Source organism: Phocoena phocoena, chromosome 19 (genome assembly GCF_963924675.1).
Source record: "Phocoena phocoena chromosome 19, mPhoPho1.1, whole genome shotgun sequence".
Classification (NCBI taxonomy): Eukaryota; Metazoa; Chordata; class Mammalia; order Artiodactyla; family Phocoenidae; genus Phocoena; species Phocoena phocoena.
Genome location: NC_089237.1, coordinates 8,037,630 through 8,098,577, shown reverse-complemented (window position 1 = coordinate 8,098,577; position 60,948 = coordinate 8,037,630). Strand labels below are relative to the sequence as shown.

At 50.0% G+C, this 60,948-nt stretch overlaps 1 protein-coding gene across 1 annotated transcript; it reads left to right on the top strand.

Annotated features, from left to right (window-relative positions):
• The first annotated feature begins 286 nt into the window (after positions 1 to 286).
• On the top strand, positions 287 to 28,529 carry MXRA7 (matrix remodeling associated 7). Its single transcript, XM_065897079.1, has 4 exons — positions 287 to 613; positions 16,214 to 16,271; positions 20,750 to 20,846; positions 28,415 to 28,529. Exons 1-4 carry the CDS (start codon positions 287 to 289, stop codon positions 28,527 to 28,529), a joined length of 597 nt encoding a protein of 198 aa, XP_065753151.1.
• The last annotated feature ends 32,419 nt before the right edge of the window (positions 28,530 to 60,948 follow it).

The window sequence follows — 60,948 nt, the reverse complement described above, 5'->3', positions numbered from 1 at the left end:
AAGGGCCCCGGAGTACTGGGTATTTCAAACTGCTTTTCAAAAGGATCCTAAGCCCAAAGCGTCGGGCCTGCCCAGGCAGGGAGGGCTCGGCCCTTCTCGGGCCTCAGGAGCACTTCCCAAGGGGCCAGGGCTCTGGTCCCCAGCAGCTTGAGTCACCCCCACCCCCCACCCCGGGTCCTGGGAGGTCGGGGGCGGGGCGCGGCGGGGGCTCCGCCCCGAGGCGGGGCGCGGCGCGGCACGCTCCCTCGGGGTCCCAGCGGGCGGGCACTCGGGCGGCCGCGGCACGATGGAGGCGCCGGCGGAGCTGCTGGCCGCGCTGCCCGCGCTGGCCACCGCGCTGGCGCTGCTGCTTGCCTGGCTGCTGGTGAGGCGCGGGGCGGCCGCGAGCCCCGACCCCCCGGAACCCGCGCCCCCGGAGTCCGCGACCCCGGCCGAGGCCAGCGGGACGGCCGCGCCGCTCGGCCCCTGCGCGGCGGAGCCGGCAGCCGCGCCCGAGGGGCCGGAGGAGCCCAAGCCGCCGGACGAGCCCACGCCGCCGGACGAGTCCGCGCCGCCGGAAGAGTCCGCGGCGGCGCCGGCGGAGGCGGAGGAGCAGGCCGCCGAGGAGAGGCAGGTACGGACCCGCCCTCCCGGGCGCCCCTTCCCACTCTGGGGCCAGGTACCCTCCGCGGCTCGGCGCCCCCTGGCGCCCCCGGCAGAGCCGAGAACCTGGCCCTCAGTCTTGAGCCGGGCTGCCTCAGGGAGGGCAGGAGCCCGCGGACGGCAGGAAGGGAAGGTCCCGGCGTGCAGATTCAACGCCCTCCCCCACGAAGTGTCGCCGAGCCTGTCGGAGTTGTGTTTTGTCGCCTGGCTGGCTTTCCTCTTCTTGGCCTCTCCTCCCCCGGCACGGGTCATACCCCACCCCCCACCCCTCACCCTCCAGCCTACGGGTTCCCAAATCCACGTGCATGTGGCTTGTTTCAAGGGCTGCAATGACAGTTGTCTTGATAGTGGAAAATATAATACTTAAAGAAAAGAAAGAAAGGAAAGCTGCCTTTTCTTTTTAGGCTAATTTGAAATCCAGATTCCTGAGTCATTTATGTGTGAAACCCATTGGGTGGGACTGAAAGAAAGGCACCGGACAATTGCAGTCCTTTTTATTGCCGTTTCCAAACTGCACGGTGCGTTGCACGCTCTCCCAGGGGCTGCAGATCAGTCGGGCCAGTGTGCAGTGAGGAAGCAGGATAAGGCCCTCCTGCGGCACAGCTGAGCCCCCCAAAGCCGCCCTCCTGCTTCTGCAGTCCAGCAGCTCTGTCCTGACCCCGCGGCCGCCGTCTTGCTCTAGGATATCCAGATGGGCGTCTGATGGCTTGTGGGCACTCCTCTGCCCAGCCCGATACACTTTTTCTGATGTATCTCTTTAGATTGGAAGCCTAGTTGCCAGGCGCCTTCCCAGGACTTCAGCACCCTTTGCCCTTCCAGGCCACCAGCAAGGGTCCAGAGCCTGATCAGAAGGCCTTGTTCTGACTCCTGAGGTCCCTTTCTTGGGAGGGAGGATGGCCAGGACGGTCAAAACTGTGAGCAAGCTGCTTTGGTGCGTTGTGAGCACGTCTGCAGCGCCCACTCTGAATTTTGCCGGACACAATGGTTTATACTGGAGAGAATCCTTGCAGGGAGGAGGAAGCAGCGAGGCTGGGCGGAGGCATTTCTCTTTGCTGAGTAATTGTTCCAGACCCCCTGTGAGCCGGCGCTTTGCTTGACAAGAGGGTGACTAATTGTGTCATTAGAGTGTATTCTGACCGGGCTGAGGAGAGCTGCTGTGTTCATCCCAGGGAGCACCGAGGCCCTGTGGTTCTTGCTGACCTCACCTGTGGTGATGGCAGGTGGGGTTTGGACGCGTGCTGACGTGTTAGGTTTGCTCCCATATTTAGGATTCTCTTGGGAACAGGGGAGGTATAGGGGCTGTTCCCAGGCTGCCACTTGCTCTCAGTCAGCCCCGCTCCTAGAGACGACACAGTGGCCCCTTTTCACCCAGAGGCAGCTTCTGGACTGAAGTTTAAAATGTTCTGTAGGGGATTCCCTGGCGGTCCAGTGGTTAAGACTCCACGCTCCCACTGCAGGGGGCCCAGGTTCGATCCCTGGTCGGGGAACTAGAATCCCGCATGCCACATGTCGCGGCCAAAAATAAATAAATAAATAAAATGTCCCTTAGTGGTGCTCAGTCATCTCGATCCTCTGGGTTACAGCACTTCTGAAAGAACTTTCTACAAGGCCTCTAGGCTCTCGGCAGTATGATATCTATGTAAGGGTTCTTTAAAAAGCAGCCCTGGTTTGCCTCTGGCTGGGAGAAAGCAGGTCCTGTGAGGGCGAGTGGGGGCTTCGAAGGACAGGGCACCTTACGGAGGCTAGTGTGATGGACACAGCCTCGGAGCTGGTGGTGTGCTGCCAGAGCAGATGACTGTGACAGTTGAGGCTTGTGCGTCCCTCCTTCCTCCCCACGGCCTGTCCTGACGTGATCCACCCAACGGGAGAATTAAGTTTAAGTCCACTTCCTCCTTTGGAGGTCTCGCCCTTCCCTCTTGGGTTCAGGTCTCCAGCCCTCTCTGAGCTAGCAAGCCCGCGTCGACTCCAGCTGTGCACAAGGCCCTGGGCCAGGTGCTGGGGGACACAAATACCCACTGTTACCCACTCCCCCGCCTTCCCGGTGGTGGCGTTACCCCGAAAGGAGCTGCTAGGAACTGTCTGGAAATGGACTTGGGCATTTTCGAGAGCAGGTCCCACTGCTTTCTTCTGATGATCACACTGCCCAATCCTGGAGAGCAGACCGGAAGGCCCACTGGGGAAAAATAACTCAAGTCTGGGTTTGGGAAAGCAGCAGGGACGCCCTCAGCCAGCCTCCCCCTAAGTGAGCAGCAGCAGTGGGAGTGGAGGGGGGGCAGCCCCAGCTGCTGAGAGCGGGAAGGCACAGCCCCAGCCCCGGGAGAGTGGCGCTTAACTCCCCTCTCCCCTCCCCCCTGCATTTTCCATTCTAATCCAATCGCCTCCCTTCCTGGCGAGGCCTGGGAGGCCTGGGGCAGCTGCTGCCCACCCTCACAAAGCTGATTATTGAGAAGGACCCAGAGCCCAGGGAAGCAGCCTTCCACAGCGGCTGTGGGCCATGGGGAAAAGGCCCCTCGGCGCAGGAGAACCAAGTCGCATGAAGGGCCTCCGTGGGCTGGGAGGCTGAACTGGGACTGAAGAAATGCGGGCAGAGCAGCCAGGGCAGGGAGGCCGAGCAGAGGGCAGAGTTGTATTGTGAAACCTCTTGTCATTTGTCTCTGAGGGATTAGTGTGGGAGCGGGCAGGGGAGGGGGTGGGCATGCCCCACCCTCACAAAGAATTACGGAGAACAACGTCAAGAACAGGAGCTGGTCCCTTTTAAGCCCAGGAAACGGTGCTTTTTGGGTGCTGAGGTATAGGTTAGGATTTTAGGATGTGCAGGCCTCTTACCTAATGGAGATGTGGATTCCAGCAAGGCTGTATTATAGGATACCAAACAGTGGTCATGGGCAAAGTGTCAAGTGTCATTCAGTAGTACTAGAGTCAAATCGCTCTGTGTGTGCCAGGACTCAGACATCCTGGTGCTTGGGCCCTCAGTCTACTCAGAAACGGAGTAGGGACTTCCTGTGAGGCAGCTGGCCAATGTCACAGGCAGGGAGACTGTTCGAGATTGAAGGGGACTAAAGAGACAGGAAAGACAAATGAAATGCCTGATCACTGATTGGATTCTGGATTTGGGGTGGGGGGGTGGAGCGGGGGTGTGGGGAGCTATAAAGAATATTTGGGGGACTTCCCAGGTGGTCCAGTGGTTAAGACTTCGCCTTCCAATGCAGGGGGTGCAGGTTCCATCCCTGGTCGGGGAGCTAAGATCCCACATACCTGGAGGCCAAAAAACCAAAACATAAAACACGAGCAATATCGTAACAAACTTAATAAGACTTTAAACAAAAGGAATATTTTGGAGATAACTGGACCGTGTGTCAAATGAATGGTTTATTAGATCATTTTATTGTATCAGTGCTCATTTTATTGTATCAATGATGCCGGCGTTGTGATCATGTAGGAAAATGTCCTTGTTCTTAGGAAGGTGCGTGCTGAAACGTTCAGGGATACACACGTCATGATTCACATAGTCCCACACACAGATCATGGGTGTGTATGGAGAGAGAGTACAAAGATGGATGGGAAAATGTTAAGGATTGGTGACTCTAGGTGAAAGGGTACATGAGTGTTCATTGTATTATTCTGTCAGCTTCTCTGTAGGCTTGGAATTTTCCAACATACAGTGTCGGGAAAAAGGAACCCAGTGGGGAATCTCTCAGGAAACGGCTTGTTTTTTCGGGCACTCTAGGGGTGCTGGTCTGATTGAGCTGCAGAGCCTCCTCTGTCTGTCCTCGCCATGCAGCTGGGCCCTGGTTCACCTTTTCTGAAGTTACCTTGCTGTTAGGTCCATCTTGTCACCACAGACCTGCCCCCCGGGAGCTGCAGAGCCCCTAGCCCTCCCAGAATGATCAAGAAGCAGGTAAATCCCATCCCCCATCATCTGTCCTGAGCTTCATTTATTTTTTTTTCTTTATTGTATTTTATTTTCGTTTTTTTCTTTTTCGTGTCCTGACCTTCATGATGTCAGCATGACTCCACTTTTCTGTTCTCTTAACAGAAGCCAGTTTAGTGGAGGCTAACAGATACCTGGCAGGTGTTCATACCACTTTGAGTCCGCTCGGGCTACTATAACAAAGTACTGTAGATTGACTGGTTGAAACAACAGACATTTATTTCTCCCAGTTCTGGAGGCTGAGAGTCCAAGACCAAGGTACTTACTGACGGATTCGGTTCCTGGTGAGAACCCACTTCCCAGCCAGCTGACAGCTGCCTTTTTGCTATGTCCTCACACAGCACAGAGGACACTCTGGTGTCTTCCTTTTCTTATGAGGGCCCTAACCTCATCATGGGGGCCCCCACTGTCATGACCTCATTAAGCCTAATTGCCTCCCCTAGGTCCCACCTCCAAGTACCATCACATTGGGGGTTCAGCATATGGGTTCTGGGGGATACAAGCAGTCTATCAGATCTAGTGGTTTTCTAGGGGGGTGGGAAACAAATAATCCAAGTGTCCATTAATTAGGACGTTAGATTAGTAAGCAAATTGGTAGAAATAAGGAAAAAAGCCGGACACAAAACAGGAATTAGATCATCACAATGATGTACATCAACTAAACAAGATGACACAGAGGGCTGGAAGCAGAGTTCAGCGTTTAGAACTGCAAGAGGGTATGTTTTGTAAAGTTCTTTAAGCTCATAATTATTTTTTCATATGGGAAAGAAGTTGGGGCTTTCCTAATAGCTAAATTTCGTTCATCCTTTCAGAGATAGAGTCTTGTTTGCACATAGAAAATGTAGCTGTCAGAATTTTTCTACTTAGTGGGAAGACGTAAACTCCCAAAGAACGTGCTTAAGAAGAAAGCTGTCTGCCTTCAGAGAGTTAGAAATAAAACGTTGAGCGTGTTCACTTTTAGACAGTTTCTTTTTTGTAGTCTTTTCCTTCCCAGACCATCGGCCCAAACCACAGCATGGGAGGGGTGAGACCAACTTAGACCCTTGATGGACATTCTTTTTGAGAAATGCCAAGTCCCTGGTAGCCAGAGCATCTCCGGAGCAACCTGCGGCAGAGCGCACTGGGTTTGCCCCTGTTAAGGACAGATAAATGGAAGAGGGGCCCAGAAACCTCCTCCTGTCAGGCCCTGATGCGCAGACAGAGCTGCTGGCTGCCATTCTGATTGCCTGCTGCCTGGGATGCTAATAGCAATCATTCCGTCTCTCTTGCGGGGAGGTGGGCACATGGGTCACCTTCTCCTGGCCAAGGTGGCTAAAGAACAGCTAATGAGATTAACCAGCCTGAAGGAAGCCCAGTGCAAGAATTCATGGAACTTGCTTCTCTGGTATTTTTGCCTCTGAATAGCCTTAGGACTTGGGGAAGTCACTTAACCTTGTAGATTTCCCATCTACAAAATGAAGGGGTTGAACTAAAATGATGTCCGAACACCTGGAACAGTCTGGGATTGTCTGCTTTCCAGTCGTCAGCTCTTGTTTCACGGCCTGGGTAGAGGGTGGTTTTTTTGTTTTTTTCTTTGTGTGTTTGTCTTGTCTGTGTTGGGTCTTTGTTGCTGCGCGCGGGCTTTCTCTGGTTGTGGCGAGCGGGGGCTACTCTTCGTTTCGGTGCACGGGCTTATCATTGTGGTGGCTTCTCTTGTTGCGGAGCACGGGCTCTAGGCTTGTGGGCTTCAGTAGTTGTGGCACGCGGGCTCAGTAGTTGTGGCTCGTGGGCCCTAGAGCGCAGGCTCGGTAGTTGTGGCACACGGGCTTAGATGCTCCGCGGCATGTAGGATCTTCCCGGACCAGGGATAGAACCTGTGTCCCCTGAACTGGCAGGCGGATTCTTAACCACTGCGCCGCCAGGGAGGTCCGTGCTCGTGTTTAATATTTCCAAGTTAGAAATCCTGGCAGACATGGCTAACCCTCTGGGCAGTCTGGTTGAGACAACCCTGGGCTTGGTCTCAGCAAGGGCCTAATTCTGTGACCTTGGTATTAATACTCTTTCCCCCGGCCAGATTCTTCCTTGCTGAAGGCTCAGAGTCTGAGGTCAATCTCAAGACAAGAAAGTACCTCTGGCCCAGTGGCCTGCTATGAAGATCTGTAAACCTACTCCAGGGTCAGACCATTCTTTGTCTTTATTCCTCATGATCTAAAGCTGGTTTCCCTTCCTCGGGTGGAGGCCTCCTAAGGAGATCTTAAATGCTGGCCCCCTGCATTCTGTTATTGCCCTTGGAGTTAGTCGTGGTCAAAATTCTTCAGCCTGGCTTTCCCCAGCACAATGGTTTCGCTTCTTCTGACCCTCTCAGATCTGATCTGGTCAGTCCCTTAGTTTTCTTTCCTGTCCTTGACCTTCTGTATTAATCCCGAAATGTAGAGACTAGAATTCAACCTAATACTCACTGATTGAGGGTCTGGTAGATGCCTGATTGCTGCTTCAGGGTATTTTTTTTTTAATGAAGCTTTTGATGTCCTCTAAATCCGATTTATAGGAACAGTGCCAAAAACTTAATCTGATAGGATTGAATCTGGCAGGCTGATGTCTGAGCCAGACAGAGTGTGTTTGGGGTTTGTGAATGTGCCCTGATTGGGATCTGAGGTCAGAGTCCGGGATGGTCCCTTTGGTCTGGACGTTTGGACACACCGCCCTACAGGCTGGCTTCTCATGCCCTGGGGCAGTGTGCAGCTCCTAAATCTCTCTCTCTCTCCCTCTCCCCAGCCCTGCCCCTTGAGTCAGTGGCTTAGCAGGTCCTCCCTCTCCTTTGCTCTTTGCTGGGAAAGCTCCTGCCCATAATATCGAGTGGAGCACTTACATCAGGGCCTGGACCACCACCGCCATCTCCCAGAATACACTGGCCACGATCGGCCTCCTGGTCTGTGGTTGATGGTACCCAAACGTATATGCCCAGCCCAGCACCGTCCCAGCTGCCTCCCAGACACCTCCCCTCTGTTGTCTCATGAACGCCACAGACAGTCATGTCTCATAAGGGTGCCTCATTTCTGCCCCCTGGCATGCCCTGCACCTCCTCCCCAAGCCCAGTGACATTCATCCCACCGAGAGTCTAGCACCACTCCCACAGCTGCTCAGACCAAGAGCCCACGTGTCTTCCTGGTTTCTTCCTTTCCCTCTCCCGCCCCCCCGCAGTCACTCCATCAGCCAGTCCTGTCACCCGTGTCTCCAGAAGGCCTCCTGCCTGCTGCCACGTCTGCCCATCTTCCTGGCCACTGCTCCAGTCCAGGACTCATCCGGCTGTTCAGTAACCTCCCCAGTGGTCTCCCTGCCTCCAGTGTGTACCCCATCCAAGTCCCACCCCGCAACCAGCAACCAGCGTGCTGGTGCTGTCCGCTGTCCGTAACATAGAAACCTCATCTCCTGTTCTGCTTACAGCCCCCAGTGGCTTCCATCGCTCACAGAATAAACTCCGGGCTCTTACCAGGGCCCCTGAGGCCCAGCAGGACCCTGGCCCGCCGCCTCTTCTCCCAGCTGCCCCGCCCCCTCCGCTCAGTGCCCCCCCCCCACACACACACACACAGGCCAGGCCTGGCGCTGCCCCTCCCTTGCCTGGCAGACTCTCCCCAGCCTAGATCTTCACAGATTGCGCATACTCCCCTTTCAAGTCTCTGTGTCCTTGGCCACCTTGGCGGATATAAATTCCCCCCAGTACATCGTCCCATCCGGCTGGCTTCCTTCTCAGCACTCAGTACGGGCTGAGATCATCTTTTATTTTAGCCTGCATTGTCTGCCGCCGTGGAATGTCAGCCCGTGAGAACAGGGTCCTTGCGTGCCACGTTCGTGGCCACGTCCCCAGCTCCTACAACAGGCCCGGCGGACAGGCGGCGCCCAGAAAGAACTTGCTGAATGAATAAGCTGCAATGACAACAAAAAGGAAAGAAAACTCTGTGGGTTCCTGCCGAAAGGCAGGTGCTGCCTCCTCGTAGGACTGCCCTGGGCAGCAGGGGTCTTATTTCTCTTCACGCCCAGCCTCTAGCCCAGGGCCTCGCGTGTCGCCTGCCTGCAGTGCATCCCTAGAGCTGTGTATTGTGCCCCAGACAGGCAGACGGCTCTGTAAGGTAGTCATCCCCCCAACGTGAGACGTGTTCAAACAGACTGGATAACCGGCAGTTCATCAAAGGTTTTATCAACTGGAGTTTGGTACTGGGTAGAAGCCATGTTAGATCAGTGGCTTTCTAACCTTTTTTAATGCCCCGGATACCTTTTTCCCTCTTTAATCCTACACGGGAGGAAGCCCAGTGCACAGAGGAAAAGAGGAGCTGCTCTGGGTGAGGGTCTCCGCCCCTCTGCCCTTCCTCCTCCTCCTCGCAGTGGTCCCCGCAGCCCCTCCACTCGACTCCAGGGCTCTGCCGACCGGGGGTAGAATAATAACATGAGCTCAAGACCGTCCAGGTCAGATCCTGTGATCTCAGAGGACCCCATCCAGACAGAGGAAGGAGAGGGGCTCAGGGGTGAACAGCCAAGGACAGATCCTGTGCCCGAGGCTGTGGTCCCAAGGATGACCCTACGTTCCAGCCCGCCCCCGCACCCCATGGCACGTGTGGTGGGTGGGAGAGGACGGCACTTGCCAGTAAGACCTTAGAGACTGACCTCCCTGAGTCTGGAAGTGGGAGAGCTTCGAAAGCCGGGTGTTGTTTGGATTGAACGTGGCAACCGTCATTATGGGGCTTTGGCAGGAAGAGCGTCAGGAAGTCGGCATTTTAAGCTGTCCTCAGAGCAGATGACTGGAGGAGAGTGGAGTCGAGGACACCGTGCCTTTGAAGGCACTGAGTGACTGAGACAGGAGTGGGGAGGATGAGGGGGTGGATCCCAGACGGCTCTCAGAGGCGGGGAGAGTCTAGAAGCCAGAATAGAAAGGAAACAGCGGGAAATTCCCTGGCGGTCCAGTGGTTAGGGCTCCACACTTCACTGCAGGGGGCTCGGGCTCAATCCTTGGTCAGGGACCTAAGATCCCACATGCCGTGTGGCATGGACAAAAGAAAGAAAAAAAAATCAACATCCCCAAGCCGTGATAAAGTGTCAAGATGCCGTGACTGCAGGGGTAAAATGGACACGTTGAGGAGGCCAGTTTGGGACAAGAAGACTTCAGTTTCTCGTCAGGGGGCACGTGCCTTGTCCAGCTGCACGTGTGGATTTAGAGAGCTGGCCTGAGCGGCCTCAGCCTGGAGCGAGGGTGGCTGAGTTGTTTTGATGGAGCGGGCAGAGAGAGCAGCCTGGTCATGACCTCTGCTGGCCCATCCTCCCCACCCAGAGCCGGCGCCCCGGGGACTGGCGCCGGCTCTGCTCTCTCTGCTCGCCCCGCAGCCGACGTCCCCCTCTGAATGCGGAGGATGAACAGCCTGACTGCCTGATGGAATCCTTCTGGAAGGAGTGCCAACCATGTCCCGCCCGCTCCCGCTTGAGTGGGAGCCTGGAAGCAGCCCTTGCGCCAGGAAACCCTCTCTGGAGAAGGAGGGGTCAGTTGGCCCGACCCAGGCTGCAGGGCGGCGCATGGGGGATGCTGTGGCCCCCAGAGAGCTCTGTTATCTCTGTCGTTGCCTCCTACGCGGGGAGGGAGGGACAGGCCGGCCTCCCCCTCTGCCTGCTTGGTGGAGCCATGGTCCTCCCTGTCTAAAACCAGTCCGGACTGACTCGGGGGCAGGGGCGTTGGTGCAGCCACAGGTGGCTGGTCACAGGGTCCAACAGACCCTATTTGCAGGACTCCAGGGCAGACCCATCTCCTTAGGCAGACAGAGAGCTGTCTCTCTGTCTCTATCTCCCCCCATCTCTGCTCTGCTTCAGCCTGTGTATCGGGCCTGGATCAGCCAGGGCAGCCATAAACGGTGATGTGCTGCCTGTCACCTGTGCATGTGGCCCCTGGGGGCTCTGAGAAGCCTCCTTCCAAGCCCCTGTGGGACCTGCAGCCCCCTCCCATCCCCTCCGCCACCCATCCCGTCTTGGCCTCTGGGGGACTCCGGTCTTGGGCTCCTGGCCTTGGCGAGGCTGTCAGGAGGCCCTCCCTCCACCTGCCTCCGTTGGTGGAAAAGCTGAATTAGAAAAGTAGCCCAGAACGTGTGAAGTTAGAACTAGTCTCTCACCTGCTGAGACGCTGGTCACTGAGCTGACTGGGGAGGGGTCTCAGCCCCGCGCCTGCTCTGGGGACCAGCCAGGATGACACCAGCTGTCAGTCTCAGAGGGTGTCACCAATTCACAGTTTTCATTACATTGATTTACTTTCATTTGCACTTGGGGTATTCGTCTGCTAGGGCTGCCATAACAAAGTACCACAGACTGGATGGCTTAAACAACAGGAATGTATTTTCTCCAGAACCGTGAGGTCGAGGTGTCGGGGGCCTGGTCTCTCCTGAGGCCTCTCTCCTTCGTTGCACATGCTGCCTTCTTGCTGGGTCCTCACGTGGTTTTTCCTCTGTGTGCAGGCTTCCCTGCTGTCTCTCCGTGTGTCCACATTTCCTCTTATAAGGACACCAGTCAGATTGGATTAGGACCCACCCTAATAACCTGACTGAACTTACCTCTTTGTAGACCCTCTCTCCAGATGCAGTCATAGTCTGGAGTACTGAGGGTTCAGACCTCAACATATGAATTTGGGGAAGGACACAATGCATCCCTTAAGGCATGGGTACCATGCAACATTCTCAGGACCAAGGGCATGGACCAGAAATCGACAGTGGTGATGGCCTCTCGTGAGCTCTGCAGTCAGCGCTGTGAGCAGCTGCTGGGTGCATCCTGTCTCCAGGCCTGGTCCTGGCCGAGCTGTGGGGCACGGCTGCCCCACCAGCCACAGGAGAGCAAGCCCCAGAGTGGGACTCAGACCCTGAGAGCCCTGAGGAGTCGCCTTGGGCCTTCGAGACTCATTCAGCAAAGACAGAGCTGAGGGCCCAATTCCTTTAGCCTCTCAGTTCAGGACCTTACATCTCTCACCTGTGCTTTGAACCTTCCTGCCTCCTGTCTTGCCAGTGCATCCCCACGTACGGCTCCCAAACGCAGCTCTCATCCTGTTTCTCCGCACTTTGAAGCTTCCGGTGGCTCCTCAGGGCCTTGTCCTATATAAGCTCTCTAGTCCAGGCCCTGCATTCCTGGCCTCCCACCCCGCCCTGCAGTCACACCAAACTCCAAGGAGTCACTGGGAAAGCCGGGATGTTCCAGGCCTGGCCAGCTCTTCTCAGACCCAGCTCGTCCCTTCCAAGGCCTCCCCTGCGCCCCTCAGGCTCAGCTGAGCTCCCCTCCTTAGGGCCCCCCACCATCATGTTGCTTGAATGCATAAGGTATGTACCTGCCAAAGCAGAACTTAAAGATGGGATGTGTTAACGAGCAGGTACGCAGGTAAAATCCTTTATCTTTTGGCCGCACTCTGCAGCTTGCGGGATCTTAGTTCCCCGACCAGGGATGGAACCTGGGCCCCAGCAGTGAGAGCGCCAAGCCCTAACCACTGGAACGCCAGGGAATTTCCAGTAAAGTCCTTACTGACTGCTCTTCCAGACAAAGGCTTCGAAAGAGCAATTCCAGCATTTTGCACACGGTCGGTCTCCCTTTATTCTTCTCCTTTGCTGTCCTGCACACAGCTCACCATCTTGAAGCAAAGAGCACTGGACTGAGGCCAAAGAGTCCCAGCCTCCAGAAGGGCTTCCATCCTGGTCCCAGTCGCTCTTACGCACTTTTTATAAAATAAGGGCAAAATGCAATAAAGAGTGATTTTTAAACGTTTTCTTTTTTTAAATAATGGAAGGCTTCCCGTTATTATGATGTTGTCTAGAAGACCAGTAAGTAACCCAGACAAATGTGAGGCCTTGGGTACCACCCTGGAGCAGGCCCCTACCCACCCCCACTGCCGTGCAGCTGGTATTTGACAGAGGCAAGAGCCTCCTGGCAGAACATGAGATGTTCTGGGCTTGCGGAGTGGGATGTGAGTGGACAGTGGCCGTGGTCAGGACTCTGGCTGTCGGTGACAGAAACTGGGTTCAGGTGAGCTTTCGCAGAACCAGGATTTGAGTCGCTCACATACTGGGGAGGCAGGGGTGGAACAGCCAGGGACTCCCGACCCCGGCGACCCTGGGCAGCTCCCGAGCTTCCAGTTCTGGAACGAGAGGTCCCTTGTGCCCAAGCAGAAGTTGGGCCCTGGGTCACATCCGCCTGCCCTGCCTATCGTGGTGGGGGGGGGGGGGTCTGACTGCCCGACTGGCAGTTCCCACCAGGACCACAGGCTTCAAAGGGCATCTTCTGAAAGAAGGGGGTTTCTGTGCAGACAGAAAACAGTAAATGGCTGATTCAGCCATGTTTTCCAAACTTCATTAAGTCTCAAATAAGAAATCTATTTATTTGAATTGAATCCCTGTCTATAAAGTCACAGACGTTTTATAAAACGGTAGCTACATCAACCACACACACACCACTATTTATCTTTAATTTCATATTGGGATACAGGGTCGCCCCCGAAGTCTTAGTGTAGTTTTAAGTCTTAATAACTGAAGAAGTGTAAATGCTACAAACCTACAAAATACATCAGTTGAGTATTTACTTATTTAAATTCCTTTTATACTTAGTTTCCTGACATTTGAATGCTGTGTTTTTCATTTTAAGTCTTTGTGAGTGCTGGAATCTGGACGGACAAGCAGGTAGAGGAGTCCTCTCCTGTGGGCACCTCAGATACCTGGTCGACCTCCCTTGAGGTCATGTCCAGACTGTCACGTGTGCCTCCAATCCTCATAAGATCACAAGGCTGGACTCACAAAGGCAATCCCTTTAGTCACTGACCATCCGCCCATGAATGGTTTTCCAAAGTCTGAAAATCAGCTAGAGCCACTAGACGGGGGTATTATATGAATCTGGATAAGAAACGTCAACATATTTAAAATGTAGATAACTAACCTTTCAAATGACAGTTTTTGGTGTGTTGGGAGCATTTATGCTTCTGAAGTTATTAAATCTTAAAATCACACTAAGACGTTGGCTGCACAACTTTTAAATACTAGTAGCAACCTCTAAATTGCTTTCGTGACTCACCAATGGGTCATAACCAGTTTTAAAAGTACCACACTTCAAAAGTCAAGTGCAAAATCCAAATGTAGACCAGTCTCTCCCCAGGGGGGTGCTGGCAGGTCAACTGACGCCATGTCTCTTTGGGGTAAAGAGGTCTGCCTTGGTCCTTGAATTTACCAATCTGGGTGGCAGTTATCTGGGTATGTGTCTTTCCTGCCGGACTGTGAGCTCCTTCACGAAGGGGCTGTGCTTGCTTTTTTGTTGTTTTTCCTTTAGGCTTTGCGTCCCTCGACATAGTAGGAGAACTGGCCTACTCTCTAGTCTTGACATTGGGCTTATTTCTGGGCTCCAGCCCTGATTAATCTGTTTTTCTTTCTGTGTTTTTTCTCTTTCTTTTTTTAAAGAAATATATATATAGTAGCCCCAAGCTCACTGTTCAGAGATCCCTGTGTAGCATTTAAAAAATGCAATTCATGCCTATTATTAGAAAATCCAAATTATACTGAAATGTGTAAGATGGAGAGGAAAGGCCGCCCCCAGCCAGCTCCTCTCCCCAAAGGCGGTCGCTGTTATCGGTGTCTTGAGTGTCCTTCTGGAAAACGTTTTCTCCGCATTTATGAGCGTATATGTGCGCTTCTGTCTCGACGTGCACACCAGGAATGTTGCACTCCACCCTGTGCTGCTTCTTGCTTCTCCCTTTGGTAGTGTATCTCAATGCGCTTTTCACATCGGTACGTATGGTTGCCTCCTCTTTAAATTGTTTTTTTTTTTTTTTAATTTTTACAATTTTTATTTTTCTGGCTGTGCGGCGCGGCATGTGGGATCTTAGTTCCCTGACCGGGGATCGAACCCGTGCCCCCTGCAGTGGAAGCGTGGAGTCCTAACCACTGGACCGCCAGGGAAGTCCCCAGTCGCCTCCTTTTTAAGGCAGTGTTGCACAGTGTATGCATGCACCGTAATGTATTTAAGGTGTTACTATTTGGTGAACGCACGGACCAAACTGTTGAACTACAATATACTTAACTATACTAGATTTAACTCCGTGGATGAACATTCAGTTGTTCCCAGTTTTGTCTTGTTCTCCCCTGCACCCAGAGTCCTCGTATAAAAACCCAGATAGATGGTTTTCCAGCCCAGAGCAGATCCCTAGAACTGGGTTTGCTGAGTCAAAGGGTGTCTCCGTTGTCCCCCAAAGAGGCCTGCCTTCCCCTGCAGCCACAAAGACGCTCTGCTGGGCAAAATCCCGGAGGCATCTGGACACCCGAGCCCCAGGTGCTGGCCAGCGCTCAGGGCAGCGTGCCTCACATCAGATGGCGCCGAGCCTGATGCAAACTGCTAAGTGGAGAAGAGCCAGCTCCTGCCTCCGGCCCTGCTCCGCCCGGCCGCATCTTGTGGGGTCCAGCGAGAGAGGAAGTCACAACGAGAGGCCCTTTGGGTTTTTGCCACTTAGGACCGGCTCTTGGGCTTTGTGCAAACTTTGCCTCCCAGCTGAGCTCTCTCTGCTTTGTTGGGGCGCCTGCCTGCCCGGCTTGCTGAGGCTGCAAACCGCTGGACCCCCGGGCCGGGAGCCTGAAGGCCTGGGTTTGGATTAGTCCACCGTGCTGTCTCGGCCCCCGTGGGGCAGCTCATTCACGTCGGGCTCGCCTCTCCTAAACCTGCTGGCTCTGCCTTGTCTGCCGCTGGACTTCCTCGGGCCGCAGGTCCCCTGGCCCTTCAGTCCCTCAGAGCCCCAGCACCCGCACCTCCCTGTCATCCTCCGACATTCCTGCAAGTTGAAGTCACTCCTGCCTTACACAAGGCCATCCCGGGACATTCCTTCCAGCCTTCTGTTTATTTTGTCCGTGTGTGTGGGAGAGAACCAGGCTGAGGGAGGTGGAGCTCCCATTTTGGGAAAATGGAGCCTGAAATGATCAGGGATGGAAACAATGTTAAAGGAAGCAGAGCTGGAGCCTGTGACCACAAACGCAGCTTCTCTGTGACACCCAGCCCAGCCCAGACCCCAGAGCACCCGCCAGCTTTCCTCTCGTGCCTTTTGTTCTACTCACTATAGCCAGGAGTGGGAGTCGCCCAGTCCACTTATCGAAGTGGCACCCACCACTTGACCAGCACCCACCTGGAAAAGGCAAAGGGACCGAGGTGCAAAGGTCAAAAATTCAGGCACTGACGTCCCTGTTTCCTTTTTGGCTTGTGTGTTTTGTCCGCACCGCATGGCTTGCGGCATCTTAGTTCCCTGACCAGGGCTTGAATCTGAGCCCACGGCAGTGAAAGCGCCGACTCCTAACCACTGGACCACCAGGGAATTCCTGCTGATGTCCCTGTTTCCACCTGCTGTTGACCGTGGCCCCCACTCAGGACCTCCTGGCCACGCTCAAAGGACAGCGCGGGTGCTGTGAGTGGTCAGGCTGGCCCTGGGCAGTCCCTTCCTCTCTCCGCGACGTCCTGTCCACCAGTGCCCCCTCTCCCCGAGGCGGTCACCCGCTTCCGGTCCCCAAGCACATCTATCCTAAGAGCAGACCCAGGGGTCAGGTTGCTTTGACCGTGGGGTCAAACCCTGAATGACAGTATCAAACACGTAAATCAGGTGCTCAAGCACTGAGCCCTCCCCTTGTCTTGCAGGAAAAGGACCTGGATGGCGTGGATGGCCCACCCCTGGCAGGACCTGAGGAAGACGACGGTGAGTGGGACCCGCGCACCGCTGCCCGCTGAGGCCGCCCGGATCGTGTCTGGCTGTGGAGGCTAGGCTGTGCCACGGCCCTTTGGATTCCCCAGCTGAGGATTTGAGTGGCAGGGGGAGGGGAGAGGATGGAGGGGGAGAGGATAGAGGAGAGGGGCTGCGAAGCCGGGTCTGCCGCAACCCAGAGGACACGGGCTGGAGCCCACTCCTTTCTGACCCCCTGCCTTCCTGCACCCATCTCCCGGACCACCTACTTTGCTCTTTGTTTTTTTTTTGTTTTGGCTGCACTGTGTGGCAGGCAGGATCTTAGTTCCCTGACCAGGGGTCTGACCTGAATCAGCGCCCCCTGCAGTGGAAGCCTGGAGTCTTAACCACTGGACCACCAGGGAAGTCCCTGCTTTGCTCTTTCGGCCTTTACTTTTCCATTTATACAATGTGAGTTGTCTCCAAATACAGGTGGCCCGTCACTGACCTTCTGTTTCCTGCAGTGCCTCTTAACTCCTTTCTCATCCCCTATTTGTACATTTCACATTTCTCTCCAAATATCTCGGACCTATTTTATGGAGACTAAAGCCACTTACAGGGCCGCCTCCCAGGGTTCTGCAGGTTAAAGTCCCCCAGAGAGGAAACGCCTGATTCCGAAGCAGCTCCAGCTGACTAGTGTGGCCATCAGGTTCCAGACAGCTAGGGGAAGAGAAAGGGAGTGACTGGGAGCATAGAGCAATTTTGACTTGACCGGGTAGAAGACAGTGTGTTTGCTCTGGCCACCCACGGGGACCAGTGCCCCAGACAGACAGACAGGACCAGACACGGTGTGGGGCTTCTGCTGGTTCTGTCATGTTTTATTTCTTTAAAGAAAAAAAAAAAGAAGCTGAAGCAAAAATAGCAAAATGTCAACATTTGTCAAATCTGTATGGCAAGTACACGGAGGACTTATTACTTGCTGTACTTTTGTGTACGTTCGAAATATTTCATGTTTTTTTAAAAAGGGAGTCTGTTGCTGTGATTTTAAGCCAACAACTGGCAGGAGCCCTGGAAAGAGAAGGTTGCAGGAATGCAGTAACCAAGGCTGGTGTGGGCCAGGCAGGCAGGGCTGGGATGGGGGGTGGGGAAGCTTCCCCTGAGGCCCAGCAGGGATGGGCCTTCAGTTTCTATCAATAGAGCCTTAGAGGAAGAGGGAGGGGCAGGAGGCTACAGGGGGGACGGGGGGTGGGGGTGTGGGGGGGTGGACATCAGCCCCTTGCCAGGGGCTCTCCCTCCAGCTGTTGACTCCCCAGATCCTCTGCAGGAACCGTGGGCCTGGGGTCTGTCCCTGCCACGTTATTGGATCCCAGCAGTGATTTGGGGACACAGGAGGCAAGCGCCAAGGCTGCTGGAGGCCCCTGGGCCAGCACAAGGGGAGGCTCAGCAGACCCCGCTTCTGAAACACTGTCAGACCCCATAGATGTGCAGCCCCACTCCCAGCCGTGGGCAGTGTCTCCGGGCCCTCCGTCCTTATCTGACTGTTGCTCCTGGACCTTGCCCATCCACCAGCCGCCTCCTCCCAGCCCTGACAAGGCAGAGGCAGGAGAGATTTAGGGCCCCAGCTGTCAGCAGAAAACGTGAGAGGCCCCCAGCCCCTCTGCAGTGAGCCAGCTCAGTGTCTGCTAAGGTGCCTTCCCTAAGCGGCTGGGTGGATTCAGAAGACTGCAAGAGGAAGTACCCCCTCCCAGGGGGCTCTCACGTTGAACCCTCCTGGTCTAGCAAAATTGGAGGCTGCTGTGGATCCCTCGTCACACCACGTGATTAAGTGAAAGCCTTTTCGAGTGGTTTGTTCCCTCTGGCTCGAAGCAGCACAGTCAGAGCGGCCCCACAGATTGAAACCGTGAGTAGTACCCAGCTGGCTAAAACATAGCAACACAATGACCTTGAAGTCGAAGTTAATCCGTCGTCTTTGTCCGTTGCCTCTTTCTGAGGTCCAGAAGCCAGCATGGTTGTGAGCTCACTCTGAGACTAGCTCCGTGTGATTCTGCCCCGTGGCAGGTTCTTCCCTGACAACCAAACACCCAGGCCCCTCAAACGGCGGCCCCAGATTACTCAGCAGGGTTCCCAGGTGCCGGGACACCGCAGCCCAAGCCCTGAGCCTTTGGAAGTTCCTGCTGCTGCGGGCCCTTTGCTCGTCAGCCTGAGCTGAGCTCAGCCTGGAGGGAAGAGAAGCTGATGGGAGTGGGGTCTCCGGGGCTGGGGGGTCGGGGGGAGTCATCCTGTCTGCCCTGGCAGCCTGGCGTCTCACCCCGTGTCCTCTTGTCCCCTTGCTTCCTGCCCCCCCCCCCCACTGGCTTCCTTGCTTTGCTGGCTCTGTCTCCCCAGACCTGCAGCATCACCTGTAAAGCCCCTCTGACACCCCGCCCCCCGCTTAAACTTCCAAGCAGCCCCCTCCCTGCCTCTCTCTCCCCTCCTGCTATCCTTTTCTGAAGAGCTCTCAGGACCTGCTGCAAACTCTGTATTTTATTTTATTTTACTTATTTATTTTATAAGATTTTTTAACATGGACCTTTTTTAAGTCTTTTTTTTGGCCACGAGGCATGTGGGATCTCAGCTCCCCGACCAGGGATCACACCTGCACCCCCTGCAATGGAAAGCGAAGTCTTAACTACTGGACCGCCAGGGAAGTCCCAAACTCTGTATTTTAATGACTCATCTTTGCTTGCTGTATGTTTTCTTCTCTGCTAAGTCCCCAGCACCGAGCAGAGTGCTCGCCAAGTATTTGCTGAATGAACGAAGATCGAGTTAATCCTGGTACAAACAGGGTAACTGCGGCCTAAGGCAAGGGTTCAGCCCTGGCGGCCAGATTCTCCTGCAAAGTCAGGCTGTGGTGAGAGCACACACCACCCCGGCTACAATGCCTGGGTTCTGAATTGGCATCCAGAACCTTCTTTTAGCCCAGAGAGAGCTCGAATCTCAGAGGCTGCAGCCTTTTCCTCCCTGGAGCCCACATCAGCCTGTCTGATCACTCCGGACAGCTGCCAGCTGGAGGAGGTCCGGGTGGCCCAGGGCAGGATGTGGAGGTGTTTGAGATCCCTGACACTGGAGTGACATAGAACAGAAGTGAAAAAGAATACATCCGTGTGGGAGGGTGATTTGCTGGTCTTGCATTTCCCATACTCAATTCTTTATACATTAACTGAAATTAGATAAGACAGGCACTGAGCCTCTATCCCCGAGGCTGACCGGAGGCCGTCTACCCTCCACCTCCTGGGCTGAAGGACCACATAAGGGCATTGCTTCCTAAGGGAACTCTCTCCACCCGGACACTCAGCCAGGGGAATGCTCTAGAGCTCTTTCCTTTTCTGCCCTTGCAGGCTTCACCTGTACATGCTGCCTCCTCTGGCCTGGTTTCCCTACATCACACGTCCCTGTTTTCCTCTGTCCACACCCCCTGGTGTGCCTTCTTCAGACCTCTAGAGCTGCCCTTTCATTTGTTCCAAGGCAGCTACGGGGTCTGCTCTGGGACTGGCAGATCTGTTCAGCAATAAGTACTGGGGTTTTTTGGTTTGGTTTTTTGGTTTTTGACCACGCCACGTGGCTTGCAGGATCTTAGTTCCCCGAGCAGGGATTGAACCCCGCCCTCGGCAGTGAAAGCACTGAGTCCTAACCACTGGACCGCCAGGCACTTCCCTAAGTGCTGGCTTTAATGACCAATTTGAACACCGTGAGAACAGGCCACATCATTCCCAGGTCCCATTGTGGGCTGGATGCGTTGTTTCAGATTTTTAACAACTGGTTGCGGGGAGGGGCATAGAGAGAAGGGGCCTGCCGACATGATGCCCCTGGACGGCAGGGCGGGCACCCCCAAGCCCGGGAAACCCGAGGACCTTGGCAGGAGGGTCGGGGGTCCCTGCAGCCTTCCGGACCTGGGACCCGAGGAGAGGCAGGGAACCCAGCGCCTTAGCACAGGCTGCTTCCCAGAGATAACGGCCCTCCGACTGTGTAATTAGCACAGCAGTCATGGGGAAGGGGGTGGGGGTCAGGCTGAGGGGGAGAAAAGCCTTGCGGGCGGCTGCTGGGCCAGAGCCCTTGCTGGAGAGAGGCCCACAGGCAGCTCTGTGGACGGCTCAACCTGGTCTTGGAAGGGAACCGGCCTTTGGTGGATGGAACTGAATAGCATGGATGGGGGTGGGGCGACGATGCTCGCTTCACTCCAGCTGCCTCATCCCCGGTTCAAGTTCCCAAGAGAGTTCCTAAGCGGAAGTGGTGTGGGGGGAGGACCTGCCAGGCCCAGGGGAGGGTGAGCCGATGTTGTGGGCGTCCAGCGCTCTCTGAGGCTTAGGTGAGCTGGCCCGGGGTGGGCGTGGGGCCCATCTGCCCCTCTTCGAAGCGGGGGCACCCTCTCTGGCCCAGGTGGTTCTTTGGAAACCCTTCTTTGGAAGGGAAAGGGGCCTGAAGTTGCAGGCGGGCCCAGCACCCTAACTGGCTCTTACTGTGTGTCCTCTCTGCAGGGGGAGAGGCCTTCTCCTTCAAATACAGCCCCGGGAAGCTGAGAGGAAACCAGTACAGGAAGATGATGACCAAGGAGGAACTGGAGGAGGAACAGAGGTAGGCCGCCCACCCTCTTCGGGGTCGCTCAGCTTTCTCCAGTACCGGTACCGCCGTGAGCCCCCTTCGTCGCAGGCGGGAGAGGAGGAGGGCCTCCTGTAAGCTTCGCCAGCCCCGCACTCTTCCATTTCCATTTTAGGGGTTTCTCCCCCCTGTCCTGGCAATAGTCGGCCAGGCTCGATGTCCCCCGACAGTCCCCTTGGGGCCCTCGGGAGGAGCGTGTGACGGTGATGGGGGGGAGGGTGGCCGAGCCCCTTCTTGCACCCCACCCCTCCCCCGCCAAAAGGGAAAAAGCAGATGCCTGGGAAGAGCCTGGAGCAGATCCGCCTGTTCACTTACACGGAGGGTTCATGACAAAACCAGTCCATCACTGCAGGATACTGCATGATTCTTCCTGCTCATCCACTTGGCCACCAGCCCGCCTCGGCACCCCCCAAGCCCCCCAGCCCAGGGCCAGCAGTCACTTTTTATCTGTTCTGCTCCACAGAACTCTGAGGCAGTTGCAGCCACGCAGCTCCTCATTTTTAGAATTGGGCTCTTGCCCCGCCAGCCCCCAGCCGGGCACCCATGCACACCCCTGGGCTTCCCTCCTAAGGAGCAGTAGGGACAGGCCATGGGCGAGAACCAGTGGTCTGACACGGGCCAGCCTGTGGCCTGGGGTCCTCTGGTTTAAGCACAGAGCTAAATGGGGGCCTGTGTTTTCTGAGCCCAGCAACCCGGAGGGGCTGGGTGATCACCCCCTACTTGCTAGCTAGCGTAAGCTGGGTTCTAGGGTCAGGAATGGAGGCTTTATTATTCCAGGGTGCAGATCTCAACTACCCTTTCATTATCACCAAGCCCACCCTGTACCCCTCAAGTCAGAAGGCCCTGTGCCCACGAGAACCCCCTTTCCCTTTCTGGAGCCGCCGCCAGTCCTTCCAAACCTGGCCTGGAAGGCTCTTCACCGGGGGCGGAGGGGTGGCAGGGTGAGCCCAGCCTGGGGAAGCCCCCCACTCCTCGGTGCCCAGCCGCTGCCTCTGGGTGTGATCCGGTTTGCTGCCTTTATATTTCAGGATTGAGCTGACCTCTGACCTCACTTCCCTGTAGCAAGTTCCTTAGGTCCTGAGCCACAAATATCCTTGCAAATCCTTTTGGTAAGGAGACTGACTTCTTAGATTAGCGGTGCCTCCCTCATCCTGTCTGTTACTGTGTCCCCATCACGACTGAATGTGGTCCAAACCTCTCCTCCTCCGCTGCCTTCATAACCAGTTAATTCACTTCTGTGCACCCGGGCCCGCTCATTCTTCTCCAGCGCAGGGCTCCTGGGTGAACAGGCTCCCTTCCCAGGGCTGCAGGGTTCTTGGAGGCCCAGTTCACGCAAGTCCCTCCTGGGCCTAATGGGCCAGCGCCCCCTTGTGAGGCTGGGGGGGAACTGTCTTCCGCTGGACTGCGTGGTATCACGCCCGCAGCTTTCATCTTTCCCTGAGAAGGTAGAACGGTGCCCGGCAGAAACCCTGTGCCCCCAAGTTGTGGGTGAGGCAGGGTGTTATGATCAGAGCAAGGGCTGGTGGACTGCAGCCCTGTGTTTGTAAATCCAGTGTGACTGGAACAGGGCTGCGGTCACTGTTTTTCTGTGGTCTGTGGCAGCTTTTCCACCGCAGTGGCTGAGTTTAGTTGCAGAGGGACCACATGGCCCACAAAGCTGAAAAGAGTCAGTACGTGGCCCCTTCCAGAAAAGTTGTGCAGCCCCAGAGTTAAGGATGGAGGGGGCTTGACGCGCCTGTGGCCCCTCGAAGGGCCCTGTGGACAGAGGCTGTGACTGGGACCCTGGCCCTATTCTGTGTGCTCTGCGGAGATGAGGGGCCATTAGAGTAGGAGAGGCCGGTTAGCCGACTCAGTGGCAGGGCTCGGGCCGGGGTCAGACTGCCACCGTCCCTGGGTTCCGTGCTGGGACCTCGGGGAGGGAAAGTCCTCCCTCCATCGTGTTCAGACAGCAGGCTCTGCGTTGCCCAGGGGGGGGTCTTTCCCTACTGGATCTTTGGGGGTCTCTAGATGAGTGGTTCACGCTGAGCTATTCTGCGGGGTCGAGACTGCCCAAGCGCTGCTCTTGGGGTGAGGGTTTCTCACCTCCTCACCCGCAGGCTTGGTTATCACAATCGTGCTTGAGCTGAGGAGGGACTGGTGGACTTCATGGTGAACGCGGTCCTCCCAGGGTGGGGCTGGAGTTCACGTTCACTCTCATCACCGCCCCTCCCAGCATGCTCCTGTGGCTGTCCGGCACGTCTGCCTGTGAGGTCTGCTTGCTCTCTCCTGCCCCTGCACGTGGTCAGCCCGCTCCGCACTGCACGGGGCCGCCGACACCCACCCTTCTCGCATGTTCCCCGCATGCTGATGCTTGGGGTTGCAGAGGCTGGCAGGCGTGGCTTTGCGTTTTCATCTGCAGCACGACAGTTCCAGTGGGGACCGGGAGAGCGGACGGGTGTGAGACAGCTCTGGTCCCAGCTGCGTCTAGGAAACTGCCTTTGGGATTGTCAGTATGAAAAATATTGTCAAACCACTAAAAGCACAGGCCAGTGAAAAGTGTGTGCCCTTCTCTGCCTGTCAGATTCTTCTGGACCAAACTCTGCTTGCTTCTTATTCCCTTCCTGGCATTCAGCGTCCCCGTCAGTTGCAAGCTGGTTAAAAGCCCATGCTGCAAACCCCTGACTTTAAATTCTTTACCTCGGCCCGCACAGCGGGATCTAGACCCTAAATCTTTAGTAGTCACAAGACCCAGAGTTCCTCAGAAGCTGCAGTTCACAGGTTTTCGGGGCATGGCACTTGGTACGCAGGACCCAGAGAAAGAGACCCCAGATTCGTTCCTCCACGTGATTAATAACTGGGCGTTCCTGTCCTTGGAGCAGCTCACAGATGAGATTCCTTCTGCCCAAGGGGCAGAAAGTGTAAGGCTTGTAAATCCAGACATGCTGCTTAAGAAAGACCCTGCTTCCTCACTGCCCACCTCCTGCTGGGTCTCCCGTGGGGCTGGAGCTCACAGGCTCCCTCAGCACTGCCTCTGCCGGGATGGGGGTGCCCCTGCGTCCCCCCCGCAGCTTTTCTGGGAGGTGCCGTATCCAGCCTCAGCGTGGCTGGGACACTGGGCTTGCAGGTTATGACTGCTCCCCGCGGCAAGATGCCACCCCCTCACCCCCAGGGCCAGTGAAGCTGGCGAGCTTGGCTGACTTCTAGCTCGGCAGCAAAAAGAAGAGGCACTGTCGGCTACTTCTTTCCTTGTACACCGTCCCTTCTTCCCATCTTCTGGTCCAGGGGAAAAGTGGAACCCAGGAGGTAGACTAGGTTGGCTCTGATAGTGAGGACCCAGGACCCCAGCACCCATTCCATTCTGAAGGTCCCCAGGACTGGCCTGACGTTTTTGGAAGTGGACACCACTCTAGTGGGTGGTGTTTTGAAATGCATAACTGGCAAGGGTGAGTGGCTATTCTTCCTGCTTTCTGCCCTCTGATGGGTCCACAAACCATCCACCAGTGTGAATTTCTAGGAACACGTGCTGACCCTCTTCCACATGAGGGCGCCAGAGGGATAAAACTGAATCCCACCGGTTTCCCTCGGCGCTCACCTGGGTAAACCAGCGCTTCTGCATGTCCCTTGCAAAAGGTGGGCACACCATTTGTGTCATCTGGGGAGCACATGTCCTTGGAAGCCACTGTCCCCAGAAGGGACAAAACCTACCCGGCAAGGATAAGAAATAATCTATGGTGAGAGGACCGGCCCAGAGAGGACCAGCCCAGAGCGGCCACAAAGCTGAGGATCTGACCCCCGCAGTCTGACCTACCTACCTATCTGTGGCACCCTACCTGCCCACCGACCTACCTGTGGACCCCCGTGCCCAACAACACACCTGTGGTACCCTCCCTGCCCAACTACCTAATTGAGGACCCTCCGTGTTAAACTGTGCACAAGTGGGCCCCGAGCTGCCCAGCTACCTGAGGGTGCTCCCTGTCTAACTACCCATGTGTGGGACCCAAACTGCCCACATACCAACATGTGGGACCCTCCCTGCCCAGCTACCTACTGTGGGACCCTCCCTGCCTAGCCACCCACATGTGAGACTCGAACTGCCCAAATACCTGTAAGTGGGACCCTCCCTGCCAACCACCTACAAGTGGGCTTCAGCCTGCTCAGCTACCCCCATGGGCACCCGAACTGCCCAGATACCCAAATGAGAGACGTGCCCTGCCCAAGTATTTACTCTGGGACCCTGCCTGTTAAACTACGTACAGGTGGTCCCTGACCTGCCTCGCTCCTACAGGTGGGACCCAACCTGTACAACCACCTACATGAGGGCACCCTACCTGCTAAACCACCTACAGGTGGGCCCTGACCTGCCCCTGTAGGCCTTGCAGACTTGGAACGGGGTCTCGGGCTGCCTTCGGTTAGTGGGCTCTCCTGAAGCGGGTGATGAGAGGCAAACTCCCTTGGGTCTGGATCCCAGCGTCTGGGCTGGCTTCTGCAATTCCAGACGTTCCCCTTCCTCACCCCGTTTCCCCCTTTCCTGCAGTACTTGTAAGACGGCATGAGTGAAATAAATTATCTTTTCTCCTTATTTCTCTTTACAGAACCGAGGAATAATGAAGTAATCCTTAGCCTCCTCCTAAAGGCTTTTCCTTTTGGCATCTTAAAACTTGAGAGATAAAGTGGAATCCCCAGAGAGGAGCCAGCAGGCTCCTGGGGCGCATTTTCCCACATAAATCTGCCAGGACTAGGCCCCCATCCAGGACTTTGCTTGGCTGGGAGGATCCCGAATGCCCGTGGCGCTCCCCTGTAGAGGCGTTCCTCCCTGTTTGCCTGGATTGCTTTGTTAAGCTGAAGGGTTTTCCTGGACTTTTATTTTCCCTATCACTCAACCTTCCTGTCCACACACGCTTTGCACCTGAGATATCACCAATGTCAGCAATGCCATCATTTTAAAATCGGTGTAGTTTCATTCCAGCCCTGCTGCTTTTCATCACCAGAGCCAAACCAGGAAAGACTTTGAGGTGTGATGGACAAATGAGGGAGCGCTGCCTGTGCTCGCTGCCTGGTCAACTGCCCTCCTTCCCCTTGGGGCCCGCTCCCCTCTGTCTTCGGCTGGCTCGGCCGTGGGGGCGAGAGCCCGATGATTGATCAGTGGGCAGCAAAGAACCAGAACCAGCTGTTGACTTCCTCTTGCCCTTACCCTCCGTTGAGAGCAGGCTCGGATCCAGCCCGCTTGTTGCTAAGAGGCCTTTTCATTGATGTTCCTACCAGCTCGGCGGAATGTCCACCTTCGCTTTCACAGAAGCAATAATGATAGTGTTCGCTTAAAACAGCTGTCTCGATTCTGCCTTTTCCTAGGTTTCATAGATGAGCTAGAACTTCTCCAGATAATCAGATCAGTCCCAGATTCATTTCTTGGAATTTTATATTTGACAATATTTATACTATACCAAACTAATCTGTAGTTTTTAGATGTGTTGGTTAAAACATTTTTTGAAAGCAGTAAGTTGATAGAAAAAATTTTTTTTTCTCCTCTATTTAGTGGAAGGCCGGGAAATGTCCACTGTCAGCCTAGGGCATGGTACCTTCCCAGGGACCTTCTCCTCTGGGTCTAATACCTTAGGTTCACGGGTTTAGGACGGAACAGGCAACAAAGCAACAGCCACACAGAGCCATGTAGCCTGACCCACACAGCAGTAGCAACAGCAATGTCCTTGTCCGGCCGGGGTCTGACTGAAAAGTAGGTGACTCCTTCCAGGTTATTAAGTTTGTCTGGACACTTTCTGAACGTGGCTTGTAGGCACCAAGCCTCACATACTCCCAATGGCTGGGATCTGTGTATTTAGCCTTTGTTCAGTCCAATAAACTTTGAGTAGATGGTCTTGATTACTGTGTGTTTATTTCAGTTTTGCTTTGTTTTTAAAAAATCATCTTTTTGAACCCATTAAAATTTGAGCTCTCTCTCAGTTTGTGCCCGTTACTCTCCAGCAGAGTGCAAAGTCCTAGGCCCACCCTCTTAAAAATATGCAAGCGCCACGGCCATTAAGAGACGCACAAGAGGATTTGTGTACCTTTGGGGGGATGCCCACTCATACACCTGGATTGTGATTCCTTCCAAAGAGCTAAACACACAGCCTGTCAATTCACAGTACTCCTTTCTTCAGGTGGTAGGGTATCGCGTACTTCTCACAGGCTCCTTCTCCTCCGGACAGGAAAGCAGACTGTAGAAATAACTTTCCCGGCGTGACTAAGAGAGGCTTGGATTTGGGACTTCGGTATTTCAGCTTCTAGATGCTGCTGTAGTCAGAAAACCAACTGTTAGCTGTTTGGGAGATACGGGGTTATTGCAGAAGGAAGATGTTAGGACAAGCGTAAGACCAGACGTCGATCGGATCCCCCTGTAGACAGGGTTGGGGTGCTGGTTGGACAGTGCTGTGCCCTACAGGGCCAGCGGTCAGAGGCTGTGCTGAAGCTCTGCCTCCTGGTGGGTCTGCAGGGACCAGAGCAGACCCTGCCGTTTGGTTTACATCCTCTGAAGGTGGCCCGTGCCGAGCCAGTAGGGCGGTGTTGGGGGGGGGGGAACCACAGAAGCCTGAAACCGAACGGGGAGCTCACGCCAGCACACAGCGCCCAGCCTCACTGATGAGCACAGCACAACAGAACAAACAAGAAGCAAACCGTGTCTGCAGAGTCTCACCCCACCCTTTCATGTTTGCACTCATGGGAGGTGTCCCGTGCTGATCAGATGGCGTGGCCCGGCTGCAGAGAGAGAACAGAACATCACTCCCAGCATCCCCCCGGCCCCCCAGCCCGTGTGTGGTGAACATAAAGCCGATCTCCAGCCAGGCCTGTTCCCTGGTAAAAGGGCCAGGGCCCCTGCTGGCTATAAGGTGTCTTTGTGCAAACTGGAAAGAGGCGCCCCTTCCTCTGGGCAGCGAGACCCCACGCCCAGCCTTGCCCCTGTGCACACATCTGTGTGCTCCCGTTTCCCAGCCAACTGTGTTTCTTCTTCCTCCACTTTTGGCTCATCCCTCTAAACGAAGGCTGTTTCTGACATGTCTCTGCATAGGCCCTCTAGCCGCCTAATGGAGCACCTCTGCTTCCTCGTGGCCTCCCGGGGAGGTGTGTAGTCAACATTAAAGAGAGGCCTGGGAATTCCCCGGCGGTCCAGTGGTTAGGACTCCGAGCTCTCAACTGCCGAGGAGCCAGGTTCGATCTCTGGTCCGGGAACTAATATCCTGCAGGCCGTGTGGCACGACCGAGAAAAAAGGGAGGCCCACGGGGAAACTGTAGCACTGAGAACCTGAACGATAACTTGGGATCCCCAGATCTCCAGGGTAAACCCCAGACTTGGAACCCCAGGTTGTAGAAGTCTCAAGTTGAGTTTGTTTAGACCAAATCAGCTCCTGTGTTAAGAGTGGGTTTTGTTTCAGTTTCATTTTCTTCTTACTCTGGAAAGCAAAGCAGTAATACAGGAGTGAGGAGTGTCCGGACTCCACGGGATGTGCACGGCCTCTCTCTCTCTCCCCTGGTTTGGGAGCATCTTTTTCCTCTTTATCCTTTCTTCTTGACAGAGTTCAGAAAGAACAGCTGGCTGCCATCTTCAAGCTCATGAAGGACAACAAGGAGACGTTTGGCGAGATGTCGGACGGTGACGTGCAGGACCAGCTCCGGCTCTACGACATGTAGGCGCCTCCACCCGTCAAGACGCCGCCACGGCGGGGCCACGACTCTGCCCCAGCCCGGCCCAGGACCGGAGCCCGTGCCACTGTCAGACTTGTGTAGGCTTCAGTTTATCTCATATACATAGATGTAGAGGTAGATCATATACAGAGTTGCTCAGTTCTTGCAATTTAGGTATCATGTCACAGGAATCAGGACTGTTGTCTTCAGAGAAGAAAAATCCCTGACTTGCTTGGCTTCTGCCTGCTGGTGAGCTTCCAGCTGTCACATGGGCTCCCCTCTGAGGCTGTCATCTGATCCAAATTCGACCTTCCGTGCAGACCCTGAGCAGGCAGCGGCCCAGAAGGGCTGGCTCGAAGCCTCAGCAGCCCCAGCACATGGTGTTGAAAGGATTCAGGGGTGCTGTGGGATGAGTATCAGGTCCCACTGCCTGAGCATCCAGTCTAATAACACTACACCTTCTTCTTCCTTAGAAGGATTTCTGGACAGTTCTGTAATTGTATGGAGGCAAGCGGTAGGGGAGCATCCCTAAAAAGCAAAAAGTCTGATTCGAAGACTCACCTTCGATCCTGGACCAAAGCAACAGTATCAGAGTTAAGACCCTCTAAGTTTCCCTTATTTAAGCGCGAGACTTACTTTATATATAATTAAGACTTCTGTGAGTGCTTATCACACACCTAGACCTGTGCTAGACGCTGTCAATGGAAATAAAATACACAACACAGTCCTACCTTTAGAGAGATTAAAGTCGTGTAGAGGGGAGTTCCCTGGCGGTCCAGTGGTTAGGACTCGGCGCTTTCACTGCTGAGGGTGTGGGTTCAATCCCTGGTCGGGAAACTAAGAAGCTGCGAGCCGTGGCGCGGCCAAAAATAAATAAATACATAAAAATAAAGTCCTTTGGAGAAGCCAGGCATGTGTGCAGGAAAAGAGAACCTCACAAGTCAGCATTCAATAAAATGCCAAAATGACCTCACAGAGAGAGCCTGGGCCACCTTAGCACATCAGTAAAGTTCAGTGAGTCAGTGAGTGCATGACGACGGAAATAACAGCGATTCTTCCATTCTGCCCAGGTCCTGTATCTGATCACCCCACTGGCAGAAAAATTCATGGCAATCTGAATTTAGGAGGGTACGCTAAAGGGACAACCTAAGAAAGTTCTTGAGAATATTTTTTATTTGCTGAAATAAAACTAAACACGAAATTAAAAGAAGCAGTGGCGTTTTACGTACCACAATTTAATAATTATCACGAGATCACAGTGAACCTTCTTTTATCCTCTCTTGCTTGTTAGGGTTTTTCCCAGGCCTCCCCCGCATCACTGTAACTGCTTTTGCTTCTTTGCTGACAATCCATAGCAGGAGGGTCTGATCTGTGTGTCTGTTGTTATATCCAAATGTCAGTTCTTTTTTTTTTTTTTAAATATTTTTATCTTTTTTGTTACTGCTTTTTAAACATGTTATGATTTAAGTATTGTTTGTTCTCTCTCTCAGGTCCCAAGGACCCCCCTGGGTTGTTTTTTATCTCCCTGCCCCCTAAATGCACGTCAGCAGAACTTGCACTGCCCTGTAGTCACTTTATATCTCTTTCTTCACCTCCTTCTTCCAGTCCTTCTTCTCTGATTATACCAAACAAACAGAAATGACTCGTGGGTACGTGAGTCAAAATTCTCATGGCTATGGGAAAAGTAAACTGAAGGAACTTTTCTATACTTGGTTCAGCTAAGATGTTCCAACTGCAAAGAACTGAAAACTCCAACTCAATTGTCCTAAACAAAAGGAGAATTAGGGCACGGGAGGAGTCCAAAGGCAGAATGCCTGTAGGTCCATTAGGGTCAGGGCCCAAGCTACATTTTTCTTAACTTGGTCTTCCTTGCACTGTGGGCTTTGTCACAGACCAGCTCTCCTCGTGGTTGCAAGATGGCTGCGGGAGTTCAGCTATCACATCGAGGCGCAGGAAAAGGGCCGTCTCTTCTTTGTGTCCTAGGAGTGAGGGAACCAATTCAGGTGCACCCTCCCCTTTTGGGTCCCAATTGGCCAGAATGTCATGTGTCCGTGCCTTCACCGATCACTAGCAAGGAGATGGGACCACCATGGTTGGCTGAGATGCCTGGGGCTGGGGCCGGCATCCCCTGAACACTTAGCCATCCAGAGGAGGGGGCCACTGGACCTCACTGGGGCTCTGTGAGAAAGGGGTGGGAGGGATGGGTACTGGGTAGACAGGACCTGTCACCTGGTGGGGACTTGGAAGCCAGGGTCTGGAGTGCCCAGAATATGTGACACTCTTCCTGGGTGGTGGTTCTGTTGCCCAGGTACTGGGCCTCTGATGCTTTGTGGAAGCACTGCTGGCTTGCTACAATTTTTGGGCGGCTCTGATGCCATTTCCAGATAAGCTCCATCTTCTGTTTATATGATTTCTGTCACTTCATCTGCTTCACTGGCACACCAGTTGCCAGAAGAGTCCTCTTAAAACAAAACCCATTTCCAACTGACACCCATATGTCCCACCAGATCTCAGTATTGCTACTAGTCAGGAAAATCAAAGCACCTTCGAAAAAATGTACCTGCAGACTCAGAATTTGTTCTTAAAAGTTCCCGGGGGTCAGTGCGAGAACTTAACAGATGACCATAAGATAACAGCCTACCCTGCAAGCTGAAAGCAAGAGGAAACATTTGTTTGTTCGTAAGTGTCGGGAGGACGAAAAATCGATACCATCTGGGCCACCGCATCGTCCTTAACAGAGAACCTTGTCAAATTTTGGATTTTTGTCAATTTGATAGGTCAAAAATGTTAGCTCAATGAAACTTTAATTTGCATTTTTCTTATTATGTAAAGGTTTGCACAACCATTCAAATGTTTAGGTGCTCCTTGCATTTTTTTCCCCCTGTAAAGTGCCCGTTCCTGTCTTTTCCTGTTTTCTATTGACCACCAAACATTTAATCTCAGGTTTAATTCACCGAACAGCACCCATTTCCGATTATCTGGCCATAATTTGGGGTACAGCACCCGTCATCCTCAAGCCCTGATCCTGAGTTGAGAAGGGAACCTAGATAATTCCAGGGAAAGCTCACCAAATTCAGGAGCCTTAGTGGAAGTCAAAACACCAACAGAAGTAGAGCTCCGTCTGCAGTACGATTTCAACCAAGTGTTAATTGCCTAGTTTATATACTCTGAAGAACCACGCACCCGCAGATTGGACCAATCATTCTCCACGGCCAATATCCTTAGCGGCGCCTCAGTGGTTCAAGCATCTGCCAATCTACCGCGAAGGCGGAACTCTTGATTGCCATTGGGTACCGCATCCTCCCATCGCTCTCCGCCTCCACCCGCGTCCGCTCCCCTCTGAGGTGGGAATTCCGGATGTCCGGTCGCGTCCAGACAGGTTTCCTCAGTGATTGACAAGGGCCTTTGTCCAATAAGGAGTGCAGGCTGGCTCATCCCGCCCACACGCGGTCTGGCCTAGATCCTCCGCGGCGGAGGCAGCCGGGGACTGGTTAGGGGCGGGCCTCTCGGCCGGGTGCGAGCCCCTAGGGCTTTCTTGGAGCCCAGCCACTGCCGGCTGCCAGCCCCTGTGGGCTCAAGTCAAAAGATCCCTCCTCGAACCGAGTTCCCCGCCGCGTCGGCGTGCGGCCTGGCTGTCTTGACTGGGCCCGAGCTGTCTTGACTGGGGCCACCTCTTACTTCCCTACCGAGGCCAGGTTCCCACAGCTTGGCAAACAGCAAAGCCCGAGCCGCGCACCGAGCTAGACCCAAGATATGAAGACGAATTCGAGCCGGTCCCTTCACCCCAGGAGCCCACCACCACCACTACCTTCCCCCCAGCACTCCTCAAGCCCGCCCTAGACTCCCAGACCACTGTCCCACCTCCGAATCCAACACACCCCCAAATCCCCCTGTTATTCACGTTCCCGTTATCCCCGCGCCCAAGGCAAAATCCAGGAGATCCTTCTAATCAGGCAACTGCACGCACCCATATATTCTCACCAAGGTGTCTTTGGCATTGGGCTGACCTTCAAGAAGGTGCAAGGAGAAATGAGTCACACTTTCCCACCTGTGCTCACCCTTTCACGTTATGCCCAAGGCGCTTAAGCTAAGGTTTGCCAAAGCAGCTGCTGAATAAGTGTGAAGATCAAGTTGGACTCACCACCTGGCCTGAGTGATCAAATTGTTTCCATTCTGACACCCAAATCCGGCCCACTGGAGGCTCCACAGCCTTAGAGGGTTCCCACCAACATCGAGTCTTTGGGCCTGATGGTGGCCTGGGTCCTCTACAGATGAAAAAGAGAGCCATGCCCCAGAGTAGGTTGGGTCATCAGGGGTTACTGTTAAAAACCATCCATCTGCAATCAGGGTTATTTTGGTAAATTTCATTTCTCTCATCTCTTTATGTACCTTAATTACTTTTTGTTGAGCGCTCCAGCAGGGGACAGGTTATACTGACAGATTGTCAGTTATTTAGCTTCTTCAAAGGTTGATCATAGTCACCTCAGAACTGTGTTAGGCGGTGTCTTTGGTTCCCTTGTAATCAGCTTCAATGATACTGCAAGTTGAGTTTCAGGAGAGGAGACAGCTGGCAAGGGGAATGAAATTAAGAAAATTGTTCCAGGAAGAAAAGGTTTAATGAAGGAAATGGGAGCAAAGGGACAAAACACATAGGATTCAGATTTGAATATTGAGTGGTGTGAATTGGCACATTTACCCTTTCAGACATTTATTGAGTCTGTCTTCAAGCAAAAACGCTATGCTGGATGATGTAATGCAAAATGCCTAGGTGAGAGGAAGGTTCACTAACTTTTTGGAGCAAGTGCTAAATGCAGAGAACTGTGTGCCTTGCCAACACTCTCTCATGAATCTTCACAACAGCTCTGTGAAGGACATAACGTTCTCCTTCTACAGAAGAAGAAAACAAGATTCAAAAAATATTGATGATCCAACTTAAAAGAAAATGAGCAAAGGATCTTAATAGACTTTTCTGCAAAGAAGACATACAAATGGCCAATAAGCACATGAAAAGATGTTCAGCAGGCAAATGAAATGCAAATCAAAACCACATGGAGGGGCTTCCCTGGGGGCGCAGTGGTTGAGAGTCCGCCTGACGATGCAGGGGACGCGGGTTCGTGCCCCGGTCCGGGAAGATCCCACATGCCGCGGAGCGGCTGGGCCCGTGAGCCATGGCCGCTGAGCCTGCGCGTCCGGACGCTGTGCTCCGCAACGGGAGAGGCCACAACAGTGAGAGGCCCGCGTACCGCAAAAAAAAAAACAACACGGAGACACCACTTCAGGATCACTAGAATGGCCATAATATAAAAGACAATAACAAGTGTTGGTGAGAATGTGGGAAAATTGGAATAGTCACACACTCTTGATGGGAATGTAAAATGGCGCAGCTGCTTTGGAAAACAATGGCAGTTCCTCCGAATATTAAACAAAGAATTGCCGTGTGACTCAACAGTTCTACTTCTAGGTATAAACCTGAGTGAAATGAAAACATACACCCGTGCTCACCACAAAAAGAAATGGTGATTATGTGACGTGATGGAGGTGGAAATCATTTTGCAATATATGTGTATTAAATTAATCCATTGTACACCTTAAACTTATACAATGTTATATGTCAATTATAGCTCAATAAAACTGAAGAAAAACAAAAAACACGTCCACAGAAAAACTTACAAATGAACGTTCATGGCAACATTACTCATAAGAGCTAAAAGGTGGAAACAAGCCAAACATCCATCAACTGAAGAATGGACAAATAAAATGTGGTAAATCGATATAATGGAATATTACTGAGCAATAAAAAGGAATGAAGTAGTTACATGCTACCACATGGATGAATGCTGAAACTATTATACTAAGTGAAAAAAGCCAGATACAAAAGACCACATATTGTATCATTCCGTTTATATGAAATGTCCGTTTATATGAAATTTATAGACACAGAAAGTAGATTAGTGGTTGCCTAGGGCTGGGGGTTGGGTGGCAGGGAAGAGGATTGACTGCTAATGGGTACAGGGTATTTAGGGGAAGGGATGAAAGCATTCAAAATTGATCATGATGGACTTCCCTGGCGGTCCAGTGGTTAAGACTCTGTGCTTCCAATGCAGGGGGCGCGGGTTCAATCCCTGGTTGGGGAACTAAGATCCCACATGCCGCATGGTGTGGCCAAAAAACCCCCGAAAAACAGAAAATAACTTATCATGATGATGTTTGCAGAACTCTGTGAATATACTAAAAACCACTGAATTGACTGCTTCAAATAGAGGAATGGTGTATATATGAATTATACCTCAACAAACCTGACATATATAGTTCTTGATTCTGATATACACAGGTTTTGCTTTTGGTTGTGTCTGGTGGCATTCCAGTCCAAGTGGCAACATGAGCACGTATTGTGGACGCCTCAGTAATATTTTGATTTTTTTTTTTTTAATCTGTAACCATGAGAGGAAAAAAAGACATGCCTTGGGTGTGTAACAACACAACTAATGTTTACTGTGAGCTTGTGCCTGGCTCTGTGATGAGAACTTGATGTTCTGTGTGATACAGTCCTTATGAGAAAAGTGCCGTGTGGCAGTTTGGGCCCCCGGGAAACCAGCTCCGAAGTGGAGATCTGCACAGAAGAGGCTCGTTAGGGAGTGCTCCTGGGATCAGCACCCGTGGGAGGAAGGGAAGGGGCAGGACTGGGTCGAGGGAGAAGTTGGATCCGACACAGTCTCAATAGAGACTGAAGCCGACCCTGTGGGGAGTTTTGAAGATGGGATGGCCCTTCAGAGCCTATGGGGTGTGAGGACCAGGCCTTAATACAACCTTGTGCATCGGCCAGTGGATGCTAGCTGCTCCCCGGGGAAGATGCTGGCTGTTCTCCCCAGTGAGGTAGCTCCCCATAGGGGCTGACAGTGGGGGGAACAGCCTTCATTCCTGATGGGGAATCTGGGTGGCACGTCAAAGCATCCATCATGATTATTATCTGAATATTACAGATAAGAAAATTGAAGCCTAGAGAGGCTAAGTAACTAGCCCAATGTGACAGGTGAGTATGTCGCAGGAGGCATTCAAATCTGAGATTTGGAGGAGGCTGGCTGCAGAGCTGAGGGCTTTTAGCTAAACTGCCTCTGCCCTGAGGAACTTTGAGAGGCTAGGATGGAGAAGAGAACCACAGCCGTGTACTGCAGAGGACTGCTCCCTCCAGAGGTGCTGCGCAGCCAGGAGTGGTGGGTTCCTGGAGCAAGGGTCCCTCTGGGGCCACCAGCAGGGTGGCTTGTTAGAAAACTGCAGGATTCTCCACCCCACGCTCCTCTGGACCAGCCCCAAAGCGCCAAGCTCCCCTCCCCAAGAAGACATGCTATCGAGGCACCTTCTGCTTCTGACTCCTCCCTCCCACCCACCTGGCAACCCCCCAGCACATAATGCAAACAGAGACCACATTAAAAATGAACAGGGAGTCTCATATCAGGGAGATGAGCAGGCAACCGAGTAAACGGGAAGCTAGAATGAGACTCCCATCGCCTCGTTTTCTGAAAATAATATAGATATGAGACACCAAAGATGGGGTCAAGCAAAGGAGATCATCTCTGCGAACGTTGGAATTATTGTTTTTCACTTACACGCGGTATCAGTCAGAGCTCCTCCTAGTAACAGAAACCAATTCCAGCGGATTCAAGAGGAAGAGGAATATATTTAAAAGAAATTGGAGCTTAGATCACCAGGAGGCCTGGAGAACCAGAACTGGTCCCTCGAGGACAGTGATGCTTCTGGCACCCAAACCTTGCAGCTGGCTTCACCGACCCTCTCGGCCAAGGACCCTCTGTTAGCTCCTGCCGGCTGCCCCAGGAACTCTGTTGTGTTCAGACACCTCCTCAAGCACCTTCCACAGTCTCTTCTCTTTGGACTCAGCCCTTAGGGCAATCTGGAAGTGCAGGGCAGCTGTCAACCAGTGGGATGCAGGCATCTTGGATAAATGCCCCAGGCTGCCATCCTTGGGGCCCTCCTGCATGGTCCCCAGCAGGCGTCAGCCTGGTTGCTCACAGAGGAAACGGCTCAACAACGCTCCCTTCACTGGCTTTTCCTCCTTCCCTATCTCAGCATCTCACACTCGACTCCTTCACTCCTGCTTCCTGGGGACACTTCCCAAATAAACTCCCTGCACTCAAGTCCCGACTCAGGTTCTGCTCTCTGGGGAGCACAAGCTGAGACACACACACGTACTAAAAGTACCAAAAAAGGCCTGGTTACAACCACATTCATGACAGATAGGGAAGAAGGGAGAAGAATGGAATTAGGAAGGAGGACAAAGAGGATTTTAACTTAAATCACCATAAAGTTTGTCTGTTTCTACAAAATACATATATCACTGAAGCAAAAATGAAAACATAAGGACATTTTTAAACATTGGGTATTACCACCTCCCACCTCTTAAGGAGGGCTATTATCCAAAAAAAAACCTCGTATAAAAACGGAAATGAGGGACTTCCCTGGTGTTCCAGTGGTTAAGAATCCACCTTCCAATGCAGGGGACGTGGGTTCAATCCTTGGACGGGGAACTAAGATCCCACGTGCCACACGGCAACTAAGCCCGTGCACTGCAACTACTGAACCTGTGTGCTGCAACTAGAGAGAAGCCCGAGTGCTGCAACGAAGGGCCTGCGCACCGCAACTAAAGACCCTGCACTAAGACCTGATGCAGCCAAAAATAAATAAATAAATATTTTAAAAAGAAAGAAAGAAAGATAAACAAAAGAACAAGTGTTGGTGAGAATTGGAGAAATTGGAACCCTTGTTCATTCCCTGTGCAGCCTCAGTAGTTGTGGCTCGCAGGCTCTAGAGCGCAGTCTCAGTAGTTGTGGCGCCCGGGCTTAGTTGCTCCGCGGCATGTGGGATCTTCCCGGACCAGGGATGGAACCCGTGTCCCCTGCATTGGCAGGTAGGTGGATTCTTAACCACTGCGCCACCAGGGAAGTCCCAGTGCCACGTTTGTGGTGCCAGGATTGGCCAGAGGAGTCATGTGGTGTCAGCCTGATCCCTCCAGGATCCCGCCTCATGGTTTTAGCATTCATTGATGAGCATTGTCTTACGGTTTGCTAAGATGGTGGTTTTCTAATTCTATTATTCCTCCTGCACTTATTACTGGAATTCTGTAAAGAACTTTCCTTTACCAGTTCTATGATTTCACTAAAATAGTTTGAATAGGAAAGAAAATTTTTTACATTGACTCCTGTGAGCCTTTTTTTCCTTTGGTAATCTTTTTAATTTTGAAATAATGTTTGACTTACAGAATAGTTACAAGAATAGGACAAAGAACTCTCATAGACCCTTCATCCAGATTCCCCAATTGTTTGCATTTCACCCCTTTTGCTGACTCATTTTCTCTTTCATATATACAACTTTTTAACTATTGGAGAGTGAAGTGCACACATAATGCTCCTTTACCTACAAATACAATAGTGTGTATTTCCTAAGAGCAAGGACATAACTCTTAAATAATCATGAACAATGGTTGATGTCAGAAAATTAACATTGATACGATGCTATTATTTAATCTATGACCTTATTCATGGTTTGCCAGTTGTTCCAACAAATCTTTTATTTAAAAAAAAAATTCTATTCCAGGATCAAGGCCAGGATTCAGTATTGCATTTCATCTCTTTTTTCTTTAGTCTCCCCCAGTCTGGAATGGCTTCTAAGTCTCCTGGTCTTTCATAACCTTGACATTTTTGAAGACTGCAGACCAGTTATTTAGTAGATTCTGTGAACTTCTAACGTGACTAGTCTTTGATAGCTTCATTGCTTTCTGGTATAACAAGATGTCCCAGGTTCATCTGTACCTTCCCTATTCCCTATCCTAAAGGCCATTTCTCTAAAGATCCCTGGATTCTTTCAGTGGGAAACGGGACATAGAGATGGGAACTGAATTCTGATGACACTGTTAATGGGGACGAGGCATGAGTGAGGGTAATGGGTAGGTGAGCAGTGCCCGCTGAAGCAGGGCTGGCCCCCAAACTGTGCCCCAGACCCATCGTCTGGGGGAACAGCATTTTCAGGCTGGCCCTTGTGGACCAGTTTTTCTGACTGGGAAAATCAGGGGGAATGTATGGCCCTTCTCCACTGGCGTGGCTTTGGGTATGGTTCACCCAGTATAATCCCTGAGTTGTTTTCCTACTCCTTTTTCATTTTATGACTTGTGAGATTTACTTGTCTTTTCTTATCTAACATTATTGATTTATTGGAGGTGCAAACGCAGAACTGGGACATCAGGAGGCTGTCAAGGAAGGGTTAGAACACCTGCATAAACATTAGGTGATTGAGCAAAGCAGAACTGCAGCCATAAATACACACAGTGGCACAGAGGAGTCGATTTGCCCCAGGCCGGCCAGCCCACCTGTGCATCTCTGGAGGCCACTGTTCTTAGCAGAGTCCTTCCCATTGTGCTTAGACGGGCTCCTGACTCATTGGGAATATGGCTGTTCTACTATCAGCAATCCTGTCTCTTGTTCTTATGAATTATCTAAAAGAACAAACTTCTTCAGTGATACGCAATCCTGGGTCCTGGGTTCCTACCACTCCACTGTTCCAGGGGCCACAGCTCCCAGGGAAACGGGAAGGCTGAAGTAAAGGGACAAGAAGAGGTCACCTGCCTACCCTTGGGATGCTAAGGAGCCTTCACATTTGCCTTATATGTTTTCCATAATGAAGGGTAGCAGAAAATGCTCCAGGGTTGTCTCAGGACAGTACAGCAAGTGTCAGAGAGAAGGGAGATTGGGGGCATCAAAGGAGCAGGGGGTGGGGGTGGGCTGGGGGGAGGCTGGGGGCAGAAACTGTGGTCCAGACAAGAATCTAAGTGCAGCCATTTCATTGAGCCTCAACTCAGTTCTCTATTTTCTAAGCACCACTTCCCACCATTCTAGGCTAACTGCCTTTCCTGTCCCTTGCAATGTCTTGGGCAGGTTCAGACACTTTAGGCTGTTAAGACTCAGGCCAGCTCTGTTTCAAACTTCACTTGCACATGTGACTCAGAGCTCCGACAGTTCCTCTCCCCGAACAAGCTGGGGCGCTGACCCTGGTTGCTGGGAGAATGCGGGAGACTGTGGGTGGGTGTGGTCTGGTTCTGTGATACCTCCCACTCCCTCTCTTTTCAAGGCCTAACTTCTTAGCTTCCCTGGTATAGAGAGCAACAAATGGAATGGAAACGGCTGGGGTGGGAATTAAGGGGGAACAGATCCCTTAATTTAACCTGCTGTGTATCCAAGACAGGGAGGGCCCCAGGTCTGGCTGGGTTTAGTTCTACCTACTACTCCTCGTCTCTGATGATAGAGTGGACTCTGCATAGATACAAAGATTACATAAGACATGTAATAAGTGTTATTGATCAAATCTTGGTAGGGTACGTGTGAGTGCAGAGGACAGAGAGGTCAATTCTAATTGGGGTGTAGAGGGACTTAACCTGCTTTAGTTTCATAAACAACCCAAGAACCAGTGGATTCCAGAAGCTTTAGGAGCCCTATCTGATACAAGAGCTTCATCTAGTACATGAATGATGATACAGGGCAAGACTGTTTCAGACACAGTATGAATGACTTATTCATGAAGATGAGTCCTACTTGGTTTCTCCTGCCTTTAGTGGTTTCTGAACTTGTATGCTGGTGAAAGTTCTGGGAGATGAACAGAGCTGACATGGAACATTCCTCTTCTACACTTAAAAGTAGTGAGCCACTCAACTGCCAAGACATGGAAACAACCTCAATGTCCATCAACAGGTGAATGGATAAAGAAGATGTGGTGTATATATAGACAATGGAATACTACACAGCAATGAAAAAGAATGAAATAGTTCCATTTGCAGCAACATGGATAGACGTAGAGATTATCATACTAAAGTCAGAAATGAAAAACAAATACCATATGATCACTTATATGTGGAATCTGAAAAAAAAAGACACAAATGAACCTATCTACAAAACAGAAACAGACTCACAGACATAGGGAACAGACTTGTGGTTGCCAGCAGGGTCGTGGGGGTGGAGGAGGGATGGATTGGGAGTTTGGGGTTAGCAGATGCAAAGTATTACACTGTATATAGGATGGATAAACAGCAAGGTCCTACTGTATAGCACAGGGAGCTATATTCAATATCCTGTGATAAACCATAATGGAAAAGAATATAAAAAAGAATGTGTATATATATATATATATGTATAACTGAATCACTTTGCCGTACAGCAGAAACTAACACAACATTGTAAATCAACTATACGTTAATTTAAAAAAAAGAGACAGAGAGAAAGACAGGGCACACACGATTGAGAGATTGGGAGATTATGGGAATAAAAAGTGAACTGGAAAAAAGAAAAAGTAGTGAGCCACTGAACATCACAGATATTTGCAGAGCTAGCTGGGACCTCAGAAGGCATCTGGTCAACCAGTTCATGTTCCAGATGATGACGTTAAGGTTCAGCTAAGCCCTGGGGCCATCCAGTGTGGTGGTGCAGGTGCCCAGGCTCCCTGGGTTAAAATCCTGGCTGTGCTACTTCCTAGCTGAATGATCTTGGGCAAATGACTGTGTATTCATTTTCTTTATCTGTAAATCGGGGCTTTAACTACCAACTTCATGGGGTTGTGTGAAAGGAAAATCAAACCGGAGTTGGTATTGCCAAGAGCACTGAAATGGAGGCCAGTGAAGAAGGGTCACTTAGGCACATCTCAGCCCGGATGGAATCTGAACTCGGATCACTTCTTGTCTTAACATAGGCATCCAGATATCTGCCCAATATTCCAGAAACTCAAGATACTTATTGGATCCTTACTTGAAAATAAGTCCATTGGAAAAAAAATTTATAAGAAAATGAATCTGTATCTGAAGGGTGACATCAGTAATTAAGCTTGAGAAGTTAACTAGATATTGTTAATATATTTGACAAATGAACAGCAGGGTTTTGAATTATAAAAGAAAAGAAATCTGCGCTGAGGTTGAAAAGTATACTGCTGATGTTTGGGGAAATTTTTTTTTAATAAATTTATTTATTTTTGGCTGCGTTGGGTCTTCATTGTTGGGTCTTCATTGCTGTGCGCGAGTAGGTAGCCCCTGCTCTCCACAGCTAGAGAAAAGCTCACATGCAGCAACGAAGACCCAATGCAGCCAAAAGTAAATAAATAAAAAATAAATAAATAAATTTATTTAAGAAAAAAAAGACAGTAGGTTCAAGTCCCTATCTGAGTGGTGTGGTTTCATAACCAATAACGAGTGATTTGTCCAAAGTTATACAGCTACATAGTGGCAGGGTGTGACGAGGAAGAAGGGAAGGGGGATGAACTGCGCCGCAGAAGAAGCCTGCTTCCTGTCGAAACTGCTGATGCCCTGTTAGAGCCATGAGCTGCAGAAAAACAGCTTTCCCAACCTGAGAAGCGGGGGAGGACAGCCCAAGAATCAAAGGACTTTCATTTCCAAAGACACTTGAAGGTCATTCTTATGACTTGACGGACAGTTGCCTTTATTGGTGGCAACTCTGCAATTAGGTGATAAAGGTCTCCATTGTAAAGCACCCACATACGATGTGTAATTAAATGTGCATTTCTGAGAACCAAAGCCAGGCTAAAACTTAAAAACAAAACACAATAAATCTTCCTTTAGATGAGGAGAAAAGATTCCATTAACTTCTTGTTTCTGAACAGTCTACTGCTCAGAGATAGGGGCAGTGCTCTAAAATAAACACCAACGCTCCTACCAAATGGCCAAAAACAAGCAAGAGCAAATGACACATCCAAGTGGAGCTTGAATTCTGGGAGCAGGTGGATCTCAACTGGTAAGAATGAGCTCCTGGCCTGGAAGGAAGTGCTGTCAATTTTAATTCTATGTGTGAGTCAATGCCACAAGCATGAAAGAAACTGTATGTAATTAGTTTGCTTCTTTGCAGAGAGCTGTTTAAATGGAGTATTCTACTGGGAAGCGGTTATGTAAAGGACGATGCAGCACAAAGGACCCAGGTGGGAAACTGGAAAAAAAAACCTCTGATCTGGGTAGCGTCCTCTCTCCCCGTTTGCCTGCTTGTCAGGCGCTGGGCACAGTCAAAGCCCCGCCCCCTGGTCGCCAGCAGCAGGTGTTACAGTCGGCCTTGGCTTGACTTTGCCGTGCAAGAGTCCTATTAGCATTTCCTTATTCTGCTGGCCCTGAGCTTGTGAATTTTTTGACATCGAAAAAATAGCTCCTCAGAATTTGTTTCCCAAAGCTTTACTTCACTTCCACCTTTTTTTTTTTCCTTTTGGCCACGCCACGCAGCTTGCAGGATCTTAGTTCCCTGACCAGGGATTGAACCCAGGCCCTCAGCAGTGAAAGCGCAGAGTCTTAACCACTGGACCACCAGGGAACTCCCCACTTCCACCTTTTACGAGAAGTTTGAGATGTGTGAGAGAGGTTGTCCTGGAGAAAAAATCAGAACCGTGGAAGGAGGACGGACGTGTTCTCTAATGACCACGTGACACTCATCGTACAGCAGTTGGGGGCTCCAGCCAAACAAGGAAAAGAAACACACAGGCTTATCACCACAAGTGCTGTGTTTAGCAGACCCTCGGGTTATATGGCACAAACCTGAAGGAATTCAACTTCCTCAACTTCCTTCAATCATCCTCAACTTCCTGGAGCCCCCATCATCATCCCCCTGGCCAAACCTGGGGGCTGAGTCTCCACCCAGCAACCCCACTGCACCTTTAGAACTCTCTCCAGCTCAAGACCTCCTGTGGCTTCTCATCACAATTAGAATAAAGCGCATACCCTGGTTTTCTAGGGTAAGGGCAAATACAAGGAAAGAATAAGAGGCTTAATTCTCCTGTTGAAAGTAAGGGAAGAGATGTCCTTCCCCCTTCCTTTTCTTAGAGCATTTACTTTAGAAAACCTGAACGTTCTTTCCCTCTTTGAAATGTATGTGAATCTGTTTAAAGCTAAAGAATCCTCTCTCCAGATCTGGGAATGTCTTTCTCAAGGACTTGGGAAGCCTTCCTTTGAAATGCCACCATCAAGGACGGGAGCACCCCACCTCCCAGCTTCTCCGGGAGCTCAGGAGCCTACGCCTATTTCCCTTTGGATAAAGCCAATTAGGGAACACAGATGGCCTCCCCAACCACCAAGGGAAGTTAGGATGAGTGCTGTGACACAGGAGGCTGCTCAGCCCTCTTACTTGAGGACCAGTCACTGTTTCTCTCGCGAACGTGTTTGCGATAAGTTGTATCCGCTTGGTTCTAGAAAAGGGCGGGATGTCTTCCTGTCTTTGCCCCCTCTTAGTGGACTGCCTATGATGCACGTCAAATTCTGGTTGTTTTCTTTCTCTTCTGCCTTTGTGGAGAGATTTTCTGGGTCGGGAGGAGATTTTGTTTTCGGCTGCCCTTCCCCCTCCTTCCCTTTGTACTCAGCTCCAGCCACCCTGGCCTTGCTATGCATCTTAAAAAGCACGGAGTGTGCTTCTGACTCAGGACCCTGTATTTTTGTTCTTCTGGCTCAGCCCAGTTTCTGCCCATAGATTTCTCGTGACTTGCTTCCTTCTTTTACCTGGTCATTCCTCAGACAGCCTGTCCCTGATCACAGCTCTCAACGCCCTTCATTTTTCCTCACGGCACTGATCGCTATCTGCTCATTGACTCTAGTCTCTGCTCTAGGAGGTTAACCAGCAGAGGTCAGGACTCGGTCTGTGTTGCTCATCACTGTACCTGCCGCATCGAAGGTGCTTGATGTAGAGGAAATACTGTTAAAAATAAGTCTCCTGGAAATTCCCTGGTGGTCCAGTGGTTAAGACTCCGTGCTCCCAATGCAGGGGGCCCGGGTTCGATCCCTGGTCGGGGAACTAAGATCCTACAAGCCACACGGTACGGCCAAAATAAAAAAAAAGTCTCCTGCCAACCCTGAAAACCTCTCCACAAGGCACCTTCAACACAACAATTTTTAACATTGCAGGTATCCTGCAATTTGGCCATTAATTTTCAACCCTTCCTCTCTGGGTACTGGTGGAAATCTGCGCTAGATGTGGCCAGGGTAGAGTTTTTCTGCTTGAGTCTCATCCTCAGCCTTCCTGGTGCTGCCTTTTGTGGGTCGTGTCCCATGTTATTATGTGGGTCTCGCTGGCCATGACGGGAACAAGGCATGGGGAACATTTCTGCACTCATGCTGGTTAGACCCCCCTCTCCTGTGTGCCTCCAGTGGAATCCCGTGTCTTCTGACACACGGTCACACACCAGTTTACAGTTCCCACCCCAGGAGTCCAGCATATAGTAGTTTCTCAATAAATGTAAAGTAAATGAATTCACCAGCAAAAACTTTGATCTTGTGTCATGTTGCTTTTAGATGGCACTTGTTACCATGACGGTGGGCCAAGGTGTACATCTACCTTTCCCTCAGACAGTAATTCCTCCAAAAGGAGAGGCAGTGGGATGGTAGATGACCTCCCAGGCCCTGAGGAACGGTAAGCTGTGATCTTAGAAAAGGAGCTAGGGTTCTATTGTTGATACTGGAGACTTAAGAGAATAAGAAATAGCGTAGTTGTGTCCAGAGACCGAAGAAGTGTCATCATACAAGTCTATCAGGGTCTGCCTGGCCCTTCCAGAAGACAAGAGGGCTCGCAACAGGCCATCTGATCCAGATTCAGTGTCCAAGATGAGCACACTTGCTGAGTGTGACCAACCGGGAAATAGAACATTCTGTGTGGGAGAAAGGCTAGAAAGCCAACTTAATATTGAATCCTTGCCTAGGGCACCCTTAGTCATCGACTCCTTCATTAAACAACAAAGATCCATGAATTAAAGTTCTATTTTTTTTCCTTTTTTACCAAACGATATTATTTTTGCCTTTGTGTTCCTGTGAGAAACCTCTAAAAAATGGATATGTCAGTTGAGCCTGTTACAAAGAAAAACCAGAGGCATTCTAGCTAGAAAAAAAGGAAAGTTTGGCCAAAAGAGAGTATAGAATAATATCACCTTGAGACACAGACAAGAGCCCCTTCCCTGGACCCTGCACTTTAGAAGGCCCCATATCACCAACATACAAGTACAAACTTAAAGACCAACGAGCACCTATGTCCCTTGGATCTGGCGCTCATAGCTGCCACAGCACGACCACGACCCTTAACCATCAACATACACTTTTTTTTTTAAACAATGAGTTTGTTTTTTGTTTTATGTATTTACTTATTTATTTATTTTTGGCTGCATCGGGCCGTAGTTGCGGCACGTGGGATCTTTCATTGCAGCACACGGGCTTCTCGCTCTAGTTGTGGCATGCGGGCTCTCTAGCTGTAGCTTGTGTGCTCAGTAGTTGTGGTGCGTGGGCTTAGCTGTCCTGCGGCATGTGGGATCTTAGTTCCCTGACCAAGGATTGAACCCGCATCCCCTGTGTTGGAAGGCGAATTCTTAACCCCTGGACCACCAGGGAAGTCCCCAACATACACTTTTATGACTAACACTGGTCAGGCCCCAGAGAGGCTTCCGTACATCCTTTGCCCTATGTCTTCAAAATCCAAGGCGACAGCGCCTGGATGCTGTGAAGATCTGTGGGTTCTTCAGACATAAGCACATTTGGGGGAAACAATTAAAAGGGGTGGTAGCCCCATGACAGTAGTAGAAACCAGCACAGTAGCAGACCAGCCAGGAGTTTAACAGAGAGAACCAGGGAAAGAGACAGCCAAGAAGAGTCTTCCCAGGATCCCACTCACCCCTGGGGCGTCCAGAAGGTGGGTGCGTGTGCTAGGCTGAACCCATGCAGGAGTAGTCAGAGCAGGATGTACAGCAGGAGCCCTGCTGGCTCAAGGGACTGACGCACAAATTCTGACCAAATGCCGGCGGAACAGTAAGCTGCTGTGCCCCAGGGTGACTCCTGAGATTCGCACCCAAATAAAACCACACTCATCCTCGGTGGTCTGGAAGACTGTGCAGAGGCCCAAGGCTGCACCCCCTCGGAGGGGATGGACATGGAGCAAAACTGTGAACTCCCAAACTGTGAAAGCTGTCTCCTAGCTACACACCTACATCCAATGGTTGAGGAATAAAAATATAACTGGTTAAGGGGGCTTAAGCACAACTTTTGACCAATAAGTGGCTATGCTGACCTGGGGTGATCTGTAGGAAATCAGGTTAAAAGATTTTTTTTTAAATTTTTTAAGAGAAAGAAAAATCTGAGCAGAGACATCAGGAGACGTATACTCTACACACAAACCGGGAAGCTGACTTCACAGAATTAGTTAAGAATTAAACAAATAAACCAGTGTCCAGGGGCTTCCCTGGTGGCGCAGTGGTTGAGAGTCCGCCTGCCGATGCAGGGGACACGGGTTCGTGCCCCGGTCCGGGAAGGTCCCACATGACGCGGAGTGGCTGGGCCCGTGAGCCATGGCCACTGAGCCTGTGCGTCCAGAGCCTGTGCTCTGCAATGGGAGAGGCCACAACAGTGAGAGGCCCGCGTACGGCAAAAAAAAAAAAAAACCAAAGGAAACTATGTTTAAGAAGTAAAGGAGGTATGATAACGAGGACTCATGAAGTACAGAATGTTAATAAAGAGACGGAAATTGTTTTTAAAAAATGAAAATTCTGGAGTTGAAAAGTATAATAATCAAAACAGAAAATTCACTGGAGAGGCTCAATAAGAGACTTGAGTTGAAAAAGAAATCAGTCACCATGAAGATAGATCAACAGAGATTATGCAATCTGAAGAACGCTAAGAACACATAATGAGAAAAAATGAACAGAGCCTCAGAGAAATGTGCATGATGGGAAGGAGCAGAGAGAAAAAAATATTCAAAGAAATAACACTTGAAAACTTCCCAGATTTGATGAAAAAACACCAATCCACACATCCAAAACGCTCAGAAAAGTTCACCTAGAATAAATGCAAAAAGATCCACACCCAGACTCATCATAGTCAAAATGTTAAAAGCCAAAGATAGAGAAAATCTTGAAAACATCAAGATAAAAACAATTAATCTGATATGTGTTAACAATAAGATTAACACCTGACTTCTCTTCAAAAAAAATGGAGGGGACTTCCCTGGTGGTGCAGCGGTTAAGAATCCGCCTGCCAATGCAGGGGGCACAGGTTCGGGCCCTGGTCAGGAAGATCCCACATGACGCAGCACAGCTAAGCCTGTGTGCCACAGCTACTGAGCCTGCGCTCTAGAGCCCACAAGCCACAATTACTGAGCCTGCATGTCACAACTACTGAAGCCCACGCACCTAGAGCCTGTGCTTCACAACAAGAGAAGCCACTGCAGTGAGAAGCCTGAGCACCACAACAAAGAGTAGCCCCGGCTCATCACAACTAGAGAAAGACTGCGTGCAGCAACGAAGACCCAACGTAGCCAAGAATAAATAAACAAATTTATTTTAAAAAACAACATTCTAGTGCTTGTGGATGGGTATGCTGTGGGTTTTTTTTTTTTACATAAATTAATTTAATTACTTGTTTTTGGCTGCGTTGGGTCTTTGCTACTGTGCGCGGGCTTTCTCTAGTTGTGGCGAGCGGGGGCTACCCTTCGCTGCGGTGCACAGGCTTCTCATTGCGGTGGCTTCTCTTGTTGCAGAGCACGTGGGATCTTCCCAGACCAGAGATGGAACCTGTGTCCCCTGCATTGGCTGGCGGATTCTTAACCACTGCGCCACCAGGGAAGTCCCTGCTCACTCTCTTTTGAAAACTATAGTGCTTCGTGGAAAAATGTGCCTTATCTAGAGGACATCCCTCCAGGTTAGCTGATTTTAGCTTTCTGTCATCTTTTTTTTTTTTTTTAAGTTTTTATTGAATTTGTTACAATATTGCTTCTGTTTTATGTTTTGGCCACAAGGCATGTGGGATCTTAGCTCCCCAACCAGGGATCGAACCCACGCTCTCTGCATTGGAAGCGCAGAGTCTTAATCACTGGACCGCCAGGGAAGTCCTTAAAGAAGATTAACGTCAAAAGCCTTCCCTTAAAAAGGAGAGAAAAAATAAACCTTACTGAACACGAACATCGTGATGATATTTACAAAACTGTTGTCAGGTCACTTTGCGCAAAAACTCATACTTCTCTGGATCTCACATCCAACCCAGGCACACACAGCAGCACGTTGGGCTGGAACCTGAGAACCAGGAAGCGAGAATTCTGAATGAACCCGTCCCTACCAGCTGGTCTCAAGAACTCCAAGTTCAACCTACCCCTGAGGTGGTGAGAGGAAGGCTGTGTACAGGAGCTCAGCTGGCGCTCAGGAGCTCAACTAGATCTCCATGCTCTGTGGAAGCCAGAAAGAAGAGTGATGGCCAGTGCCTTCTGCAAAACACGGGTGAGGTGAAAGAGACACTCTGTTTAGGCAAACCCATGCTGTGGGTAAGAAAGTCCCTTCCCACGGAGCACTTGCTTTGCCTGGCATCGCAAACAGGCACCAGCGTGTCGGGGAATTGTGTGTGCCAAGTACGCAGGCAAACTGAGGGCAAAGGGTCAATTAAGGCAAAGAGTTGGGACTGGACAGGAGTCTGTTCAGAAAATGTTTACTATGGAGTCAGTGTTTGAGCACTTACAGGTTAGGTGTGCAGAGAGAGAGAGACAGAGACTGAATCAGTACTAAGAGAGTTTTCTTTCTTTCCAGCCCATCCCCTGGAATAGTGCCACGAGTTACAGTATCATGTTCATACCTTTTGCATCCTCCCTGGGGAAGGTGGTTTAAACATTTATTGGCACATCCCCTGGGTGGAAGCCAAGAACTTTGGGTACAGAACTGGAAGCTATGTGTCCAGAGGGATGCACACTGCCATGTGTGAGCAGGGAACCCAAGTCCCAAGTCCATCAAAGCCCTGCTGTTCCAAGCTGCACCTTTCCCACTTCAGCTGCTTGAAGACACCTGCGTGGTTCGACCATACTGTCAGCAGTTATTTTAAACATTGAAAGTCCACAGTACTTTAGGAAGGGCTGCATCCCTGGATGTTCTAAGTTTTCTACAACTGATCTTGATATTGTTTCTCTGAGTTGTGCATGTGCCCCACGTGTTCTGTGTTGTGTTTTGTTTTTCTTATCAAGGCTCAGAGGAGCTGCTGTGCAATGAGTAAGAACACAGCCCGTGGGCCACGTGGGTCTGGTTCCTAAGCCAGTGGCTCACGCCGTGATCTTGGGCAAGCTGCCTGAGCACAGAGGCGATTTCCTCAGTTGTAAGGTGAGGCTGATAATAACGCTCAGCTCCTGGCGTGGCTGCGAGGGTTGCATTCGTGCAGGTGAGGCATCTCTGCACGTCTTCAGATGAGAGGCAGGGAAGGCTGAACAGAACGGCTATACGTCAGCGCTTCTCAACGTGGCCACACATCAGAATCAGCCGGGGAACTTAAAAAACACCCATGCGTGGAAAACACCCATCCTCAGAGATTCTGGTTTGATTGGTTGAGGTGCAGCCTGGGCAACAGAACGTTTTAAAGCTTCGGGTGATTCTAATGGGCACCCAAGATTGAGAGCTACTTTTCTAAATACTCGGGAAATGAGATATTCTCAGAGCTCCCATCCATGCCTGCACACTGGTCTTTCAGGGAAAGATTGCTCGGGGGTCTCAACCCTGAATGGGTTCCCTGTATTTTTCTTTGAAAACTCATGTTGAGTATGGAGTCTGTGCAAGGCCCTTCCAGCCCACGCACTTGTCCGGGGTCCCCGAGGGTTTGGAACCTGTTAAAAGTGAGGTTCCATGTAATGTGTGTGTGTTTCTCATTAAGTTCTACATTTAGAAATCGGCTTCAGAGACAAAGAAAAAGAAGGTGAACTTGTCTGAACAGAAGGAGTTTCTCTTCCTTCAAGCCATGCGAGCCTATAAGCCTTCATAATGCAGGGAAGGCGGCTCCTTTCCCTGACAGACTCTGATAGACTCTGCATCTACCAGCGTGGCTTGTTAAGACAAAAGGGTGTGCACACCCCAGCCGGGAGATCCGAGCAGTTAAACTATTTGCTGTCTACATCAAAGCCCCAGGACATCCAGAAGTTCCCTGCACGGCCCCGCCCACCATCATGAGGCCCTGGGCCAAGCTGTCCAATGGCTCTCGCTTCGGGCTGTGCTTACCTTCTTCCCTTCGCCCTGCCCTCCTTTATTAAGGAACCTAATACAACGCCTACCAGGTAAGATTCTGACCCTTTCCAATTTCCCCGTGATTTATTAGAAGAAATTGAAAAATTACAGCCCAGGGACGACTGGGGAAATCTGAGACACCTCTGTGTTTACAGTGGTGTCAGCGATCAGGAAGGTTGGCAGAACCACGGGCAAGGAAGCTCAAAGGGGAGACTTGGGGGATGTGGAGGTGGTGTAACAGGGAAACAGAGTGCCATGGAGCTTGTACATGGAGGAGGTAGAAGCAGAAGTTAGAGAACTATTGGCCTGGACTCCTGAAGGCATAAGTAGAAAATAAGACTATTTTCCCCTCCGGGACTGTGAGTAATAACCCCAGCTTTGGGGTTAGTTCTGACATGCCATTCTCTGTGTCCTAAAGCAAAAGATTTATCCTGTGAATTCCATTAATTTCTAAATCATACAATCCCTGAGACGTTTGTCAGTAAAATGGGAGATCGCTCACTTCGGGAGGTGGCTGAAATTCTGGGTCCCAAGCTAATTCTTCAAAAGGACCCTCTAGACCAGTTTTCTTATAAACACATCTCCAGCAGTGAGAGATCCCTTTCTTTCCAGATTCAATGTATTTTGAATGATTTTGTTTCACTATTCTTAGAATTTGAAAGTAAAACATGCTCTCACATCTGCCTGCTAATGCAGGGGACACGGGTTCGAGCCCTGGTCTGGGAGGATCCCACATGCCGCGGAGCAACTAGGCCCGTGAGCCACAACTACTGAGCCTGCGTGTCTGGAGCCTGTGCTCCACAACAAGAGAGGCCGCGATAGTGAGAGGCCCGTGCACCGCGATGAAGAGTGGCCCCCTTCTTGCCACAACTAGAGAAAGCCCTCGTACAGAAACGAAGACCCAACACAGAAAAAATTAATTAATAACCTCCTACCCCCAACATCTTCTTAAAAAAAACACAAAAAACATGCTCTCATGAAGTTTTAAAAAATACAGAAAGGTGAAGCAAGAAATAAAGGTCTCTCCATTATACCCCCCATCTCTACCCAGTCTTCATGGGTAACTACCCTTAATGCTTTGGTGTACAAATAATTACTATATTATTGTAGCTAACACTTCTTTAGCATTCACTATACGTCAGGCACTATGCTTACGAGTATATGAGTACGCTGAGACTCAGAGAGCTTAAATGAATGACCCAAGTTCACTCGGCTGGTAGCCGACTCAAACCCAGGCATTTTGGTTCCATAATCTGTGCTCTTTACCTTATGTTAGACAAGCCATTACAACAGATGGGGAAATAGATAGGTAGATAGGTAGATGATAGGTAGGTAGGTAGATAGATAGATAGACAGACAGACAGGTAGATTGTTGGATGGTTGGATGGACGGATGGATGATGGATGGATGGATGGACCGACAGATAGGTATCACACTATACACATTGTTCCACAGGTTGACTTTTTAAATCAACACTATATCGTTGGCGCCGTGTTGGTACCTATAGATCTACTCCCTTCCTTTTCATGGCTGCATAGCATTCTATAGAATGGATATAGTTTAACCAGCCCCTATTGATGGGCACTTGGGTTTTTCACATACCTTTGGGTGCTTATGTAAGTATTCCTGTAGGTAGATTTCTAGAAGTGGAATTGCCAAGATAATGGATTATGTTCACATTAAATGTCACTGGATACCGTCAAGTCATCCTCAGAAAAGGCTACACCGACAGGTGTGTGAGTTAAGTCTCTCCAACCTCTGTAGCAACACTGGATCTTGTGAATGTTTATAAGTTTTATCATATGATAGGTAAAAGCGTGTTTCTCTTTTTAATTTGCATGTCTCAGGCCACTGGTGAATCTGAGGATCCTCTAAAGTTTATAAATCACTTCACTGTATGAATATATCACACATTGTGTATCCATTCTCTTATTGATGGACATTTGGGTTGTTTCCAGTTTCCGGCTATTATGAATTATAAGTAAATCTGCTGTGGACATTGTTGTACAAATCTTTTTGTGCACATATTTTTATTACTCTTGGGTCAACATCTAGAGGTGGAATTGGTGTGTCATAAGGAAGGTGTATGTTTAGCTTTAGAAGAAAAGGCCTGACTTATTTCCAAAGCAGGTTTGAATTTGTCCATTTCTCCCTTCAGTTTCATCAGTTCTTGTTTCATGTAATTTGAAGCTCTGTTCTCTGATGAATATGCATTTAGGATCGTCCTGACTCCAACAGTGACTGTAAAGTTACTGAATCTGCCCAAGATTTTAAGGGCTAGGAAAAGGGCCGCATATGGAGATTTCTCAAGAAACTGTTCATATAACTACATGGACGCCATAACAGCAGAGGTCCCTGGAGGAAAGGAGTTTTTGTGGGTTGAGAGGTTCAAAGAGAAGACGGAGTCTGGGACACAGGTAGGGCTTGGATGAATGCTCAGGGCAAGGCACTCATGTGGTGAGAAAAGGACGAACAAGGAAGCTGCCCTAAATAAGTCCTAAATTATGGAAGTCCTTGCTTCCACGGTGCCCAGACAGAGCTCCTTCCTTCACGTTCCTACCATGCTCAAACATTCCACAGCACAATACGTGTTTCATATTGTAATGACACGGCTGTCTCTTCACTGGACTTCCTCTCTCCTGTGGCTGGGAAACACGCCTTTCATCCGTCATCTCCAGCATCTAACATGAGATGTGGCAAATATGGTGGCCTCTTGACAAATATTTGCCAAGTATGTATATTTTTCCAACAGTCAACAGTTTGCTTTTTTTTTTTTTTTTTTTCCCTTTGGCCACGCCGCACGGCTTACAGGATCTTAGTTCCCCGACCAGGGACTGAACTCTGGCCGCAGCAGTGCAAGCACCGAGTCCTAACCACTGGACCGCCAGGGAATTCCAACAGTTTGCTTTTAAGCAGGGATGGACTCATGATAGGATTCAAAGCACATCTTTAAGACAGATCTTGATGCCGAAAGCTCAGCTTCTCTGTAAACCGGTGCCGAATCAAATCACGGAGACAGAGTTTTGGGTGAAGTAGAAAAGGATAGCTTTATTACTTTGCCAGGCAAAGGGGGAACACAGTAGACTAGTGCCTCAAGAACTGTGCCCCCCTCCCTGGGGAATAGGGAGAGGTCTTATAGTCGGGCCTGTGGTCAGGGGCGTGCAGTAAGGATCAAGGCAAGAGCTTCAAAAGGGTGGGGTTGCTGACAAGATGAGGGTGTGTACAGGGCCTCAGGTGGTCGTCTTTCTCCTAATCTTGATGAGCTTCTCTGTCCCTTTAATCTCACCTCAGGTGCTTTCCTGGTTGCTCCTCCCTTGATTAGCAACTGTTCGAATCCGCCCTTTCAGCTAAGGTCATGGAGGCTGGAGTCTTGCCTACAAGAAATGGGGGACAAAAAGGCCTCCATGCCTGGGAGCCCCACAGGGCCCTGGTAGGCATCAATCTTTCAAAAATCAAGGTTGACAGCTATGGTCTTAACAGGAACGCGTCTTTCCCTTTTCCCTGTGGACAAAGTTATCTTTGTTACCTATGCTTCATTTTTTTAAAAAAGGTCCACTGGGGCTTCCCTGGTGGCGTAGTGGTTTAGAATCCGCCCCCCAATGCAGGAGACACGGGTTCAAGACCTTGTCCGGAAAGATCCCACATGCCACGGAGCAATTAAGCCCGTGCACCACAACTACTGAGCCTGCGCTCTAGAGCCTGCGAGCCACAACTACTGAAGCCCACGTGCCTAGAGCCTGTGCTCCACAACGAGAGAATCCACCGCAATGAGAAGCCCGCGCACCGCAACGAAGAGTAGCCCCCGCTCGCCGCAACTAGAGAAAGCCCTCACGCAGAAACAAAGACCCAATGCAGCCAAAAATAAATAAATAATTTTTTAAAAAAAGAAAAAGAAAATTGGCTTCAGATTTGCGGATTCAAAACGTAATGGACACTTTTACCAATGACTGTATTTTCTACAGATGAGCAGATTTCAATTGTGAATTCGCAAAGGACCAGTTCCTGCATTTGGACCTGTGTACATGCCATAGTAATGCTCAACTAAATACAAGTATACTAAGGGGTGGCTAGTGTTAAAAGAAAACCAAAGGGAAGAAGAGGGGCCGCTCCCACCCCTGCTCCTGTGGGAATTGGCACTTTATCTCTTCAACTGAGAAATATAAACACAAAATTGAAGTCCATCTACAACCAAGTGAGAATTTTCTAGTGCATTGCTTTATGCTGAACATTACACAGTAGGTTAGCAAATTTGAATACCACAAAGTTTACAGACTAGTAAAGCAACTTTGACACAATTTAAATTTCTCCAGGAACTCGGGCTGCACATGAAGACTTTGAAGTGCCCCCCACTACGATCATAAATTATTACTGTAAATTCTCTATGGTATTTTGATAGCTTTTATGATATTTAGAGTATAGATAAATGGGAACATATTTTGTTCTGAGTTGTATATAAATTTGGATAGATAGGAAAGAATAAACACAGATCATAAGACAGAAAGGGAAAGGAAGTATGTACTTGGTGCGTATCCACTAAAACACAGACATACATTCACACCATAATCATACACCATTTCAAGGCTACCTCAGTCCACGGTATTAGCTAGCATTAAGAATTTCCACGGATGGGACTTCCCTGGTGGTCCAGTGGTTAAGAATCCACCTTCCAATGCAGGGGACGCAGGTTCGATCCCTGGTCAGGAAACTAAGATCCCACATGCCACGGGGCAACTAAGCCCATGCACCGCAACTACTGAGCCCGCGTGCCGCAAACTACAGAGCCCACATGCTCTGGAACCCGTGTGCTGCGACTAGAGAAGCCCTTGCACCGCAACGAAGATCCTGTGTGCCGCAACTAAGACCCAACACAGCCAAAAATAAAATAAAATAAATAAATTATAAATTTTTAAAAAGAGATCTTGTTGCATAAATATATATTAAAAAAAAAAAAAAGAATTTCTGGGCTTCCCTGGTGGCGCAGTGGTTGAGAGTCCGCCTGCCGATGCAGGGGACGCGGGTTCGTGTCCCGGTCCGGGAAGATCCCACATGCTGCGGAGCGGCTGGGCCCGTGAGCCATGGCCGCTGAGCCTGCGCGTCCGGAGCCTGTGCTCCGCCACGGGACAGGCCACAACCGTGAGAGGCCCGTGTAACGCAAAAAAAAAAAAAAAAAAGAATTTCCATGGAAACAGTGTAGCAGAGGGATTAAGAGTTCAGACTCTCCCGACTTGTAAGCTGCTCATTCATAGGGTATACCTTGGGAAGCCAAAATGACAAAAAAGGTCAGGGTACTGGAGACAAGGATTTGCGCAGGAAGGAGTCAGAAATCTTCACAGCAATCTGAGTCTATTGGTGAATACTAATTTGAGCCAGTATAGTGCAAGAGTACACAGAGCCAAGCAAAGGAAAACCACCAAAGAAAGAACAACTACTAAGAATCGGGGAGCTGAATGAACCAGAGCTCACACAGCTCAAAAAGTCATGGCCAGCGACGCCAGATGGATACTCGGATCTACAAGAAGACAGCAAGAATTCTGGAAATGATAAATACGTGGGTAAATATTTCATTGCTCAATGTTTTTGAAAGATGATTGATTATTTAAAGCAAAGACAACAGTGATGAACTATAGGGTGTTTAACACATGTAGAAGTAAAATGTACAATAATATTGGTACAAAGGATGGGAAGGGGAAATGGAAGTATACGTTTTCTACATTATATGTGAAATGGCATGCTGTCATTTAGAAGTAGACTATGATAAACTAAAGATGAATATTGTAAACCTTAGAACAACCATTTTCAAAATAGCCCAAAGAAATACAGCCAATAAGGCAATAGAGGAGATAAAATAGAGTAGGAAAGGAAAAAAAAGAATGAAGAATACGTGAAACTAATAGAAAACATACAGTGATACAGTGGGCATAAACACAATCACATCAATAATTATATTACAGATAAATGTACTAAATACTCTAAAAGACAGAGATTGACAGGCTGGACAAAAAAGCAAGACCAACCATATATGTGGTCTTGTGTTTATAAGAGATGCACATTAAATATAAAAACAAAGATATATTAAAAGAATGAAAAAAGTTAACCATGCGAGCACTAATAATAAAAAAGCTGGAGTGGCTATATTAATACCAAACAAAATAGACCTCAGGACAAGGAATATAATCAGAAACAGACAGTGCGTCAAATAACAGAGTTTCAAACTACGTGAAACAAGAACTGACAAAACTGGGGACTTCCCTGGTGGCGCAGTGGATAGGACTCTGCGCTCCTAACGCAGGGTGCCTGGGTTCAATCCCTAGTCAGGGAATTAGATCCCACATGTATGCCGCAACTAAGAGTTCACATGCCACAACTAAGGAGCCCGCCCGCCACAACTAAGACCCAGCACAACCAAATAAATAAATAAATATTTTTTTAAAAAAGAACTGACAAAACTGAAAAGAGAAATAGACAAATCCAAACCTGTTTTGGAAATAAGTCAGACCCTTTCTTCTAAGGCTAAACATATACCTTTCTTATGATACGGCAATTCCACCTCTAGATATTGACCCAAGAGAAATAAAAATATGCACACAAAAAGGTTGGTACAACAATGTTCATAGCGGATGTACTCATAGTACATATTAGCCAGAAACTGGAAACAACCTCAATGTCCATCAGTAAGAGAATGGATAAACAATGTGTGGTATATTCATACGATGGAACTATAAATACTTACAAGATAAGGGAACAAACCGCTAAAGCACATAATCACGAAGAATACAGACTGTGTGATTCTGACCGCGTGTTTAGAACAATCTAAACTTAATTTATACTGAACGAAAGCAGCACGGTGGTTGTGTCTAGAGGCAACGGCAGATTGATTGGATGGATAATGGAAATGTCTACATTTTGATCAGGTGTGGGTTACATGAGCATATGCAATTTCAGAATCCATTCAACTGTATACTAAAATATACGTATTTCAGGGCTTCCCTCGTGGCACAGTGGTTAAGAACCCGCTTGCAAATGCAGGGGACACAGGTTTGATCCCTGGGCCGGGAAGATCCCACATGCTGCGGAGCAACTAAGCCCGTGTGCTGCAACTACTGAGCCTGCAAGACACAACTACTGAAGCCCGCTTGCCTAGAGCCCGTGCTCTGCAACAAGAGGAGCCACCGCAATGAGAAGTCCGCGCACCGCAACGAAGAGTAGCCCCCGTTCGCCATAACTAGAGAAAGCCCGCGCGCAGCAACGAAGACCCAACGCAGCCAAAAATAAATAAATAAAACAAATAAATATATTTTAAAAAAAGATAGCAAATGGATTCAATTTGGATTCCAAACTAATAAAAAACAAAATCACGGTGAACCGTGTTAAGCATCATAAACAGAAAAATAATAAATCATGTGATTTATTTTGGGAATAGTTAATTCATTATAATAAATACAATATTATGGAAGCACAATTGAGATTAATGATGAGATCGCTTTAAGTTTCATAATTTTTTTTTTTTTTTTTTGGCGGTACTTAGGCCTCTCGCTGTTGTGGCCTCTCCTGCTCCGAAGCACAGGCTCCGGATGCACAGGCTCAGTGGCCATGGCTCACGGGCCCAGCCGCTCCGCGGCATGTGGGACTTCCCGGACCGGGGCACGAACCCGCGTCCCCTGCATCGGCAGGTGGACTCTCAACCACTGCGCCACCAGGGAAGCCCTAAGTTTCATAATTTTAACATTTTTGTTTCCTATTGTTACCGAGACCAATTATAACGGTGCAAAATTTTATCAACTGCACTGTCATATAAATAGGCAAATTATCTATTGTCAAAACTAGTTTCTCGTTTCTGACAAAATAACATTTAATTTTTCAAGAAGCTGACATTTTCAAGGGATTGAAAAAAAAAAAACTTCCCATTAAGAGGTCTATAGAGAATGTAAAAAAAAGAAACGTTTTACAACTTGAAAAGCATTAGGCACTAATTGTTTGAATCACAAATGCTAACCCATATTCTGACTGATCCAGAACATCCCAGCTGATATTCAAAATTTTGTCATCAGCTGTATTTTCTTTTTGTAAGCTCAGTTTCTACTCAGCTTCAATTCAGTGCACAAATCTGTCTTCTTATAAATTCTTGAAATACAACTGGAACAATTTTCATCATGGCCTTTTTTCATAAAATAATTAATCATCTAAAAATGGATTTGATTGAAATGACAAAACTAGCTTCTGATGCATAATTAGAACATCTGATAAATTTTGATTAGGAACTTGCTTAAATTCACGCCATTTCAGATACTGAAAAATAATTGATTCCAGTAAAAAAAATTTTTTTACAAAGATGCTTATAAAAATTCTTTCAGAACCTAGAGTACTTGAAGTTTGACCTCTCGGTTCTGTAAAACATAATCTTAGGTGAAACGTACGTATATATGCTCAAGATTTTAATTCAATTGATGACATATTTCTAAGATATCTAACGAAGTATATTTCACATGTAGACAAAAGAAAAAAATTAACTTTTTATTACGGAAAATTTCAAACATATACAAAAGTAGAAAGAATAGTGTTATGAACTCCTCCTATGCAGCTCATATTAATAATAATTACTATAAGTACTAATACAACATAACCTAAACTCATAGCCAATCTTGTTTCATCTGTAGTCCCCATCCCCTCCCCACTTATAGCCCACACTTGATTATTTTAAGCAAATCCCATGCATCATATTGTTTCATCTGTAGATATTTCAGTATGTATTACTAAGAGGTAAGAACTATTTAAAATAATGTTATCACACCTAAAAAATTTAACAGTTCCTTAGATTCACCAAATATCCAGTTTGTATTCAAATTTCCCTGACTCAAACAATAGAGTTGTAAGATAACATATCAACAGAAAAGCCATTGCAGGGGATAAACTTCCAGCATGACAGCCGAAGGAACTCCACAGACCCACTATGCAGTGAAACTGGTGAAAAGTATAAAAAGATAATCATTTGAAGTATCTGGAAACTGTCTTAAGGATATACAGCAAATGAAGAAACATCTATTCAAGGAAATCTACTAAAAGTTGATAAAGAGTCTTTGAGCCAAAATTGCGCCCTCTTTCCCTACTCCCAGCCCAGTGGAGACACAAACTCCACTCTAGATTGTCACAGCCAAGCGCACAGGGCTCCCTCTCCCATCCGTTTCTGGTCAGAGGGCTTGCTTTCTGGGAGGAGCAATACATCAGCATTTCTCATCCTGCCCCAGCTACCTGTTGCTGACGCTAAGTTCTGGGCAAGTGTGACCCAGAGGTGGGACTCCCTTCTGCTCAGCCCCCAGTCATGGAACGGGGGCTCCACCTCGGGCACTGTGTCACTGAGGATACTGGGACCTTGGTCATCCCTGCCCCGGCTATAAAGTGGTGGTTCCATGCCAGGAGAGGCAAGCAGAGAAGACCTGAGGCTACTGCCTCTCTTCTGCCACATGGTCAACTCCTAAACAGGGGTTATCAGGCAGAGAGAAACACATCACTGTCCCCACCCCCAGCTGGAGTCCAGGCTCAGAGATTTTGCCTAGGGATAGAAGCAAGTTATAAAACAGACAGGTCTAATCTCTTCCCAAAGGAACTGACTTCATTTGCAACAGAGAGTGAAGAAGTTCAAGCCTAAGGATGCTCTCAAAAACGGAGGTTGTGGTGAAAGGCAACTGGGAGGCGATTGGTAGAGCCCATGAAGATACAGGCTAAAGTGTAAGCCAGCTAGTTTGCAGGAGAGAACCAGGGAGGGAAACAGCAGACACCAACCTCAGGAGCTGCTCCTTCAAAGGAGCCTGAGCCAGTAGACCAGTTTATGTCCCAGGGCATTTTTGTAAGCGATAGATCAACAGCTGTCAATTAATGGATCTTGACAGCTGGGTGTGGTCAGGGAAAGAGGGGAAGAGAGTCTAGCCAGTCAGTGCAGTTCCAGGGTGACTGCGGCCAGACCCTGCTGAGCGACAACAGAGCTTTAACACTTCCGGGTAGTGAGGGGGGAGGCGTCACTAAAATAAGCCAGCCAGTCACTGAACAAGCAAGTAACTATAAGCCTGGGGCCAGGAGGTGGGGGTGGGAACCAGCACCGAGTTGCTACAATATATTATCTAAAATGTCCAGTTTCCAACAAAAAAATAGGAGACAAGCAAAGAAGCAGGCGTAAAAAATTAATAAACAGAAACTTCAATTAAATAGAGCCGGGAGATGGAAGAGGGTAGTTCTCATGCCCTGCGAGGGCTACAGAACCCAACAGGAAGAAGAAAGACTCCTCTTCCTTCCTGGCAAGGACTCAGCCAATGAAAAAGCCATGGAGTAGCCCTCCCAACTCCCTTTTCCCCTCCATAAAAGCCATCTCCTTCCCTTGCCCTGGGGGACTTGCACAGGGTCCATAGTT

Excerpts from the sequence above, each read along its gene's own strand:
- MXRA7 (XM_065897079.1), top strand. The coding sequence starts at position 287 with ATGGAGGCGCCGGCGGAGCTGCTGGCCGCGCTGCCCGCGCTGGCCACC. Across the intron at positions 16,272-20,749 it reads AGGACCTGAGGAAGACGACG|GGGGAGAGGCCTTCTCCTTC; the intron begins GTGAGTGGGACC and ends TCCTCTCTGCAG. Across the intron at positions 20,847-28,414 it reads GAACTGGAGGAGGAACAGAG|AGTTCAGAAAGAACAGCTGG; the intron begins GTAGGCCGCCCA and ends TCTTCTTGACAG.